At 42.7% G+C, this 72,089-nt stretch overlaps 1 protein-coding gene across 2 annotated transcripts; it reads right to left on the bottom strand.

The window, feature by feature from the left end:
• Positions 1-18,104: 18,104 nt before the first annotated feature.
• CCDC112 (coiled-coil domain containing 112) lies at positions 18,105-65,529 on the bottom strand. 2 transcript variants are annotated; one of them, XM_075854819.1, is made up of 10 exons: positions 65,449-65,529; positions 59,185-59,297; positions 45,508-45,629; positions 41,849-41,938; positions 40,954-41,029; positions 39,769-40,153; positions 38,214-38,627; positions 22,411-22,506; positions 19,273-19,391; positions 18,105-18,715 (listed from the first exon to the last, which is right to left on the bottom strand). In XM_075854819.1, the coding sequence occupies exons 1-10, from the start codon at positions 65,524-65,526 to the stop codon at positions 18,685-18,687; spliced, it is 1,524 nt and encodes a 507-aa protein (XP_075710934.1). In that variant the 5' UTR covers positions 65,527-65,529; the 3' UTR covers positions 18,105-18,684. The 2 variants fall into 2 exon arrangements, with proteins under 2 accessions (XP_075710934.1, XP_075710935.1); XM_075854820.1 differs by lacking the exon at positions 65,449-65,529 and adding an exon at positions 65,183-65,350.
• Positions 65,530-72,089: the final 6,560 nt, after the last annotated feature.

Raw genomic sequence — 72,089 nt, 5'->3', positions numbered from 1 at the left:
TCTAACTCTGACTGCTGTGGGCTCTGAGCAGTCATAGATGCTTAGACACCCCCCTTGCAGATGATCCTCCCCATAGAGCCCTTTGTATTCAGCGAGATGCTTAGACCCCCCTTTGCAAACAGCCAAAATCCCCCTTGCTAACAGTTAAACCCACCTTGCTAACAGCCAAACCCACCTTGCTAACAGCCAAAATCTTCCCCTTGCTAACAGCCAAAATCTTCCCCTTGCTAACAGCCAAAATCTTCCCCTTGCTAACAGCCAAAATCCTCCCCTTGCTAACAGCCAAAATCACCCCTCCCTTGCTAACAGCCCAAATCCCCACTTGCTAACAGCCAAACTCCCACCACGCAAACAGCCGAAATCCCCCCTGCAAACAGCCCAAATCCCCCTCCCCCCCCAATCCCTAGCGTCGGCCATCGATGTCTTTTTTAAGTTAATAAGGGGCAGGAGGCTGAGTGCAGTGAGCGGCGCTCAGTTGTTTTAAGACAGCGCTCACCTCCATCTCAGCCTGGCTGCCTCTCCTCGGTGTCTTCTCTCTGGCGCTCCTGCTCCGCTCTGGCATTGCAGGCAGCATCAGGGGACAGGAGGGGCGTGTTCTAGCAGACGTGCCTATCGCGGAACGTCTGCTAGATAAGGGATCTTAAAGGAATGATCAAAATTGCTGTTTTTTGCTCACCTAGCTTGCCAAAAAAGGAAATAAAAAGTGACAAAAAAAATAAAAAATTAAAAATTAAAAAAAGATCACATGTACCCCAAAATGGTACCAATGAAAACAACAGATTGTCCCGCAACAAATAAGCCCTCACACAGCTCCGGTGGAGAAAAAATAAAGAAGTTCTAGCTCTCAGAATATGGCGATGCAAAATGTGCAGAGTGTTCCAAAAGCGGATAAGATTTTTTTTATTTATCAGTGCGACACTGGCCCCACATCTGTGGATTATTATTTATTTACCGCATTATTATATCCTCTTATTATACCCGGATGTACTACGCACAGATTACATATGCCCCCACATTATAAACTGATAAATACCAGCGAAACCCCAAACAGAACAACTACCAAGCAAAATCTGCGCTCCAAAAGCCAAGTGGCGCTCCCTCCCTTCTGAACCCTACAGCATGCCCAAACAGAAGTTTACGTCCACATATATGGCAATTGCCATACCCGAGAGAACCCGCTTAACGTTTTATGAGGTATTTGTCTTCAGTGGCACGAACTGGGCACAACATATTGTGCACTAAAATGCCATATCAGTGGAAAATTTTAATTTTCACTCCGCACCATCCGCTGCGCATTAACGCCTTTGAGCTCGACAACTTAATATCATTGTGGGGGAGGTGATGTATGGAGCGGGCTCATGCACTGAGCCCGTGCCATACGCTGCGGATGTCAGCTGTGTATTACTTTTCACTTCATTACTTTTCAATTTTCCCTTTGCACCATCCACTGAACGTTCATTTCTAATAAAAAAGAAAACCTGTGGGGTCAAAATGCCCCCCTTAAAAAATGACTTGAGGGGTTCAGTTTCCAAAATGGGGGTCACTACTTGGGGGTTTGTTTTACTATTTGACCCCAGAGCAATTGTGGGCCAATGCTGCAAAAACCACCAAAATAGGCCTCACATGCGAATTTGCTCTTTCACTCCTAAGCCCTGTCATATGTCCAGGCAAATGATAAATGCCTTGAGGGGTGTAGTTTAGAAAATGGGGACACTTCTCAGGGTTTTCCACTCTACTCTGGTAACTAAGGGAGCTCTGAAAATGCGACATGGCGCCTGTACACCAGTCCAGCAAAAATCTGTTCTCTAAAAGCCAAATGGCACCCCTTCCATTTTGAGCTCTGCCACGTGCCCAAACAGCAGTTTAGGGCCACATTTGGGGTATTGCCGTACTCGGGAGAAATTGGGTAACAAATTGTGTTTTTTCTCCTATTACCCCTTGTGAAAAGAAAAAATTGGGAGCAAAACAATTTTATTTTATTTTTTTCATTTTCACGGTCTAATTCTAAAACAATCTATGAAACACCTGTGGGATCAAAATGCTCACTACACCTCCAGATGAATGACCTGAGGGGTATAGTTTCCAAATGGAGTCACTTTGCAGGGGTTTCTACTGTACTGGTACCTCAGGGGCTCTGCATATGTTTCATGGTGCCCAAAAACCAATCAAGCAAAATCTTCATGCAAAGTAGCACTCCTGCCATTATGAGCCCTGCCGTGTGTCCAAACAACAGTTTATTACCACATATTGAGTATTGCTGTACTCAGGAGAAATTTCTTTACAATGGTTGGGGTGCTTTTTCTCCTTTTGTTCCTTGTGAAAATGAAAAAAATTCAACATTTTAGTGGGAAGATTGTAGATCTCAATTTTCACTGCCGAAGTCCAATAAATTCAGCAAAAAAACAGTGTGGTCAAAATGCTCACTATACCGCTAGATAAATTACATGAGGGGTGTACTTTCCCAAATGGGGTCACTTCTGCGGGGTTTGCACTGTTTTGGCTCTTCAGGGGCTTTGCAAATGTGACATGGCGCTGCAAAACTTGAGCTCCAAAAGTTAAATGGTGCTCCTTACTTTCTAAGCCCTGCTGTGTGTCCAAACAGCAGTTTACCACCACATATGGGGTATTGGTGTGCTCAGAATACTTTGCTTTACAAATTTTATAGTGCTTTTTCTCCTTTATCTATTTTGAAAATGTAAAAATATGAACTAAACTACATTTGATTAAAAAAACATTTAGATTTTCAATTTCATGGCATAATTCCAATAAATTCTGCAAAAACCATGTGGGGTCAAACGGTTAGCACACTAGGACCACATGTGGGATATTTCTAAAAACGGAAGAATCTGGGCAATACATATTGAGTTGTGTTTCTCTGGTAAAACTTTCTGTGTTAAAGAAAAAAAGGTATTTGTAAATTTCACCTCTACTTTGCTTTAATTCCTGTGAAACGCCTAAAAGGGTTAAGAAACTTTCTGAATGCTGTTTTTAATACTTTGAGGGGTCTAGATTTTAAAATGGGGTGATTTATCAGGACTTTCTAATATATAAGGCCCTCAAAGCCACTTCAGAACTGAACTGGTCCATGAAAAAATAGCCTTTTGATATTCTTGAAAATGTGAGAAATTGCTGCTAAAGTTAGAAGCCTTGTAACGTCCTTGAAAAATAAAAGGACTTTTAAAAAATGATGCCAACATATAGTAGACATATACTAAATGTGAACTAGTAACAATTTTGTGTGGTATTACTATCTGTCTTACGAGCAAATACATTTAAAATTTTGAAAAATGCACATTCTCAGAATATAAAATCGACCAAATTTTACCACTAACACGAGAAAACAATCTCTCGAATGCTTTTATGTATCCAAGCAATTCTAAGTTATTACCACATAAAGTGACACGTCAGATTTGGAAAAAATTGGCTGTGTCCTTAAGGGTTTAAAAAAACGAATTAATATAGCACAAAATTAACAATAACAACAAAAATACATAGAAAAACAAATCTAAATAAGAACAGAAACAATCTCTTTAACCCCTTCACGACCAGCCCACGTAGATTAACGGGCTGCAGTGCTGGTTCTTTGTCCTGCAGCCCGTTAATCTACGTGGTGTCAGAACAGCGTGCACAGAGCTCTGCCTATGCCCTAAATCTCTCAGCACACGCTGCTACTAGCAGCCTTAGTGCTGAGAGAAGACCTCAGGACCGGATAGGTGTCGGTCCCGATGATGTGATCACCATGATAAACCTAACATGATGTTCACAGCAAAGTTTGTTGCAGCAACAAACTTTCATGCTGTTTGTAGACAATATTTCTCCTCCCTCCCTGTCAGATCGTTCTGACACAGTGAGAGAGAAGACACACCAACTGTGAAAAACACACAAAAACCACCTCCACATAGATAGTTTAGTGTAGGCAGCTAATTATAGTTTAGGTAGTCTGTTAGGTAGATAGTTTAGATTGCCCTAGTCTGAGTACTGTTAATTAGTTAATTAATAATCAATTAGGGCTTATAATAAATGTATATATATATATATCTATAAAATCATATAGATATATATATATACACACACACACACACACACACACACACACACACACACACTTATATATATTATATATAGACATATATTTGAAATTTGTTAATACTAAAAATTAGTAATTAGGGATGTTATATATCTATAACATCATATAGATATATAAGTACATTTAATATATACATATACACACATATACTAATATAAATCTCTTCATATATTTTATACGTCTGTAAATTCTAAATACATTGATTCATTGTTAGGGTTGTTCATAAATTTATTATTTATTAGGGTTGTCATAATTTAGTCGGGATTTAATTAATTACATATATATCTATAATGTGGTATAGATATACGCACATGTAATACACACACACACACACACACACACATATATATACACATATACACACACATACAAACATTCATATAAATTATTAATTTTATTAATTCTACATATCAAATAATTGATTGTTAGGGTCGTTTGTAAAGTTATTAATTATTAGTCGTTCAACAATTGATTAGTTGTAAAGATTCAATTGATTATATATGTATGCGTAATACAGTGAAGGAAATAAATATTTGATCCCTTGCTGATTTTGTAAGTTTGCCCACTGTCAAAGACATGAACAGTCTAGAATTTTTAGGCTAGGTTAATTTTACCAGTGAGAGTTAGATAATATAAAAAAAAAAAAAGAAAATCACATTGTCAAAATTATATATATTTATTTGCATTGTGCACAGAGAAATAAGTATTTGATCCCCTACCAACCATTAAGAGTTCAGCCTCCTCCAGACCAGTTACACGCTCCAAATCAACTTGGTGCCTGCATTGAAGACAGCTGTCTTAAATGGTCACCTGTATAAAAGACTCCTGTCCACAGACTCAATTAATCAGTCTGACTCTAACCTCTACAACATGGGCAAGACCAAAGAGCTTTCTAAGGATGTCAGGGACAAGATCATAGACCTGCACAAGGCTGGAATGGGCTACAAAACCATAAGTAAGACGCTGGGTGAGAAGGAGACAACTGTTGGTGCAATAGTAAGAAAATGGAAGACATACAAAATGACTGTCAATCAACATCGATCTGGGGCTCCATGCAAAATCTCACCTCGTGGGGTGTCCTTGATCCTGAGGAAGGTGAGAGCTCAGCCGAAAACTACACGGGGGGGAACTTGTTAATGATCTCAAGGCAGCTGGGACCACAGTCACCAAGAAAACCATTGGTAACACATTACGCCGTAATGGATTAAAATCCTGCAGTGCCCGCAAGGTCCCCCTGCTCAAGAAGGCACATGTACAGGCCCGTCTGAAGTTTGCAAATGAACATCTGGATGATTCTGAGAGTGATTGGGAGAAGGTGCTGTGGTCAGATGAGACTAAAATTTAGCTCTTTGGCATTAACTCTACTCGCCGTGTTTGGAGGAAGAGAAATGCTGCCTATGACGCAAAGAACACCGTCCCCACTGTCAAGCATGGAGGTGGAAACATTATGTTTTGGGGGTGTTTCTCTGCTAAGGGCACAGGACTACTTCACCGCATCAATGGGAGAATAGATGGAGCCATGTACCGTCAAATCCTGAGTGACAACCTCCTTCCCTCCACCAGGACATTAAAAATGGCTCATGCCTGGGTCTTCTAGCACGACAATGACCCGAAACATACAGCCAAGGCAACAAAGGAGTGGCTCAAAAAGAAGCACATTAAGGTCATGGAGTGGCCTAGCCAGTCTCCAGACCTTAATCCCATCGAAAACTTATGGAGGGAGCTCAAGATCCGAGTTGCCAAGCGACAGCCTCGAAATCTTAATGATTTACAGATGATCTGCAAAGAGGAGTGGGAAAAAATTACATCTAACATGTGTGCAAACCTCATCATCAACTACAAAAAACGTCTGACTGCTGTGCTTGCCAACAAGGGTTTTGCCACCAAGTATTAAGTCTTGTTTGCCAAAGGGATCAAATACTTATTTCTCTGTGCACAATGCAAATACATATATATAATTTTGACTATGTGATTTTCTTTTTTTTTTTTAATATAATCTCTCACTGGTAAAATTAACCTAGCCTAAAAATTCTAGACTGTTCATGACTTTGACAGTGGGCAAACTTACAAAATCAGCAAGGGATCAAATACTTATTTCCTCCACTGTATATACATATACACACACATTTAGATAAAATAATTTATTCCTATATTTTACAGTTCTATTAATTCTAGATACGAATTAATTGTTAGGGTCGTTTATAAGTTTATTGATCAATTGATTAGTGGACTTTTTCTTTGTTACTTTTATTAAAATTGTTACAAAAAATAAGTAAAAAAAAAAAAATACGTAAAAAAATGGCACACAAGTTATATACCGCTGAAGAGGCATTTGCTCTCTTGGATTCTGATAGTGAATGGGGTCACTTTTGGGGGGTTTCCGCTGTTTTGGTCCCTCCAGGGCGTTGCAAATGCAACATGGCACCAAAAACCATTATAGCAAAATTTGAGCTCCAAAAGCCAAAAGGCGCTCCTTCCCTTCTGAGGGCTGTAATGCATTCAAACATGTTTATGACGACATATGGGGTATTGCCGTAATCAGAATACATTTCTTTACAAATGTTGGGGCGCTTTTTCTCCTTTATTCCTTGCAAAAATTAAAAATGTCTGTTTCTTCAGAAGAAATGTAGATTTTCATTTTCACAGACTAATTCCAATAAATTCAGCAAAAAAACCTGTGGGGTTAAAATGCTCACTATACAACTAGATAAATTCCTTGAGGGGTGTAGTTTCCAAAATGGGATAACTTTTTTGGGGTTTCCACTGTTTAGGCAGCACAAGACCTCTTCAAACCAGACATGGAGCCTAAAATATATTGTAATAAAAAGGAGGCTTCAAAATTCACTAGATGCTCCTTTGCTTGTGAGGTCTGTGTTTCAGTCCAGTAGCCCACTAGGGCCACATGTGGGATATTTCTAAATACTGAAGAATCTGGGCAATAAATATTGAGTTGCGTTTCTCATGTAAAACCTTCTGTGTTACAGAAATTATTCTATTACAAATGAATTTCTGCAAAAAAAATTACGTTTGTAAATTACACCTTTACTTTGCTTTAATTCCTGTGAAACACCTAAAGGGTTAAGAAACTTTCTTACCGACCGATTAACCCCTCACATGCTGCGTTCAATAGAGATCGCAGCATGTGAGGAGTTTATAGCCACCAGCACCCCAGCAACGTGATCGCTGGGTTGCCGGTGGCTGCAAAGGCGATCGGAGGGGTAATACTTACCTCCCGGTCTGCCAGTAACGGAATCCTTCTATGCCCCGTCGTCGGCGGGGCCCAGGAGTCTTCCGGTACCATCGGAAAGATGGCGCCGGATCAGCTTCCGGCTCAGAAGCTGAGCCAGCGTCATCAGCAGTGGGTGTCCGCTGTATGTTACAGCGGACACCCCGATCTATCGCCAGGAACCGGAGCTAGCTCCGATTCCTGCCATTAACCCCTTCAATGCAGCGATTTAATGCAATCGCTGCATCAAAGTGGTTTGTATGCAATCGGCAGCCTTGCCATGCGATGGCAAGGCTGGCGACTGCTACTATGGCAACAGGATGCCTAACAATGGCTTCCTATCTGCCATTACGTTAGCTGATTAGGCCCCGCCCGGAGGCGGAGCCTGATCGGCTTGCTGTCAGTTAACAACTGACAGTTCTAATACATTGCACTACATAGGTAGTGCAATGTATTAGAACATCAAACAAACAGTTGGGCCTTCAAGTCCCCTAGTGGGACTAAAGAAAAGTGTAAAAAAAAAAGTAAAAATAAAAGTTGTAAAAAATACAATAAAAGTTTCAAATAATAACACAAAACACAATCGCCCTTTTTCCCTTATCAAGTCATTTATTATTGAAAAAAATAATAAACCATACATATTTGGTATCACTGCGACCGTAACGACCTTAGCTATAAAAATATTATGTTATTTATTCCGAACAGTGAACGCCGTAAAAAAAAAACTAAAAAATACTGACATAATTGCTATTTTTTGGTCACTTTGTCTTCCAAAAATTGAAATAAAAAGTGATCAAAAAGTCGCATGTACCTAAATATGGTACCTATAAAAACTTTAACTCGTCTCGCTAAAAACAAGCCCTCATACAGCTCCGTAGACGAAAAATTTAAAACCGTTATGGCTCTCACAACTTGGCGACAGAAAAAATCCATTCTCTTTACAAAAGTTATTTTATTGTGCAAAAAGTTGTAAAACATAAAAAGTGCTATAAATTAGGTATTACCGGAATCGGACTGACCCGCAGAATAAAGCTAACATGTAATTTATAATGCGTGGTGAACGCTGTATAAAAAAAAGCTAAAAAAATATGCCAGAATTGCTGTTTTTTGGTCACCTTGCCTCCCCAAAAAAAAAAGGATAACAAGTGATCAAAAAGTCGCATGTACCCCAAAATGGTACCAATAAAAACTACAGCTTGTCCCACAACAAACCAGCCCTCATACCACTACATCTATGAAAAAATAAAATTAGTCAAGGCATCAATAAGCCAGGATATAAAAATATGCAGTTGTGCCGGCCCGAGGGGAACGTTTCTTCTGTTTCAAGTGGCAAATTATCAAGGCCCCTAAAATTAGGGAACCAGGAAGGGGAGGGCCCAAACATATCTGCTGGAAGTGAGAGCGCACGGATTATACCAGGACAACACTTTCCCAGCAAAATTCCCCAGACTTCAAAAGGTGCCGAGTGTGGACCAAAGGGGAATAAGTAAAGACCATTTATTAGTGCGACACCGGCCTGTGCAGAAAGGATTGTGTCACAGCATAACACACATCTATGGATTATTTTATTGGTTTTTTTTTACCGCACTATACCACCTGACTATGCCCCTTATATACTCCGCCCGCCTTACATGTACCCCCACATTATAAACGGAAACACCAGTAACACTCAAAACAAAACTACTACAAGCAAAATCCACGCTCCAAAAGCCAAATGGCGCTACCTCCCTTCTGAACTCTACAGTGTGCTCAAACAGCAGTTTACTTCCACATATATGGCATCGCCATACCCGGGAGAACCCTTTTAACAATTTTTGGGGTGTGTGTCTCCAGTGGCACAAGCTGGGCGCCACATATTGGCATATCTATTGAAAAAACATTTTCACTCTGCAACATCGAGTGCACACCAATTTCTGCCAATCACCTGTGGGGTTAATATGCTCACTACACCCCTAGATGAATGCCTTGAGGGGTGTAGTTTCCAAAATGGGGTCGCATCTGGGGGGTTTCCACTGTTTTGGTCCCACAGGGACTTTGCAAATGCGACATAGCGACCAGAAACCAATCCAGCAAAATCTGTACTCCAAAAGCCAAATGGCGCTCCTTCCCTTCTGAGCCCTACTCTGTGCCCAAACAGTAGTTTATGACCACATATGTGGTATTTCCGTACACATGAGAAGTTGCTTTACAAGTGTTGGGGTGCTTTTTTTCATTTATTTGTTGAGAATTTGAAACATTTTCAGCTAAAACTACGTCTTATTGAAGAAAAAGGATTTTTTTTATTTTCACTGCCCAATTCTAATAAAATCTATGAAACACCTGTGGGGTCAAAATGCTCACTACACCCCTAGATGAATTCCTCAAGGGGTGTAGTTTCGTGAATCGAGTCACTTTTGGGGAGTTTCCACTGTACTGGTACCTTAGGAGCTTTGCAAAAGTGACATGGTGTCAAGAAACCAATCCAGCAAAATCTGTGCTCCAAAAGCCAAATGGCAGTCCTTCTCTTCTGATCCTTGCCGTATGCCCAAACAGCAGTTTATGACCACAAATGGGGTATTGCCGTACTCCAGAGAAGTTGCTTTACAAATGTTGGGGTTCTTTTATTCCTTTATTTGTTGAGAAAATGAAAAATTTTGAGCTAAAGCTATGTCTTATTGGAAAAAAAGAATTTTTTTTTATCTTCACTGCCCAATTCTAATAAAATCTATGAAACCCCTGTGGGTTCAAAATGCTCACTACACCCCTAGATGGATTCTTCAAGGGGTGTAGTTTCCTAAATGGAGTAACTTTTTTGGTGTTTTCACTGTTTTGGTCCCTTAGGGGCTTTGCAAATGCGACGTGGTCTCCGCAAACCATTCCTGCTAAATTTGAGCTCCAAAAGCCAAATGGCGCTCTTTCCCTTCTAAGCTCCGCCGTGTGTCCAAACAACCGTTTATGACCACATGCGGAGTATTGTTTTACTCGGGAGAAATTGCTTTACAAAAGTAGTGGTGCATTTTCTCCTTTTAGTCCTTGTGGAAAATAGAAAAAATTAGCTAAACCTACATTTTCTTTGAAAGAATTTAGATTTTCATTTTCACGGCCTACTTCCAATAATTTCTGCAAAAAACCTGCGGGGTCAAAATGCTCACTATACCCCTAGATAATTTCCTCAAGGGGTATAGTTTCCAAAATGGGGTCACTTTTTGGGGATTTCCACTGTTTTGGCGCCGCAAGAGCCTTTCAGACCCGACATGGAGCCTAAAATATTTTCTAATAAAAAGGAGGCCCCAAAATCCTCTAGGTGCTCCTTTGCTTCTGAGGCCTGTGCTTCAGTCAATAAGTGCACTAGGGCCACATGTGGGGTATTTCTAAAAACTGCAGAATCTGGGCAATAGATATTGAGTTGCGTTTCTCTGGTAAAACTTTCTGTGTTACAAAAAAAATAGATGAAAAATGAATTTCTGCAAAAAAAAAAAAAAGAAATTTGAACATTTCACATCTACTTTGCCTTAATCCTGTGAAACATCTAAAGGGTTAAGAAACTTTCTAAATGCTGTTTTGAATACTTTGAGGGGTGAAGTTTTTAAAATGGGGTGACTTATCGAGGGTTTCTAATATATAAGGCCCTAAAATCCACTTCACAACTGAACTGGCCCCTGTAAAAATAGCCTTTTGAAATTTTCTTGAAAATGGGAGAAATTGCTGCTAAAGTTCTAAGCCTTGTGATGTCATAGAAAAATTAAAAGGATGTTCAAAAAACAATGCCAATCTAAAAGTAGACATATGGGGGATGTTAATTAGCAACAATTTTGTGTGGTATAACTGCCTGTCTTACAAGCAGATACATACAAATTTAGAAAAATGCTAAATTTTGCAATTTTTCGCTACATTTAATTAAATACTTAATGTATCGAGCAAATTTTGCCAGTAACATAAAGTCCAATGTGTCACGAGAAAACAATCTCAGAATTGCTTGGATAGGTAAAAGCATTCCGGAGTTATTACCACATAAAGTGACACATGTCAGATTTGAAAAAATAGGCTGTGTCCTTAAGGCCAAAACAGGCTCAGTCCTTAAGGGGTTAATATCTGTTTTGCAAGCAGATACATTCAAATTTAGAAAAATGCAATTTTTTGCAAATTTTCTCTAAAGTTTGGTGTTTTTCATAAATAAATACTGAATTTATCGACCACATTTTTTCACAGACGTAAAGTACAACATGTCACGAGAAAACAATCTCAGAATCGCCTGGATAGGTAAAAGCATTTCAAAGCTATTACCACATAAACGAACACGTCCGATTTGAAAAAATGGCCTGCGTCCACAAGGCCAAAATAGGCTGTGTCCTGAAGGGGTTAATGCCCATTCAGAAAAATTTGTTTTCTTTCCCCGTGATATAACAAATCTCCCTTATGTATCAGAGCATTGTGATGACATCTTAATTCCAGAGCTCCTCACTTCACCTCTGGAAACTACAGTTTCTAAGGCAGATCTACAAGACATGATGGTGAAAACATCTAAGGACAAGTGCAGGGATTCTCCTTGTCCTGCAAGGCAGGGAAAAAAATCAGTCCTATTCGGATTCTGCGAGGGGTAGAGAGAGACATGTTGTCTCGTTCATACTTTAAGAAGGTACTGACTGACGCAAGCTATATCCCCGATAGTGAAGGAGTTGGCTGATATCAAGGGAGATATTAAACAGATTTGGCAAACAGTGGATTAGTTGGAGGAAGTACAAACTTCCATTGTGAGGCACAGTGAAGCTGTTTATACCATGCTAGCTACGCACCAGTATCATATAAACAACACCCACCTGATGATTGAAGATCAGGAGAATCGTAGTCGACGACGGAACATCAGACTGCGGGGTCTTCCTGAATCGGTAACGGGAGACACTTTGCAGCATGTGATTACTCACATTTTTGCTCATCTCGTAGGCCAAGAGAGGGCCGACAAAATGGTGGTGGAACGAGTTCATAGGGTGCTTAGACCAAAACCTGCTTTGAGTGAGCCACCGAGAGATGTTATTTGCGGTTTATTGAGTTTCGTGGATACCTCAAGTTTGTTGAAAGCTGCGAGAGAACGACCGGAATTTCAATATGAAGGGACGAAACTACTCTTCTTTCAAGATTTAGCTCCTAGTACCCTTGCCAAGCGGCGAATTTTGAAGCCGGTGACTGACATTCTCCGAGGTAAAAAACTACCGGTGAGATGGTTACTCCCGTTTGGTTTGGCGACCATGAAAGACGGACGGCAAATTACCATTGGCTCTCCAGATGACATCCCAAAATTTTGGGAAAAGTTGGGCATATCACCTATAGAAGTTCCATCATGGCTGCCCGCGCAAACGGATCCCGATTTTCCACATTTACCATCATCGCAGGAATGGCAGATGGCTTCCAGATTGAAATCTTCGCGTTATAAGAAATACCATGTGCCCAATCTGGCTGACTGAGCTGTCTGCCCTGGACCTAAAGATTTTTCTTATTTCACACCGTCTGCTGTGAGCTGAAGGGATTGTCTGAGTGATTATTGGATGTACTGTGGTCTCTCTGCACTTCCTTTTGTATTTTTCTTTTTCTATTTTTCTTCCATTTGACCTGATATAATGCATTTTCCTTCATTTTCTGCCTTTGTGGTCGCTAATGCTGTATAGGACATTGATATTGTGTACTATTTCTGGCTGAGGGGCGTTAACACTTGCCTTTCTCATGGAATATGCTATGCAGATGTTCTATATGAATGCTAATTTATACTGTCGCACAGTAATACAGATATTAGTGATGAGTTCAATTACATGATAGTTTCTGGAGGTGGAATATTTTTCCATGGTGCTGTGCCCTTCCTCCCCATCTTTGCTTTATAGTCTCTCTGGAACAGAAGCATCATTTGAGAGGGGGGGGGGGTGTGAACTGTTTCGTTCTTGATATACGATTACGTGTAGAGTTCTATACTGACACCCCTGGGCGTTTTTACTTGTTTTACCAGCTGGGCGTTGTGAATGGAAGTGTATGATGCTGACGAATCAGCATCATCCACTTCTATTCACAACGCCGAGCTTCAGGCAGTGCACAGACACACAGCGTGTCCTCGCGAGATCACGCTGTGACGTCACTCACTTCCTCCCACAGGAACTTCATTGCGTCGGATGAGCGAGGGCACGCTGTGCGTCTGAACTGCCAGAAGCTGGGTGGTAACGAAGAGAAGTGGATGATGCTGATTCGTCAGCATCATACACTTCCATTCACAACGCCCAGCTAGTAAAACAAGTAAAAACGCCCAGATGTACACACACAATACACGCCCACTTGGACATAACTTTAAACACGCCCAGTTGTACTTAAGAAAGGCTAATTTGCATAAATATAAAAATGGTCATAACTTGGCCAAAAATGCTCGTTTTTGAAAAACAACAACTTTACTGTTATCTACATTGCAGCGCCGATCTGCTGCAATAGGAGATAGGGGTTTGAAAATCTGGTGACAGAGCCTCTTTAAGACGAGTAGTATTCCTTCGCTTCCTACTAAGCCTTATGACAAGTGGTTTCATTGCACTTATCATACAGCATCGAGAGGTGTTTCTATAGCGATCCATAACTCTATACCTTTTGTTCTTGAAGCTATGCGAATTGATCCCTATAGCCGCTATATCTTTCTTAAAGGTACTATCTTGAACACAAAGATTACTTTAGTGAATCTTTATGCACCAAATGTGGGACAGACGCAATGGTTAGTGAATGTATTACAACTTCTTCAACATTTCTTTGAAGGTCTAGAAGTAGTGGGAGGGGATTTCAATTTGGTACTGGATCCGCATTTGGATTCCTCCTCCAACACCTCTCATATTGCACATAAAGCCCTTAGAAGCCGCAAAGTGTTGTTAACTAGACTACAGTTGATAGACGTGTGGAGACTACAACACCAGTCAGTACGGGTTTATTCCTTTTATTCTGCCCCACATAAATCATATCAGCGTTTAGATAATTTGTTTTTGCCTGAAAGGTACTTGCCTCAGGTTACATCCTCTCCTATTGGTAACATTTCCATTTCTGATCATGCGCCAATCTCTATTAAAATCACATTGAGGGAGCTTCCGGTTTGTGGGTGGAAATTTAGACTTAATGATACTTTACTTGAAAATTCAAAGGATGCGGACACCTTAGAGAGTAAATTGATATAATTTTTTGCCTTTAATGACGATCCTCTTATTTCACAACCTATCCTTTGGGAGATGCACAAGGCCTTCGTGAGGGGGGAACTTATTGCATTGGGTTCTAGAGTTAAGAAAGAGAGATCGAAGCTTATCAATCAGGTGTTGAGCCAAATTTCCTCTTTAGAAAATATTCATAAACGTTCACAATTGGCTTCAGTTCAAACCGAGTTACAGAACCTCAGGCAGAAACTTAAGAATATCCTTAATGTGTGCTCTGCTAAATCCTTTCAGCTACTAAAATATAAAGCCTACGAACATGGGGACAAAGGGAATAAAATAATGTCGAAACTCATTAAAAAACGAGGGAAAACATTTATTTCCTCCATAATGGGTACATCGGGGCAAAAACTTACTGCAACTGATCTAGTCGCCCGAGAGTTTCGGAATTACTATTTGAAGTTATAGGACATTAAAAAAGACCCACTGCAGATTAGTGATACATCTCATGTTCTATTGACGCACCTTCCTTGACGGTGGAGGAACAAGCCTCTTTGGTGGTCCCGTTCACTTTACCTGAATTAGAAAAAAAAATTGATGTCCACACCAAATGGGAAAAGCCCTGGCCCTGATGGGCTTCCCATTATTTATTATAAAAAATTGAAGACAACTCTTCTGCCATATTTTCTTTCCTTATGCAATGCCATTCTGACTGGATCTACTTTTCCTAACCAAGCATTAGAGGCCAACATTACAATCCTCCCTAAGGAGGGTAAGGATCTGGAAAGGTGCAGTAGCTAGAGGCCCATTTCCCTGTTAAACTCGGATTTGAAATGGTGGGCGAAATTACTATCTACACGCATTAATTATTTTCTCTCCAAACTGGTGGGAGTGGAACAAGTGGGATTTGTCCCAGGGAGGGAGGGAAAGTTTAATACTATAAGGACCATACATGCCATATATCATGCTAGACAAAACAAAATACCCTTGATATTACTTGGAACAGATGCAGAAAAAGCTTTTGATCGCATTGATTGGATATTCTTGAAAGCCGCACTTGCTAAATTTGGTTTCCCACAGCCCTTTATTGAGATGATTTTTTCATTATATACGAACCCCACAGCAAGAATTCAAGTGAATGGCACCTTTTCAGATCCTATCCCCATCCGCAAAGGAACGCGGCAGGGATGCCCTTTATCTCCTACGTGGTTTATAATTGTAATGGAAACCTTATTACTTAAGATCAGACAAACTTCCGCTATCAAAGGCCTTACAGTAGGAGGTTTTGAACATAAAACCGCTGCATATGCGGATGATCTGTTGGTATTTATAACTAATCCCCTGGCAGCTCTCCCACGGCTTCTCCAGATTTGAGGAATTTGGTTGGATCTCTAATTTTAATATCAATTATGAGAAATCGGAAGCTTTAAATATAACTCTCCCTCACAATACATTTTTGACCGTTAGTTCACAGTCACTTTTTAAGTGGCTGGCGTCCGAATTGCAATATTTGGGTCTAAAAATGACGTCAGAACCCAAAATGCTTTATGACCGGAATTATAACCCATTGTACTATAAAATTAAGAATTTCTTAAAAGTAAACTCCAAATCACGTCTATGTGTTATGGATCGGACGCAAGAACCTCCTTACTACATTTGTTCTCCTGCAGGTCCTATATATGTTTCAGACTTTACCCATTGATATCCCCACATTTTATTTTTCCAGGTTTAGACGCTTATTCACGGATTTCTTGTGGAATAAAAAACGTCCTAGAATCGCATATTCGCAACGAATACGGGAAAAAGGTGAGGGAGGATTATCGTTACCTGATCTGCCCACGTATTATAACGCTATACAATTGGGGAGATGGACGCAATTGGCAAATGTTGATGTTTCTCTTCCACATGTTGATATAGAACGGAGTTTACTAAAGAAAAATTTTGCTTCCTTTTTTTGGGTGGACACAAAACTACCTTCTAGATCTTTGGTGGTGAGCGATTTGACATGGGGAATGTTTAAGGTTTGCCACACTTCCTCGGCATTACACCTACATACTAATAAGCTTTCGTTGCTGGCACAACTCTCAGTACTTCCATGTCTTGTAAATAAGAACTGTATTTTAATACCCGACTCTTGGTCTCAACTACATGCGCTGAAAATAGCTAAAGTTTTTGATTCGGCAGGTCCACCTACTTTGCAGGCATTACATGAGGAACTGAACATGTCACACCCTACCAGTTTGCAAGTGTTAGATTTTTCATCTACATGTCAGAAATATATGAAGTCCACTGTTATTCACAAATCCGACCCCACTTGGTTGGAGAATTATACATTATTAGCCTCAGTCCCTAAAAAGTCTCTTTCCAGGATATATAAACAGCTGATAGCAACTCCGAACAACGATACACCGGGTTTTGTGTCCGCTTGGGAAAGGGAGCGGAGCTGTGCCTTTTCTGACGAAGACAGGTCTTGCATTCTTCGACATTCGCATGGATTTTCCAAGTGTGTCAGACTGCAAGAGAATTCTTACCAAGTACTCACACGGTGGTATAGAACGCCGGGTTATTTATATAGGATTCGGGTTTCCCCTTCGAATTTGTGCTGGAGGTGTGGGAAGGAAGTGGGCAAAATTTCCCATATATGGTGATCATGTTCGGATATACAATCCTTCTGGAGGGAAGTGGAAGCTTTGATTTCGAGAGTTTGCTCTGTTTCGGTTTCCCTCACGAGGGAACTGGTTTTACTTTGGCTACCTACTAGAGATTTTTCTCCTTCATCCAAGAATCTCCCTACTTTTATAATATCAGCAGCTAAACTACTAATTCCTACCAAATGGAGAGAGTCCTCACCCCCTTCCATTGGCCAACTTGTGTCCAACATTCACCAAATCTGTTGGCTGGAAGAACTAGCAGGTTGGGAAAATAAAAAATCGAAATTCCTTTCTTAAGATATGACAACCTTGGTTAAATTATAGGGATACGACTTAGGTTTATAAACTGATAAACTGATATAAGAGGCTTGAGTAAAACATGTGTACGAAGGTGGGGTAGTCGGACATTTAATTTTTGGAACAATGTCATTTTGTGGCGCGGTTACTCATTGTCTGAGCGATGATCACAGTGGTTTGTTTATTTGCTCATTTGTTCGTATGAATATTCTGTAATCCGGTAGTTGAACTAGCACAAAATTTTGCTTCTACATGTTAGTAGTGATGCCACGGTATGCGAATTTCTGCATGTTATGCTGAGATGTTCTTGTTCTCTAGCCTAAACCATTAATGTGCCGGGCATAAATGCTGCCTCTTTATTATTATGTATGTAATTGCTGATGTATTTCTTTTCAACTGCCTTAATAAAAAGAGTTTATACGAAAAAAAACGCAGTAATTCAGCAATTAAAATTTCCCCACAGTTTCTGGGCCCGTGCAATGCCATGACGTCTTAACACAAGGCATTCTAGGGCCTACATGTACGTCATGGTGTGCCAAGCGGCTGGTAAAACTACCCCAACACAGTGGAAGTCATAGTAACACAGGCAGAGGAGCTCTTGACACAGTAGACCAACTTACGTTAAGACAGAAATAATATGCTTAAAAGTTTGTTTTTAATTAAAAAAAAAAAACACACTAAAAAGACCTTAAAATTTGTTTTACAGGACCATCGACCATTCTTAGCATAGGTAATCAATGTGTGAAATAAAAGAATCTCCCAGGGGTGCTGCACAGAATAGCTCAGGAGTCACTTACTGTGTGTTAGTGAAGGGTGTGAATTATTTTTTATTGGATTGGTCAAAAGTGAGCAAGCTTGAGTTGAAACCATATTCACATATTTAGTAGACGTGCAGCTGTAACTTTTTTTTATTAAAACATGTCACTCACTACCAACAATATATATATATATAAAAAAAAAAAACAACTTTGTTCAAAACTCCAAGACAACTAAATGAGGAATAATTCAATAAAGCTGAAAGCTATGTATGCAGTATGACTAAAAATATTATAGTCACTTGAGGTACAGTTAGGTGGTCAGATGGCTTGTGGGCTTTCCATCCTCAATGCAGCAAACAGCAGCAGTTAACGGCAATATGCATGGAAGTACAATATGGAAAACGCCAAAGATCCCTGGAGCAGCCACAGCTTTTTTAGATCAATGAAAATGAATCACCACAAAAAGGAGAAAATGCCCCTTAAATACAGTTAATGAATTCCACAAGTTCAATAATCTTCATATGTTAGTGGCTTATAAACCCTGTCTCCATGTTGGCACAGCCCTACAAAAATAAATAAATATATATATATATAAATTTTATATACCCACAAGCCATATTTATACATAGACAATATATTCCACAGCGTTTTACAATTCTAATATAAAAGTATAATTTCAGACAAATATTTATTTAAAATATAAAAAGGAGAACATTTCTGTACCCTATTCTGTATACTTTTCTAATGTCTATTACTTATGCAGTTGAATACAAGGTCATAATAAAATTATAGAGCATTTGGTTGGATAGATGCTTTCTTATGAAACTGCTGTACCAAAATAGCTTGTCGCCAGTCACTACTCTCGAAAGCAAGGACATCAGAACTGGAAGTCGGTTTGTACAGGCTGGCTGCAGGAAAAAAAGCTTATTGTTCCACATGTATAAGGTTTTGTTTTATATTAGAATTCAACAGATGGTGACTGGAGAGACAGGTTGAAAAAACACTTCCTATCTCCAAACTGGGTTTTTAATTGATTGCTAGACTATGTGTGCCCCCCAACTCTGTGTGAAACACAGGAACAGATATATAGATTTTCTTTTTAAATAGAAGTCAGTATTACCGGTGTGGAATGAGTACTAGTGGAGCAGATCCTGTAGGGCCTATGTTTTTACAGCGCTCTTCCCATCCTTTGGTAAGCTTGCACAGTCTGGAAGGATCTCGATCAACATGAACTTGCACCTGTAAATTGAGAAAATCCAAGGATACATATAGGATCTTTATTAAATATAATAAAACGAATTAAATGCACATAACAGTTTATTCAAGTGTATGGGCATGTCATCTGGTTTCTCCTTAAAATATCAATTTATGTTCCCCGGAAGTGCTTCTCCCCTTAGTTACCTATTAGTGCATTTAAAAGGGAATGCTCACGTCATCATTCTTCAAAATATTGCCATTTAATGAATCTGTTCTATAGAGAGTTGCATATGGGAAACACTGAAGACAAAAGGCCAGCATGTATCAATGTTGGATTTGTCTGTGGAGTTCATTTTGCAACAAATATATTTAAACGTCGCTAGCCATTTAATAGTTTTAGATGAACTTCCGCTGATTTTGATGGGACCAGCCGTCTATCTAATGTGTTTGAAGGTATCCGGACGGCAAAAGTCATGGGAATAATGGATTGGACATATTGGATTTTAACATGCTCGATCATTTGTTCTCAAGGGGAGGTAAGTCGCTACCAAAAGTTTCTGGCAGTGGCTAATTCCCCTCTCCTCAATGAGTAAACATGCCCGTTTGGTAAAAATTAGACTGTGGAACTAGCCTTAAATTCCGTATTAACATCCGCAATGAAATTCGCATGAGTTACCGTATTTTTCGGACTATAATACGCAGTTTTTAGCAAGAAATAAATCTTGCTAAAAAGTCCCTGTGTCTCAAAGTCCGGAGTCAAGGGACGCGGCATCGCCGGGCCCCATGACCACTTCATTACTTAAACCCTTCCCGACCCATGACGTGCCGGCACATCATGGAGCGGGGGGTGTGGATGATGTATGGAGCGGGCTCACGCGCTGAGCCCGCGCCATACTCTGCAGGTGTCAGCTGTCTTTTAAAGCGGACACGCTGCTCTAATGGCCAGGAACAGCAATTTCGCTGTTCCTGGCAGTTTAAAGGGGTTGTGCCATAAAACACATGTATCCTCTATCCACAGGATAGGGGATACATGTGTGATCGATAAGGAGAACGTGGACTGAAAGTCACCAAGAGCGCTGCATGAGAAACTGTGACTTCCGTGTTCTGTGTCCAGCAGCTCCGTAGAGATTAATGGGATTCTTTTGCACATGCGCGAGCGGCTCTCCATTGATCTCTATGGAGCTGCGGAACAGATAAGCCGGACACTGACAGGATATGTCATAAATGTCAGATAGATGTAGGTCCCACCTCTGGGACCCGTACCTATCTCTAGAACAGGACCCCCTAAACCCCCGTTCTAGCTTTCTGTGCTCTCCCGGCCACTTGATTGCATGTTGAGTTACTGAAACAGCGTAACTCGCTGAGCTACACTTTTTCCATAAATCCCGTAGATCTGAACAGTAGTTACGGAAACAGCGTAGCTCGCATGCTACGCTGCTTCCGTAACTGCCATTCACTACTATGGGAGTTAGGGAAACAGCGTAGCTTAGCGAGATACGCTGTTCCAGTAAATCCACATGCAACCAAGTGGCCGCTGGTTCACGTCCCCTAGGGAAACAAATATAATGTGTAAAGAAAAAAAAAAAGAAAAAATGTTTAGATCAATTTTCAGGAGTGTAAAAAACAAAACAAAAACCTTTTCCCATTTTTCCTCAAGCACAATGTAAAAAAATTAAATAATTGGTATCACTGCGTCCGTAAAAGTCCGATCTATTACAATATACAATTTTTTAACTCGCACGGTGAGTTTAAAAATGTAAAACATCAAAATTGTTTTTTGGTCACCTTCGTGCTTAAAAAATGAAATAAAAAAAGAAAAACCATAAAAAATTTAAATCCGTACGTACCAAAAAATGGTGCCAATAAAACTACAGCTCGTCCCACAAAAAATAAGCCCTCACACTGCTCAATCGAAGAAAAACATATAAAAAAAAGTTTTGGCTCTCAGAATGTGGTGAAAGAGAATAAATAAATTTAACAAATAATTTTTTCCCTATTTTCTGTTGTCTAAAACCTGGGTGCATCTTATGGTCAGGTGCGTCTTATAGTCCGAAAAATACGATACATGCAGATGATTTCAATGTTCATTTTGGTGCACAATTTAGCCACGGAATTCCCTCATTGCATTGTAATGAATGAAATCCAGGGCATTACCGCAACGGATAGGGCATGTAGAGGATTTGAAAATCCACAGCAGCATTTTTACGCGGTGAATGAATGCGGTTTGTTCACTGTACTTTGTTGCAGAATTTCAATACCAAAAATCTGCGATGGGTGAATCCACCTTTACATTTTTACACCAGCCTGGTGCTCTGTGTAAAGGTTGCATTTCATAAAAAGGGCTGAAAAAAATAAAAAACTCTGCCTAGAACCACGACCACTTGGCTAACAAGAGTCAAAGCAAAGTGTCATATGCAGTAATTATTTTTGGCGTAAATACTTAATAAATTGCACACAGTTTACACTATTATCTCCACCCTACGGAGCTTGATACATATGGACCATTATATCCAAGACTAAACATACATTTCCACCTACGTTTGTAGGCGAAGCATGTATTGCAGGTTTGCTTAGCCTAAAAACATTTAGTGGACATGTTCATTTTAAGGGTTTAAAAGATTCTCGTTAAACGTATACAAAGTGCAGATTGTGATCTACTTTCCTACATGGGAAAGCTACTTTCCACTATGGTTCTATCTACACAAAAGGCATAAAAAGGTTAATGGAATATATGGCGGTTTTATCTGAAACGGCAGGTTTACCATTTCAGAAGATGATATAAGCAGTCCATAAGCTCAGACCTTTTATTAATTCTGAAAAAGAAGGGATCATGAAGCTCTACTGAGTGTTTAAACCCTGCAAATTTCTATTAGTAATAATTTAAAATGGAGTTACTAGGGGAGTGTCAAAACAAAGTCTACAAACAGGGAAGTGTCTCACTAACCACATTTGTAGATGTATGGCAAAGTTTATTGTTGCTCCTCTATTTTAAAAATCTTTGTATTATAAAAGACTATGTTTTTCTAAATTAGGTCCTTAAAAATAGGAAGGATTGTATAACCTTTTCTCTCAATTTCGCCAATCTTCTCTCTTTCTCTTTCTCAACTTCTTCTTTGGCTTTTTTTTCATGTGTCTTTTCCTCGATTTTTTGTTGATCCTAAATTGAAGGGTTAAAGTAAATGTTAGCGAAGCTCTATAAAACCTACATTATAGTAAAGCACAGTCCCTTCCCGCAGAGACCAGGGGAAATGCATACAAAAGCAACGGTTGTTGGATGTCTTGTGCCATGTTCATTAAAAACAAAAATAAGGAGGTATTTGTCGTCGTCTCCAATGAATTTAATGAGAAATAGATTTAACGGGGAGTACAAAAATCCTGTTTTTCGATAATATTGGGGGATACAGCACCACGGGATGCCTTAAACCAGTCCTAGAGGGTGGGAAGAAAAAAGTAAATGTACAATGCGACCTGCCTAACACACAGCTGCCTGCAACACTGTGACAGAGAGGCCCGTAACCAGAGACCACAAGTATAAAATATGGTAAAATTTAGTAACTGTGTGCACAGAAGCCCAGGTAGCAGCCTTGCAAATCTGAGCAATTGGAGCTTGATGCCTGACCAACCAGGAGGCACCAACAGCCCTTGCAGAATGGGAAATAACCCAAAGAAGAGAAACTAAGGTATCCAAAACAAAGGAGCGATAAGTTTCCAAATTCACAGACCGAATCCAACATGCAATGGTGGTTTTCGATGCTGCCAAACCCTTGCATGTTCCTTTAGGAACAAAAAAAATAAACTGAGCACCGAAACGAATTTATCGCAGCTAGATAGACTAGGTGGGCTCTTAGCAAAGCAAAACAAAACCCGCTCCCTTGGGTGAGATGGGGAGTGACAAAAAGAAGGGAGAACAATCTATTTGTTGATACGGTAGGAAAGACAGAAAAGATTGGAACACCACCTTATGTTATGAATGACCAAAAATGGGGACTTGCAAGACAAGGCAGCAAGTTCAGAAACCCACCTGATGGCGGTGAAAGCAACTAGAAAAGGGTCCTTCCAAGAAAGGTGATGCAACTAAATGTCTCTCGAAGGTTCTAAAGGAGCCAGCTGAAGAGCCCTGAAAACAAAATTCAGATCAAGGCTCAACGAGATGTCTGAAAGGAGATACTGCATGAGCCACCCCTTGCAAAAAAGTCTTCACCTGAGAACGAAAAGCCAAAATTCTCTGAAAAAGAATGGACAGAGCTGAGACCTGACCGGTTAGTAAAGAGAAGATAGGCCAAGTCCGTGTTCAAGGCCTGATTGCAGGAAAGACAGGACTCTAGGTGTGGAACATTTCATAGGATGGAAATGACTGTTCTCACAAGCAGAAATAAGCCTACCACGTAGGATAGTACACCTTGGCTGATTTGAGGTTTTCTGGTCTTCAACATTGTCTGGATAAGTTTCTCAGAGAGAACCCAGACCCTCACAACCTCAGCTTCAACAGTACTGAAAAGATGACTCTCCCGGTTCTAGTCTTTTTCTGCTGACTCTGAAGAAGGGTTCTATGGGAGAGGGCTAGAAAGATTGCCCTCAATTCCAGAAGGTTGATTTGTAAAGACGTCTCCTCCAACGACCAAGTGTCCTGAAATATGACGAATAACTGCCCCCCACTTGGACAGACTGGCATCCGTTGAGACGACTAGCCACTGGAGGGGAGAAAAAGACCGACCCACTGTGACGGCCAGTTAGGTTTCCCACCACCGCAACTCCTGGTGGACCCGAGAAGGCAGGAGAATTAACTTGTTCAGTTAGACTGGAGACTTGTCCCAATGTGAGATGATCCGCTCCTGGAGTAACCTGGAGTGAAATGTGCATATAGAACTGCCTCGAAGATCAAAACTATCCTGCCCAGCATCCACATGCAAAAACGGATGGAAGAGGGAGTGTTGCAGCTAAGGATGGCCAGCTCGGCTTGAATGATGCAACCTTGTCCACCGGAAGGACTCTTGCTGGCGTGGTGTTGAGGATGCATGCTCTCTCTAATTCTCAGTTTTCTCTGAGCTTGTGGGTGGGATATAAATGATATAATGTCTGCCATACACAGCACAAAGAGAACAGGAGTATCCTGCTTTCCCATCTCTATCTACCACATATATAAAGAAGCAGTAGCAGCATGGAGGAGATTATACAACAGTAAGTAGAGGTGTAATTGAGAATCCAGCATTGGGGTGAGATATAACTCTTAACAGCAGTCGCAGTCCATTTGTGTCTCTCACTTTGTTCCCTCTTCCTGCTCCCTCCTCCCATCTCAATGACCATCTACAGGAGGTGTGTTTGTGTCTCCATCTTCTCCTGCTTCCCTCTCCACAGACTTCTATGGCCGGGCTGTGAAGAGACACCCCCCACTTCCTGCATCCAGTCTTCTCCGCTCTCTAACTAAAGATGGATTTTGTTTGAAGATGGGGTGGACAACAGGTTACAGGAAGTGAGACATCTAGTGATCGTAAAGTTGCACAGAATTTGCATGGATAAGACAAGTACATTTTAACATCAAGTAAATTACAAATTTGATATATTTCACGCATACTATTAGATTAGTGTACGTTGTTTGAAAAAGTTGGTGGCAATTTAAGGATTCCATGCAGATCCTCCAAAAAAAAAAAAAAAAAAAAGAAGTTTAGCGGTTCAGCCTCCTTAAATTCAGGATTGGACGAAGAGATCTGTCTTTTTTGGGAACTGTAAAGAGATTAGAGTAAAACCCCCCTGAAAACGTTACAACTGAGGGACAATAACTTTCCATAGAAGAGAACAAACAGCCTGGAAAAAAGCAGAAGCACAATCAGTTATGCAAGGCGGAGGTGACAGAAAAAATACCTACCAGGAGGAAGCCTTAACCCTTACCCGCACATTAACGATAACTGTACGTCCTGGCGAGGGGTTACTTCCCGCACCAGGACGTACAGTAACTGAGCCATTTCCAGTGCACACAGTCAGTGACAGTGTGCACCATGGACCAAGAGAGATCAGCTGTCCCCGACGGCGGATACTCCCCTGTCACCGGCAATGGAACCATAATAGTGGTCCAATGCCGGTGATCGATGTGATTGGTAGATCTCACATTGTTTCTCTGTTTAAAACCGTTCCCGATACTTGTGGTTAAGTCCGGGAACGGTAAGTACAGTGTCCTGCACCATGTGACCGGCAATGGACCAACAGCAGTAGTCCATTGCCTGCGATTGCTGTGATTAATGGGTCTGTTCAGACCCACCAATCACAGTGCGCTTTCACCCAGGGTGGGTGAAAAATAACGGTTTCAGTCTCTGATCTCTTAGTAGGTGAAAAGTAGTAGAACAGATCAGAGCCTGTGCCATTTTGTGTGCCCCTCAGTACAAGAAAAATAATAAAAAAAAGCACCCTTAACCCCTTCCATGCCTCTCATCTCCAGCTTCCCGTTCCCAGTCTTAGGTAGTGGTCTAGTTCATCTACGTCAATCCGTCGCATCACTTGTCAGTCAGTCAGTGTCAGTCACGGTCAATTAGCCCTGTCACTTGTCAGTCAGCGTCAATCCGTCACGTCACTTCTCAGAACTTCAGTGTCAATCAGTCACCGTCAATTAGGTGCGTCACTTGTCAGCATCAGTGCTTTCGATTGTCAGTCTGTCGGCTTGTCAGTTAGTGTCAGGCCGGATTTACACAAGCGTGTGACTTTTGTGCGCGCAAAAGTTACTTAACAGCTCCGTGTGTCAGCTGTGTATGATGCGTGGCTGCGTGATTTTCGCGCAGCCGCCATCATTATGACACTCTGTTTGTATGTTTGTAAACAGAAAAGCACGTGGTGCTTTTCTGTTTTCATTCATACTTTTTACTGCTGTTGTGTGAATCACGCGCGTCACACGGAAGTGCTTCCGTGTGCTGCGCGTGATTGTCACGCACCCATTGACTGCAATGGGTGCGTGATGCGCGAACAACGCACAAATAACTGACATGCCGTGAGTTTTACACAGCGGACATATGCTGCGTGAAACTCACGGACAGTCTGCACGGCCCCATAGACTAACATAGGTCCGTGCGATGCGCGTGAAAATCACGCGCGTTACACAGACGTATTACACGTTCGTCTAAACAAGCCCTTACTAAGTTATAAAAAAAATATTTGAGTTGGTCAGTGTCCGTGTAGTGTTTTATGTGAAAAAATTGTAAAACCCCCTTTGTTATAGAACTGTTTGTTACAGTTCACTGAGCTACGTGTTAGGGCTGGGCGATTATGACCTAAATCAAAATCATGATTAATCGTAATCTAGGTTACTTGTTCAATGAATGTTTGAAAGGCCATGCCCCTTTTGCATGCCACGACCCCTATTTGCATGCTACACCATTGAATATTTATCCAGAGCCTGCTGTATATAATATACCCCATCACACTGCCTCCAGACAGTAGTATGCACCTATAGTGCTCCCCACACATCATAATGCCCCATACAGTATAAAGCCCCTATAACTGCCCTTCACAGTAAAATGCCCCTACAACTGCCCTCCACACAGTAAAATGCCCCTACAACTGCCCTCCACACAGTAAAATGCCCCCCATAGCATAAGGCCCCCCACAGCTGCCCCCCATAGTATAATGCACCCCACAGCTGCCCCCACATAGTATAATGCCTCCCATAGCTGCGCCCACACAGTATAATGCCTCCCATAGCTGCCGTCACACAGTATAATACCCAAATAACTGGCCTCCACACAGTATAATGCCCCCCACAAAGTATAATATCCCCATAACTGCCTTATGGTCCCCTGCTCTACCATTGGAATCAACTGTATCTGCATCCTGAAGATGCAGATACAGTTTAAACCGGGGAAAAATTATTGACAAAACCGAAAATTGCAAGATGACGTCGATCAGTTGCGCTGAATTTCGGTTTTGTTTTTTTTCCAATTAATTGCCCAGCCCTACTACGCGTGTATATACACTACAAATACACATTTATAAAATGGTAGCAAGACGTTAAACCGCTAAAGAGGCATGTGCCAAGATCGCGTCTGATACAGACACAACGAGCAACGCTGAACCAGTCATTCTTTCGTCCTCCTCCAGTGACTGAGGAACTTCATAGTTGCAGGAGGGTAAGGCCTCATGCCCACTTCAGTCTTTTTCTTCAGGGTGCTAGCCGTTTATCGGTTTAGCTAGCTCCGATCCCTGCCATTAACCCCATTCGATGCAGCAATGTCTTGTGCCCCCCTTGGTGATGTAAATGGGCTACAGTGGTCACGTTGTCTGAAAAGACTCAATCATGAGACCCACTGTTAGCGTGATGCTTTCAGGGTTTCCTAAGCCGCATTTAACTCCCGGAAGTTTGAGGAACTGTGAGACTGTCAGGTCTCAAATACCTTGGAGCGTTTGCCGTAGCCCCTTTTGCTGTCGTCGGTGGTCACTGATATTACTGAAAAAATGCGTTTTGAGGTAACAATTTCCAGATTTTTTGGAATTATCAACAAGAGGAGAGAAGACTTCACATAACTAGAAAGAGGAATCTTCTTTTCCAGAATTAGAGGATTCTTGTCCCAGCTGGAGAGCATCAGGCTTTGAAGAGGTCTGGTATGGGCTTGACACCACGCCACTGACTAATTGCACAATGTCACGGATCCTAGTACGGACATGGCGTTTCTCAATGAGACTCTTCTTAGTTTCCGGAAGGAAGTTACCATCTGGATAATTTGAAATCTCTTGTTCCGAGTTAAAAAAAAAAAAAAGGTTTGCTTTTAGTAGAACTCCTAAAAATGCCTTTTGTCTCGATGGCTGAAAAACCAATTTTTGGGAATTTATGATCCAGCCTAAATTTGGAAGAACCTGTCCGGTCTTTTTTAGGTGAATCTGCAAGAGGCGTGATGAATGAGCCACAATGAGAAAATCCTCTAAATAAGGAACAATATTTATTTTTTTCCTTAACCCGTTAGTGACCGCCAATACGCCTTTTCACGGCGGCCACTAATGGGCTTTATTCTGATGCATACACCTTTTCACGGCGCTGCATCAGAATAAATAAACAGAGCAGGGAGCCGTTAAATCTCCCTGCTCTCAGCTACCAGAGGTAGCTAGGGGCAACCCTGCTCGAACGTGTGGGATCGATATAAGTATCGATCTCACCCGATTAACCCCTCACATACGGCGCTCAATAGCGAGCGCCGCATCTGTGCTGTTTTGGCGAGAGGGAGGGAGCTCCCTCTCATCCCACCGACACCCGGCGATAAGATCGCCGAGTGTCTGTGTCTCTGATGGCAGCTGGGGGCCTAATAAAAGGCCCCCAGGTCTGCCTGTAGTGAATGGCTGCTAGGTCATGCCGGAGGTATAGCCTAGCAGATGCCTGTCCGTTTTACACGGACAGGCAGTAATACACTGCAATACACAAATATTGCAGTGTATTATAAAAGCGATTGGATGATCGCATATTAAAGCCCCCTAGTGGGACTAGCAAAAAAGTAAAAGAAAAGTTTAAAGTTAATAAAAAAAAATGTGAAAAAAATATTAAAAACCCACTTTTTCCCCTTACAAACTGCTTTACTATTAAAAAAACAAAATCAAGCAAAAAAGTTACACATATTTGGTATCGCCGCGTCCGTAACGACCCCGACTATAAAGCTATTACATTATTTAACCCGCACGGTGAACGCCGTAAAAAATAAAATAAAAAACAATGGAAAAATTGCTGTTTTCTGTGAATCTCCAAAATGGTGCCGATAAAAAGTATAAGTCGACCCGTAAAAAAAAAAAAAGCCCTCATACAACCGCATCGGCGAAAAAAAAAATAAAACAAATTATGGCTCTTCAAATATGGAGACACAAAAGCAAATATTTTTGAAAAAAAAAACGTTTTTACTGTGTAAAAGTACTAAAACATACAAAATGTATACAAATTTGGTATCGTTGCAATCGTAACAACCCGCTGAATTAGTGTTATTTATACCACACGGTAAACGGCGTATATTTAGGACGTAAAAAAAGAGTGGCGAAAATTTCTGGGTTTTTCCTATTCCCCCAAAAAGAAGTTAATAAATGTTAATCAATAAATAATATGTACCTCAAAATAGTGCTATTAAAAAATACAACTTGTCCCGCAAAAAACAAGACCTTATACAGCTATGTCGCTGCAAAAATAAAAAAGTTCAGCGACGGAATAGTACGTCGCGGGAGTAACGCCCATTTCGGCCGTCCTCCCGACACATACAGGAGCTGTGACAGCTGATGTCTCGTACAGCAGCTGCCGCAGCTCCTACATCGGGGACCGATCGCTGTGTCCCCGCTGATTAACCCCTTAAAAGTATTGAACGCGGCTTTTTAGGGGTTAAGCTACAATCGCCGGCCTGCTACACGATAGCGGCCAGCGATTGTAACTATGGCAACCGGACACCAAACAATGGTGTCCGGCTATGCCATCGACGGAAGCCTAGTGGGTCCTTACAAAGTCAGGACCCACTGCGCTTGCTGTCAGTTAGTAGCTGATAGTTCTAATACACTGCACTACGCAGTGTATTAGAATAGCGATCAGGGCCTCCTGCCCTCAAGTCCCCTAGTGGGACAAAGTAATAAAGTAAAAAAAAAGGTGTGTAAAAATAAGTGAAAAAAAGTTTTAAAGAGGCTCTGTCACCAGATTTTGCAACCCCTATCTGCTATTGCAGCAGATAGGCGCTGCAATGTAGATTACAGTAACGTTTTTATTTTTAAAAAACGAGCATTTTTGGCCAAGTTATGACCATTTTCGTATTTATGCAAATGAGGCTTGCAAAAGTACAACTGGGCGTGTTTACAGTAAAAGTACAACTGGGCGTGTATTATGTGTGTACATCGGGGCGTGTTTACTACTTTTACTAGCTGGGCTTTCTGATGAGAAGTATCATCCACTTCTCTTCAGAACGCCCAGCTTCTGGCAGTGCAGATCTGTGACGTCACTCACAGGTCCTGCATCGTGTCGGCACCAGAGGCTACAGTTGATTCTGCAGCAGCATCAGCATTTGCAGGTAAGTAGCTACATGACTTACCTGCAAACGCCGATGCTGCTGCAGAATCATCTGTAGCCTCTGGTGCCGATGTGTCCTCGCTCGTCTGACACGATGCAGGACCTGAGAGTGACGACACAGCGTGATCTCTCGAGAACACGGATGTGTCTGCACTGCCAGAAGCTGGGCGTTCTGAAGAGAAGTGGCTGATACTTCTATACACAACGCCCAGCTAGTAAAAGTAGTAAACACGCCCCGATGTACGCACATAATACACGCCCAGTTGTACTTTTACTTTTCAACACGCCCAGTTGTACTTTTGCAAGCCTCATTTGCATAAATACGAAAATGGTCATAACTTGGCCAAAATGCTCGTTTTTAAAAAATAAAAACGTTACTGTAATCTACATTGCAGCGCCGATCTGCTGCAATAGGAGATAGGGGTTGCAAAATCTGGTGACAGAGCCTCTTTAAAAGTAAAAATCCCCCTTTTTCCCTTATCAGTCCTTTATTATTAATAAAAATATATAAACAAACAAATAAACTATACATAATTGGTATCGTCGCGTCCATAACGGCCTAAACTATAAAATAATTTTGGTATTTATCCCGCACGGTGAACGCCGTAAAAGAGAATAATAATAAACCGTACCAGAATCACAATTGTTTGGTCACTTCACCTCCCAAAAAATGGAATAAAAAGAGATCAAAAAGTCGCATGTACCTAAAAACGATACTGATCAAAACTACAGTTCGTTACGCAAAAAATAAGTAAGTCCTCGCACGCATTTATTGAAGGAAAAATAAAAAAAGTTCTGGCTCTTAGAATAAGGTAACACAAAAAGTGAATGATTTTTTACAAAAAGTATTTTATCGTGCAAACGCCATAAGACATAAAAAAAACTATAAACATCTGGTATCGCCCTGCAGAATAAAGTGAATGTGTCATTTATAGCGCACGGTGAACGCTGTAAAAAAAAATTGAATGAAAAAACTAAAGCAGAATTGCGGTTTTTTAGTCACCACGCCACTTAAAAATAGAATAAAAACAGATCAAAAAGTCGCATGCACCCCATGAAAACTACAATGAATTCCTCAAGGGGGCTAGTGTCCAAAATGGGGTCACTTTTCGCACCACAAGACCTCTTCAAACCGGACATGGTGCCTAATAAAAAGGAGGCCTCAAAATCCACTAGGTGCTCCTTTGCTTCGGAGGCCGGTGCTTCAGTCCATTACCGCACTAGGGCCACATGTGGGATATCGCTCAAAACTGCAGAATCTGGGCAATAAGTATCGAGTTACGTTTTGCTGGTAAAACCTTTTGTGTTATAAAAAAAAATGGTATAAAAAGGATTTTCTGAAAAACAAAAATTGTAAATTTCACCTCTTAATTCCTGTGAAACACCTAAAGGGTTCACAAACTTTCTAAATGCTGTTGTGAATACTTTGAGGGGTCTAGTTTCTAAAATGGGGTGTTTCATAGGGGTTTCTAATATATGGGCCCCTCAAAGCAACTTCAGAACTGAACTGGAACCTAAAAAATAAATAAAAATGAGGCAATACTTCGCTTCTTACATTATACTGATAATGAGCCGTGCCCACCCCAAGATGACCCCAGTTTTGACCGTTTGTATAAATGGAGACCCCTATTAGACCATTTCAGTACCCGGTTTTCCCAAGCATACACCCCCTGGAATTGTATTTCTATTGAGGATTCCTTGGTACATTTTAAAGGGAGGGTTCAATTCCGCCAGTACCTGCCGAGTAAGAGGGAAGGTATGGCCTTGAAGATGTATAAGCTGCGAGAGGGCATCAGGCTATACCTACAAATTTAGGATATATGAAGGGAAGGACCCCCCCCCCCCCTTACTGGGAGTTAATGCAAAAATTGTGTGGGATTTGGTGCACCCACTGCTGGACCAGGGTTACCACCTCTACCTGGATAATTTTTATACCAGCGTCCCACTCTTCAACTGCCTCGCTGCCAGAAGTCCTGCGGCATGCGGCACTGCTAGAAGAAATCTGAGAGACCTCCCGAAGGGTATGTGCACACGATGAGAGGCTTTTACGTCTGAAAAGACAGACTGTTTTCAGGAGAAACCAGCTGCCTCGTTTCAGACGTAAAAGCTCCTCCTCGCATTATGCGAGGCGTCTGTGACGCTCGTAAATCTTGAGCTGCTCTTGACTTCAATGAAGAACGGCTCAAATTACGTTGCAAAGAAGTGTCCTGCACTTCTTTGCCGAGGCAGTCAACTTACGCGTCGTCGTTTGACAGCTGTCAAACGACGGAGTGTAAATTACAGATCGTCTGCACAGTACGTCGGCAAACCCATTCAAATGAATGGGCAGATGTTTGCCGACGTATTGTAGCCCTATTTTCAGGCGTAAATCGAGGCATAATACGCCTCGTTTACGCCTGAAAATAGGTCGTGTGAACCCAGCCTAAGACTCTGCTTGGGCAAACACTCAGAAGGGGTGAGAGCAGGGCACAATCTAGCAGCAACATATTGTGTGTCAAGTACAAGACAAGGGAGATGTCCTTGTATTGACAACAATACATGGCCACACCAGTACCCATGTACCTGTACGAGGTACCAGTACAGAGACCCCCAAACCAGACTGCATCCTGGACTACAATAGGTACATGGTAGGGGTGGACTTGTCAGATCAAGTCCTGAAGCCCTACAGCGCCCTACGAGTGGAGAGACACCTACAAGTTAAAAATGTCTTGGCAGAGGAGGGCTTCTGGGCACTGGGGCTGCAGTTGCCAAGCAGGTTTAGGATTGAAAGATGGATGACTGGTTTCATTGGGGTGGCTCGTCCTCCTGTCTGGTCTGAAAGAAAACGATCTCCGGGAGAAAATGCTTGAAAAGTTACAAAAACTCAGACCTGAAAAAAGGCTACGTATGGCGAGGGCGGTTCTGAGGCAATATAGAGCTCAGAAACAATCCCATCCAGATGTTTTCCGGCCACCAACAAAAAGGTCAGCCAGTGCCCTCATAAAAAGCCAGATTGGCCTCCCAAGATTTCAGCCAAATACAGCATCAAATAGTAATCAAATTAACAGATATCCGGGCACTGAAGTCTCTCAAGGGAAGCCTTAAAAAATATATATATTTTGAAGCGTGGATCATCTGAGAGGCAAGCTCGGATAAATCTTGCTGCGGCACTCCGACGAGGATATCGCTTTGCAGCTGCTTACCCCACACTCATCATGCCTTACTAACCCAGGCAGATGTAAAAGTCAGGCGCAAAGCTGAACTCGCAGCCATAATAGTAGACGTAGCTTGGAAATCCAACTTTTTGTCAAGAGGGTCCCTGAGTAAAGCCACATCTTACAGTGTGATGGTAGCAATCCTTGATAGCCTTGAGATGGTCTTCTTCTCATTCTGTGAATCAGTCTATCTTGAGATCAAGTTCCCCTGTAAAGAAAACATAGTATCTGCACATTTTTTAACAGTAAGAAGTCAGTCGTGATGTTTCCAGTCCTTGGATAGAATCTCCTCAAAATTCGCTATTTAAAAAAATACAAAAAAAGCTGCTGGAGCTGTAAGGGTGCCTCTTCCTGAAAAAGGGGTTCATCCTTTTCATAAAAGGGGTATCTGAAAGCACATATTAATGCCTGCATGGCAGCGGTTAATTGCCTTATATGGGATCTACCGAGAGAGGTAGACTGAGTATTGTCCAAAGAAGGGGAAGAAGGACCACTAAGCTCTGCCACAATTTGGGAAGGCAAACACTCATATGACTGAACCATGGACCGGGATAGTCAGGAAATGTCACCTAGGGCAGGGGTCTCAAACTCGGCCGGGTAAGTGGGCCATTATATATATATATATATATATAAAAAAGTGAAGTTGACGGGCCGCATTGCTTTCAAATTTGATACATTACAAAATTATTGTTAATTAGTTATTTGAACTACTATAACACTATATTACTATAATACTACAATAATACTACATTACTATAATAATACCGCTAGGTTTAAACTTACCGGAAATTTGAGATATTTCTCCACGTGCTTATTTCAACAATCCACTTTTACAGTTTAAGTGTTGCTAAATGCAGTCCAGCAGCTCAGTTTGCAGCGTTTGGCAGACACACAAATGTCAAAATGAGGCAGCTTCTTTTTAGATCGTGCCACAGAGCCCTCTATAGATACTGCCACAGTGCCCTCTGAAGATTCTGTCACAGTGCCCTCTGAAGATGCTGCCACCGTGCCCTCTGAAGATGCTGCCACCGTGCCCTCTGAAGATGCTGCCACCGTGCCCTCTGAAGATGCTGCCACCGTGCCCTCTGAAGATGCTGCCACCGTGCCCTCTGTAGATGCTGCCACAGTGCCCTCTGTAGATGCTGCCACAGTGCCCTCTGTAGATGCTGCCACAGTGCCCTCTGTAGATGCTGCCACAGTGCCCTCTGTAGATGCTGCCACAGTGCCCTCTGTAGATGCTGCCACAGTGCCCTCTGTAGATGCTGCCACAGTGCCCTCTGTAGATGCTGCCACAGTGCCCTCTGTAGATGCTGCCACAGTGCCCTCTGTAGATGCTGCCACAGTGCCCTCTGTAGATGCTGCCACAGTGCCCTCTGTAGATGCTGCCACAGTGCCCTCTGTAGATGCTGCCACACACACTCCTTGTAGAGAGTACCACAGACACCCCCAGTAGATAGCTCCATTGGGGCTCCCTCTAGGAGTGGAATCCCCAGCCAGAGCGTTGCCGATGATTTGGCCAGGGATTCCTCTGCTGGAGGAGCCCCTGATGTCACTGTTCATACACCGTGACCTCAGGGGATCCTCCTGGACCGGAATGTGATGTCAGGGACAACCCCAGAGCCGGTGTCCCAGAGTGGAGCACTAGTATAGGCTCTCCTCTGGAACTCTGGGGAAGCAACTGACATCAGTGTCCATATATGGACAGTGATGTCAGTGGCTTGCCCAGAGCTGGAGTCCCGGAGCAGAGCCGCTTCTAGCACCCTGCCTGGGATTCCAGCTCTGCTCCTGACATCACTGTTCATATATAGACAGAGATTTTAGGGGCAACCCCAGAGCTGGAGTCCCGGGCAGAGCGCTACTAGCACTCCTACTGGGACTCCAGCTGTGCTCCTGACATCACTGTCCAGTTCTGGGGAAGCCCTAGGCATCCGCTCTGGGGAAGACCCTGACAAAACTGTCTATATATGGACAGCGATGTCAGGGAATTCCACAGAGTCCCAGAGAAGTACCTATACTAGCGTTCTGCCCGGGACTCCTCAGGCTTTGGGGAAGCCCCAGACATTGCGTGTCCATATATGGACAGCGATGTCAGGGAATTCCACAGAGTCCCGGAATTCCACAGAGTCCCGGAGCAGAGCCTATGCTAGCGCTCTGCTAGGGACTCCGCTCTGGTTAAGACCCTGACATTGTGTGTCCATTCATCACGTGTCAGGGATTTCACAGAGTACCAGAGCAGAGCCGATACTAGCGGCTCTGTGTCCTGCAAGGTGCAAGGAGCCCTATGGGGAGTACGGATTGCAAGCACTGTGGGCAAAATTGGTTAGACCAAAAACAGCAATTGAGGCATTTTTTTTTGTTTTACAGCATTCATCAGATGAATTTAAATTGTAATAGTTCAGACTATTATGGACACAGCGATTTTATTTTTACATTACTTTAGGGGAAAACTTTGAATATTTGAAATGTAAAACTTTCTATAACTATTTTGTACTTTTTCTTTTTTTAGTCCCCCTAAGGGACTTCAACATGCAATAGTTTGATCGCTGGTACCATGCACAACAATACTCTGGCAAGGCTTCGTAGAATCACAAAAATGGCAGGCCAGACGGCTTTCAGTAGGCCTGCAGATTGCCATGATAAACATAGGAACTTTGCGATCACGTCACAGGGGGGGGGGGGGGAATAAGCTGATGGAGGGGGCCGCCCCCTCTTTTGAATGGCTTAGATGCCGTAGATGCTATTGACTGCAGCAAGTAAGTGGTTAAATGCCCAAGATCGAACATATAGCTGACACTCGCTGAGCCCTCTCCATACTCACCCTTCCCGACTACTACATAAGTGTACATCAAATGTCAAGAAGGGATTAAACATCCGCCCAACTCCCAAACCCACCTCCAGAAAAAAATTATTCTTGAATCAACCAATGGCGTGGAGGTGGGAGGCAATAGGTCAAAACCAAGGGTGTGACAGGCAGGGTTCGAAGCAAAAAAGGTAAGATTGCGGCCCAGGCCTGGAAAAGTCGGGCACTAAATTTGGAAGACAGACACCGGTGAAACAAGTGGTGCAAATGCGGAACTTATCCCAACGACGCCAAGAAACATGAAACTGTGCCCCAGGGGTACAGGCAAGTCTACATCTACACTATATGGAAAAAAGTATTGGGACCTCTACACATTAGACCTACAGGCGTTTATGATTCCCCATTCTAAATTCATTGGCATTAATATGGAGTTGTGAGACACTGATGTTGGACTAATGGTGTTGAAGTCAGGACTCTGTGGGGGCCAGTCAAGTTCTTGCACACGAAATTTACCCAACTGTGTCTTTATAGACCTTGCATTGTGTACTTGGACCCAGTCATGCTGGAACAGAAAAGAGCCTTCCCCAAACTGTTCCCACAAAGTAGATAGAATACGATTGACAAAATGTTTTGGTATGCTGAATCATTAAGATTTCCCTTCACTGGAACTAAGAGGCCTGGGCCAAACCCTGAAAAAAAAACCCATAGCATTATTCCTTCTCCACCAAACTTTACAGTTGTCAGAATGCAGTTCGGGAGGTAATGTTCTCCAGGCATTTGCTAAACCCAGACTTGTCCATCACACTGCCAGATAGAGAAGCACGATTCGTCATTCCACAGAACACGTTTTCACTGCTCCAGAGTCCAGTAGCAGTGGGCTTTAGACCACTCCATCCGCCGCTTTGCATTATGCATGGTGATGTAATGCTTGCTTGCAGCTGTTCGGCCATGGAACCCAAGCAATGAAGCTCCCGGGCAGAGTTTTTGTGGTGATAATGCCAGAGGGAGGTTTGGAACGTTATGGAGTCACAGTTGATCATGGAATATCTAGGAGGGCGGAATTTTTACGAACTGATTTGTTGCAACAGTGGCATCCTATTACAGTGCCACGCTCAAATTCGAGATTTTTAGAGCGAACCATTCTTTTTATACACATTTGTAAAGACACACTGCATGGCTAGGTGCTTGACTTTACACACCTGTGGCAATGGGATTGAATGAAACACCTGAATTCAAACATTAAGAGGTGTGTCCCAATCCTTATGTCCATAAAGTGTAGGTCTAGGGGGGGGGGGAAATGAGAAACAACCTTCTCTCCTTACAAAGTCTTCGGAAGTACGCTAGGTCACCTCATCAGTAACCTCACACCTATAGTGGGATTACTGGCATTCTGTCTGAGGATTCAGAAAGAAACGATTTATGTTACCGGCGGAGAGGAAAACAGTGCAGAGGACTGCCTGGTTTCCAGTCACCTGCAGGGGGGTTGACTAGATGCGAACAGGCTGACAACCCACCTGTAGCTAAGGAGAGAATAGAAATAAATACTACCACAAAATATAAAAGATAAATAAAATAGTAGCAGACCTAAGTATTAGGTCACGTCTGTCTTCCACAGACACCACGCACAAAGATGAATTAGCCAGTGTCTGTTGGAAGGGGATGGCCTGCTTGGGCAGAGCCAGGACTCTTTCCTATCCATCGTGCGGTTTCCCCCAATGATATTAATGAGAAAATCAGCGTGTTAAAAACCTTAATATGAACTACACCGTGTATTTTCTATTGAAATCAACGGAAAGCGGTTTGCAGGCATATTTCGGAGCATACATGCCTGAAAATATGCTTTGCAGAAAAGAACAGTGACCATTGTTACTCACCCTTTCTTGAAACCTACAGATCTCATAGGCAGCCATTCTTTTTCTCTCTTCCCTCTCTGCTTCTTCCCTCATCTCCTTTTCCAGCCTTAGAAACTCTTCTTGCTCCTTCCTGATCCTTGCATTCTCCTCAACAATAAGCTTGACTTCCAGTTGCCGCTGGCGCTCCTTCCTCTGATTTCTCTGACGCTCTTCTTCTTCCTTGAATTTTGCCTCTAATTTTGCAGCAGCCTCAATCTCCTTCTGCCTCTTCCAGGTGTCCAGTTCCTGTTGCCGTTTTCTTCTGTCCTCCTCAAACTTTTGCCTTTGGGCCTCTTCCTGCTGCCTTTGGTCAAACTCCGTAATTTCTTTAGTCTTCTTTTGCACTTTTGACATTTCTATCTTCTCCTGTTTCTTAGCTTTCCACTTTTGAATAGACTGTGAAATAAAATACAAAATTGTCAGAATACAGGATATCATTTATTAACCAAAGATGACAGACTTCTATGCTTGTCAGAGTAACAGAAGGAGATAAACGATACATTCTTTTAGTTACTAAATTCATTTAATTTCGTCAAATCAATGCTTGTTCAACCACGCACACTCAAATCGTCTGAGCATACATGTTTATTGCCAGAGTGCAACTTTCGGACTAACACCCTATTCCGATTGCTGCATGTCGGGCAGCATTTTATTGTAGTCCAGAACCACTTTAATTTGTATCCTCCAATCTGTTTATACTGAATCTGATTAACCCGGTGTTTTTGAAATTTCATGCCAATATATAACTGTAAAAAAAATAATATAAGAAATGGTGAATCTGTGCAGAAGAGAAGGCCCTCTAAATGATTACAGAGATGAAGAATTAAGAAAGGCTATAAGAATGGAACTGCAGTTTAAAGCAATAACATTATGATCTTTCCAGATTTCTTAGCTGCAACACAGAAATTCAAATTATCGTATCGGGACATTAAAATACGTCTTAGAGATATCAGACAATATTCCATCCTGCAAAATACAGAATTGTTTATCAACAAGAAACTTTTTTCAGTCACTCTTAGGGTATGTGCACTCGAGCACATTAACGTCCATAATTGACGGACGTATTTCGTCCGGAAGTCCCGGACCGAACTCAGTGCAGGGAGCCGGGCTCCTAGCATCATAGTTATGTACGATGCTAGGAGTCCCTGCCTCTCAGTGGAACTACTGTCCCGTACTGAAAACATGATTACAGTACGGGACAGTTGTCCTGCAGAGAGGCAGGGACTCCTAGCATCGTACATAAGTATGATGCTAGGAGCCCGGCTTCCTGCACTGAGTTCGGTCCGGTACTTGCGGCCGAAATACGTCCGTCAATTACGGACGTAATTAGTGTGTGTGCACATACCCTAAAGACGCAAATGACTGAAGTGAAACAAAAGGGTTTAAGTAGGCCCCAATGAAGCCACCTAAAAATGGGATAGAGAAAAATTGCGTTGAGTAAGAAACTGATGGCCAGTGAAGTTGGCCGGGTTGTACCCATATGTGGGGAATTTTTTCGTCCATTTTTAATTATACATTAAATAATAATGGTTCTCACTTCTTTCTTTTTCTCTTCTAAGAAGAGAAACTCCTGATACCAAGTTTCATGTTGTTCAACATCCTCTCTTGTCCTGCTTGGAAGGTATGCCAGGGCCTCTTCCAAATAGGAGGCCTTGCCTTTGTGCCTTGTCCAAACTTTTAGAAAGCTTTGATGGTCAAAGTCATCCCATCTTCCTAAACGGCCACCTGTTTGCTCCAGAAACTTCTCAAATGCCACAACTTCTTCTGGAAGCTGACTGCAGGCCAATGTATCCAACTGTGCTTTACCAGAGGGAACCTTGAAGGACTTTTCTGGCACTGTGCTTAATGATGCATCTATTTTTTTTTCCAGGGCACTCAGCTCAATAATAGTTGTCTTTTCTTCTTTCATTAGATCTTCATAACTAAAATATACAATAAAGGAATAAGTAAATCTTTCTCGATTACTAGAATTGTTCACAAGCCCCTCCCACGTGACTGCCTAGCAAAGTCAGCAGAAAACAGATGCAGTTTGTGGAACCTGTATTATTTGAAAATGTTGCAATGTATCAAAAGGGATTTTGATAAGCTTTCTCCTCGCTCAATCAGGCCCGTTGTGCATAATAAGGATCTGAAGTTGAGTGGGGACCATTACTACTGTGGTTTAACTGCTGTAAATACCATTAAAGGAGCTCTCTACTAGCGGAAGAGGGCAAAACCTCAAATGATGCGTGAGGCCATGCTCCCATGTCCATAGTTACAGCGCTGTAAGTTATTTATTAATGTGCGTTAATTGCCCTCAATCGGGCTGTGTCAACCAAGCCCTATAATGGGTTGTTGTTGGTTCCTAATTGTTGGAAACTTTTTTTTTTACTTTGAATCTATCATTTCCATAAATTGTAGCGCTTAGGCTCCCCACCTACGTTATATAATACTGGTATCTTATGTCTCAGAGGGCCTTTGGGCCTTGTCAGACACTCTGGGTGAGACTGCTACTTATATACACCCTAAAGCTATTCCTCTGTAATATATCATGAAACATAAAAGTAAAAATCTTTTAAAGGCAAGAATTCCACACAAACAGGCTAAGAAGGGCTATGGATGCAAAAAAATAAAATAAATAAATAAAATAAAAAGTTACTGGCTATTATAGACTATAGGCTAAGCAAAAATCGATTCCTACATTGGTCATGAAAATTACAGGTTGTTTCTTTGTGTAACTTACATAATCCTCTGTTCTTCTTTAAAAGTAGTAATTGCATGGTCTACTTCTTCCATCATTTCTCGAAGTTTCTCAACAACTGCAAAGGAAAACCGTAAAATTAGTAGCGCCAAGTGGAATTCACTACTATATATATTATAAATATATTTATCACAATACATACGGTTGTGCGAAGTGACAAAAACCAATGTCTGTCTACCTATTATCTTTAAGCTGCAAGTCAAATGGTCCTTGCTGCTCGCAATTATCCAAAATGCCAAATGGTCATAGTTATCTTGCAAAGTGGTGTCATTTGCAGAGAACAGAATATATGCAGAATATAAATAAGAGGCAATTGTAAGGCCCTATTCACATGACAGGGATTCTCGGCGTCACACGGCTGCATTAGGAACAATAGACGCCAAATGGGGCTATTCACATGGACAATTTTTTGACGACTCAGTAAACCGGGCCGTCTAAAAATGGAACATGCCCTATTTTGGGCCGTTCTCCCGACCGCACGGCTCCCATAGAAGTCTATGGGGAAATGTAAAACACGGCTGTCACTTAGATGTGATCCGAGTGACGGCCGTGCTTTTTGCCGCTCGTTCTCTTCTATTTTTTTGCTCCCAGTAGGAGCGGAATCCCTAGTCCCCGGCCACAGCATTGCCGAAGCTGTGGCTGGGGATTCTGCACCAGGAAATCCGCACCATTTTTATCGGCCGACACTCGGGCTCTATTCCCACGACAGGGTCCAAGAAAACCAACAAAAGTTGTATTATATCTTATTTCTGTCTGTCATTCTGAAATGTCTCTGGGCTGAAAGTACTGAAATAGCTGGAAATCATTGAACCTACTCATATATCCCTACCAAATGCAAATTTGCATTTACATTGTGATGAATGACCCATCTACTTACACTCTGGAGTAGGCTCGACATCCTTTAACTGGAGCTGCAGCCTTCTGACATTGTTATGTATTTTTGACAGTTGCTGTTCTGTTTTAACTGCTGTGAACAATAGCCATAGAAATAAATTAATCACAATGGATAACTTTAGGCTACATGCACACATTGCGTAATTTGAAGCAAATTTGCATAAAAAAAAGCAGGTAAACACAGGTCATTCCGCAGGTAAAACCCGCACCTAATCGTTTTTTGGTGTCGATTTTACATTTTGATGCGGAAATAGGTGCGGTTTTTATGCTGTTTTTTTTTTAAACATGTCAGATACAATTTACAGGCGGACACGCAAGATCAATTTACTTTCTGCGGATTTTAAAATATGCACCCAAGTCAATTTACGTGCAGAGAAATTCTGCAACGTGTAGAGGAGATTACTCGAAATCTCATTTACTTTGCTGGTACTGTATTACAATCTGGATTTGCCGCAGAAAATTCTGCATGTAATACTCATCATATGCAATTGCCGTTACAATATAAATAATAAGATATCAAGCTCCTTCTGCACTTGGAAGCGTTATTATGGCATATACATGGGATATGCCATTAATGTCAGATAGGTGCAGGTCTCACAGCTGGGGCCCACACCTATCCTTAGAACAGGGCTCATCTGACCCCTGTACTATCTGGTGAGGCAGCCAATAATCGCTGTATCCAGTTGGAGAATCAATGTAGAGATGGCTGCGCACGTGCGTGCCTCTCTCCATTGATTCCTATGGGGGTTACAGAAACAGCCGAGCAAAGGATTCGGATCTATCCTGTGGATATGTCATAAATGTGAATAGCCCTTTAAATGAGACGTCAATGTTCAGACAACCAATTGTGAAACTCCACTTCAAGCGCCCATATTACCTCGCAGACCTACATAAAAATGATCTTGTTTGTCCTGCGCATACTGGGTAATCTAACGTTCTCTGCACAAATATTACATTGTTTGGTTATAAAATTGTTGGCAGTATAAGCATGGTGAGTACCTATCCAAATTGGCTACTTTCACATGTATATCCTCATATCAGTACAACGTAAGAGATTTTATTTACAATACAGTAAGAGCAGCAGCAATCACAAGATTTGACCAAGAGAAAAAAAATTATTATAATTACCACTAGAGGGAGTTACATACAAAGTGATTCAAGAAAACGGATGGCAGAATTATTAAAAGTACATAACACTATTGTAATGGCTATGTAAAACCAAAAAAATAAAAATAAAAGTGTTAATATAGTTTCATCCTGTACAAACAGTAACCAGAGCGAATACTCTCATATACAATACTACACAATATAGTATATACACAATACTACAAGACAGTTTGTGAAAATGGAGAAAATTTTAGCTGCAAGCTCTGGTATGAAAGCTCCTTTATTCATTTTTAAAAATTCTGAGTGGCTTACAAGAGCACGCAGGGGAGCATTCAGAGCTCCATAGAGAGATAAAACAGATCTCTAATCCTAGAAGATTTTGAAGAGGTATTCCCATCTTGTAATGATTTTGCTTGCCAATCCCAAAAACAAAAAGGGACAAGGTCGCTTCAGCTTTTTCCATGAACAGCAGATGGATGAATGGGGACATTGTACAGGGTGTGACAACTTGGGGATCACTTAGCTCACAGGATCGCCATCTCCCGGGTGAGATGGTTGGCACACATAGAAAGTTCACTCCAACTCCTTGAATAAAAGGTTTAAACCAGCCGCAGCTAGCTTTATTGTCTTCACCACAGCAAGCAGTGTTACAACATAAACCATACAAAATAAACCCTAGGCCGTCCAGCCTCTAACTAACACATTCAGTGTCCCTCACTAAGAGACACTGAGCCTTGTGCCCAGCACCTCACAACATAGGCAGCTTTACCTTACACGGTGGTGACTCTCACAGGCTAGCATACCTGTCTTCCTCAGAGCTTTACCTTACACGGTGGTGACTCTCACAGGCTAGCATACCGGTCTTCCTCAGACTGAGAGCCCTGTGTGAACTGCACACACCTGAATTAAAGAGCCACCTCAGGTGAAGCCTAACTAGGCTCATCAGACAGCCCAAGACATGGACTGTCTGTATGGAGTGGAAGCCGCCCTTCTTCTGCACACTCCAGCAAACCAGGCCCTATTCCGGGTTTTACACCCAAGCAACAGCAGAGAAAACCCTCTCTCTGCTGTACATGTTCCCTGGTTGCTTGAAACTGGACAGTTTCTACACTGTCCAGTAGCTGAACTACTACAAGGGAAAAAACTTTTACATTCTGAGGATCGTGGGGGACCGGACCATTGGATCCCCACCGATCAGAAAGCGATGGCATATACTAGCAATATTAGAAGTTATATGCCTTTACTTCTAAGGCTATGTTCACACGGGGTATTTTGCAGGAGGAATATCTGCCTCAAAATTCCGTTTGGAAGTTTGAGGCAGATTTTCCTCTCCCTGCACGCCGATTTTCGCGGCGTTTTTCGCCCGCGCCCATTGAGCGCCGCGGGCATAAAACAGCGCGAAATACGCTTTCTCTGCCTCCCATTGAAGTCAATGGGAGGTCAGAGGCGGAAGCGCCAGAAGATAGGGCATGTCGCTTCTTTTTCCCGCGAGGCAGTTTTACTGCTCGCGGGAAAAAGACGCCGACGCCTCCCATTGAAATCAATGGGAGGCGTTTTCGGCCCGTTTTTGCCGAGTTTTGCGACGCGGTTTCCGCGTCAAAAAACTCGGCAAAATACTCCGTGTGAACATAGCCTAATGGTGGAAAACCCTATTCATTTGAGATCAACAAGATTCTTCTTCACCATATAACTGGAAAAGATGATCATTCGTGATTATCGTAATGTTTAGGTATTTAAAACGAAGCCGGTCGTGGGCGAAACGCGCGTCGAGGCGTTCCTGTGCCATCTCCCCTCATCTCTTGCTTCCATCATGTCGACAGGTATATACATGAGTTATGTTCTCAATATTATGTTCACCTAATATGTCGATATGTATAGCACGCTAGTTATTCCTTGCAGATTTATGACATGTACTCTCTCCAGGTGGATATTTCATTCACATCGATATAGAGTCTTTCTGTCTCTGTCATTCTTATCATCTGTGCTTTTGGTATGGTCGCATTGAGTTGTGGGGATTTTTTGGTTATGTTCTCTGTGCTTCCCATGGTATTTTGTCATACTTACCGCTTTGTTACTCTTCTTGATACATGATCCGCCATATACAGTTTTTTAATACACTTGATATTGTTATACCATGTATTGTGATAAATTAATAAAAGTATATATTTTCTTATTATCCATGGTATTTACTTTCAGATTCTACTGGGATGTTATGTCCCTGGCGCTCGTGCGCTTATAGGTTGTTTTCCTAGTTGGCTTGGGGTTTCTCCTCTGTCCTGTTGTACCTTATTTTGAGGTCCTTTTGTAGGTTTACTAGGTATTTAAAACGACCAGCTTGATTGCAACAGATTAAGGGACCTCTTCACTCATTGCATTGGCGGCAGTCTCACCTCGAGACGTCACCAATTCACATGTCAGAAATACATAAAACTTGAAAAGAAAAAACAAAAACCTTTCAGTTGGATAAATAAAACAATATGTGTGAATACAATGGATAAAACATAAAAAAAATTGTAGTTAGTATGAGTCACATACTGTCAGTCTTCCTGCTGTTTGCCAGCTTTTGCTCACACTCTTCAAGCGTACTGTACTCATTTCTGAAGTCATTCTTCTTGTTATAGAGATGCCCATTCTTGTCTTTTTCCAAGATAGCGATTCTGAAAAGCAGATAAAGAAATTAGAACTAAGATGTCTTACATATAGCTTTTAGATGTCCAAGTCACTGCATGCTTAACACCCCTGCAAAGGTTTATAACACTGATCTAAGAGATGAAGAGTAAGTTAAAGGGGTTATTCCACCACATTAACTTATCAGGAGAACGGGGCTCCTAAGTTCCCTGAACGAACGGAGTAGCAGCGCACACGTTGTTATGGTTGTATAACCCCTTTAACTCCTTCCTGCCCTAAATGCGGCAGAGGTCAAGCAGGGGGTATGGAGCGGGCTCACGGGTAAAGACCTCTATGGGCAGTGTCTGTGTCTCTCACTCAGTTCCTGCTGCCTCCCCCCCTCTCTATGCAGTCTGTGTCCTCTTACCTGTAACTAGAGACAGATTCTGCTTGACAACAGAGAATAGACAGCAGTTTACAGGAAGGGAGACACTTAAGGCCCTTTTACATCGGCCGATAAGCGGCCGGTGCAGCAAGCGCCGATCAACGAGACATCGTTGATCGGTGCTCATTTGCTCCTGTCAGACGGAGCTATGGATGGGGATGAGCGGTCGTTACTCAGATCATTCGTCCCCACCCATTATTATCATGTCGGCAGCGCATCTCCCGGTTTAGGCCTCACGCACACGACCGTAGCCATGTGCACAGCCGTGATTTTTGGGTTGGCCGGCCACAGAGTGACAGCCGCGAGCCACCCGCAAATCACGGGCCGTGCACATGGCCCCATAGGAATGAATGGGGCCGCAATTCTCCCGTGGATTTTCGGGGGAATTGCGGCCGCAAAACCACATTCGTGTGCATGAGGCCTTACACAGGGAGATCTGCTGCATACAACGATAATATTTTACTTTTTTAAAACTATTACGATCAGCGTTTGCTCATTCATCTGCTGACCGTAGCCCTTTACACAGGGCAATTATCGGCAACGAGCGTTATATCAACGCTCGTCTGCCCGATAAGCGGGTTTTTACACAGGACAATTAAGTGACAGTAACTTCACACAGATTTGCATGGATAAAACAACTACATTTTAACAGTAAGTAAATTACAAAGTTAATAAATATATCAGGTATACTATTAGATTAACTTAAATTGCATGAAAAGTTTTGCAGGGCAGCTGCTATGGCGCACCACAACTAAGGGGTTGCATTTCCTTATAGAGCGAAGATGTTAGTAATAAATATGGATGATGGAAGTGGAGTGTGGAAAATTGAACGGGGCCCCATTCCAAGTTTCTCAGTGGAGCCACATGCTTACTTGTAATGCTTCTGCTGTGCGCATTATCCCTTTACTATGACATCCGTTTTTTTTTTTCATTATTTCCGTGTTTGCAAGATCATATAATGCATTAAGCACTTGAGGACAAGGACAATCTCAGCCTTGCAATTTTTCTTATGTGCCTAGGTGCAATCCGACTATTAAAATTCTTATATTTTTCGTTTGGCATACACTCTATGGACAAAAGTATTGGGACACCCCACCTAATTATTGAATTCTGGTGATTAATTTTGTCCCATTGCCACAAGTTTATAAAAGCACCTAGCCATGCAGTCTGCCTTTGACTCATTCTTTCATAAATGTGCATATTCTAAAAAGCTCGCTGAATTCCAACGCGGTACTGTAATAGGATGCCACCAGTGTAACAATTAAGTTTGGGAAATTTCTTTCCTCCTAGATAATCCACAATCAACCGTGAGTGGTATTACTGCAATGTGAAAACTTTTAGAAACCACAGGCACTTAGCCACGAAGTGGCAGACCACAAAGTTTCAGAGCTGTGTCACCGAGGTGCATAGTGAATAAAAGATAACTAAAGAACTTGAGGTTGCTAACCTCACAAAAGAGATCGATCAGTTCCCTTTCTTGGCACATACCTAACTATCTGGCCACCTTCAGCTATATGTGGATGACTGTTCCCCCGAATTTAACACTTTTTATTGCATACATCTATTGCTCGGGATATAGGAATAGTGTTTGTATTATATTAATGATATGTATTTTTGTTTTTTCATTGTACTTTTATATTTATTGTATAAGATTTTAATAATGAAATAATTTTGTATTTTGCCACTTATCTCTTACCCAAAGTGTGCTGGTTTTGTTCAATTTTTTCTTTTTTCCTTTGCTATATTATCATATTGGACGGCACCGTGCCTTAATATATTGCATTTCTTAGGTTATATAAATAGGATATGCTTTTTTCTTTTGTAATAAAAGATAACTGCAGATTTCAGATCTCCTCTGGCAAGAACATCAGCACAAAAACCGTGCGCTGGGAGCTTCATGGAATAGGTTTCCATGGCCGAGCAGCTGCATGCAAGCCTTACATCACCAAGCACAATGCCAAGTGTCAGATGGAGTGGTGTAAAGCACGCCGCCAATGGAGCAGTGGAAACGTATTCTGTGGAGTGATTATTCACACTTCTCTATGTGGCAGTCTGATGGAAAAGTCTGAGTTTGGCGAATGCCAAAAGAACATTATCTGCCTGCCTGACTGCATTGTGCCAACTGTAAACTTTGGTGGAAGAGGGATAACGCTATGGGGTTGTTTTTTCAGAGGTTGGCCTAGACACCTTAGTTCCAGTAATGGCAAATCTTACTGCTTCAGCATGCCAAGACATTTTGGGCAATTGTATGCTTCCAACTTTGTGGGAAGAGTTTGGGGAAGGCCCTTTTCTGTTCCAGCATAACTGTGCCCAAGTACACAAAGAGAGGTCCATAAAGGCATGGTTGGGTGAGTTTAGTGTGCAAGAAATATTTGTTTTATGTATGTTTTTTTTTTTTTTAATACTTTATTAGCGCCTGTATAATGGCATTTGTCTGATTGACAGCGTCCATTACTAAAGCGGGGCTTGGTGTTAGCCAGTAAAAAGGCTGCACCTAACCCCCAATATTACCCCCGTACGCACCGCCACAAGGGGTGCTGGTAAGAGCAGGGTACGATCCAGTAGCCGACAATCTGCAGTGATGGGCGGGCGCTGGAGCGGCAGCAGGCTTGTATTAGGAGGCTGGAAAGGGTCAAAAACAGTAGCCCCTACCACCTTGGTAATGCTAGGCTGCTGCTATGTTGTATCTGGCTGGTTATGAAAAATGGGGGGACCACACGTCGTTTTTAAAAAAAAAATAAGAAAATTGCATTGTGTCCCCCCCATTTCCATAACCAGCCAGTTTCAACACAGCAGCAGCCTAGCATTACCAGGGTAGGAAGGGCCACTGTTTTTGTTTTTTTTCCAGCCTCATATTACCAGCCTGCAGCCGCCCCAGTGCCCGCCCATCTCTACAGATGGGCGAGTACTGGATCGTACCCGGCTCTTACAAGATTATGAAGCAGTGCTGAGTGCAGTATCACTAGCAGCAGTTCTTACGTTGGCTCTTATCTCCCGTGCAGTGTAACCAGAGGTAGAAGACAGGTTTATTGTCACGTTACACAGCACAGGAGATAAGAGCCATTGTAGAGCTGCTGCTAGTGATACAATGCGGTGCTTCAGTGTCAAGAGCATGTCATATAGAGTGGGTAAGAAACTTGCTTTCTATGGGGGGGTTAGATGACAATAGGGGCAGGGAGATGTTATTGAGTGAGGTGGGAAATAAGTGTAGTGGGAAGGAGAAAATAATGGAGGGTGACACTGTAGGAGGCATTATACTGGGGGATGATAACTGGCGGAAAAGAGGATATCTGAAGGGAGGGGTAGAGGAAGGAGAGCGGATACCTGGGAGAAGGGGACACCTGGGGGAGGGGGGAGATCTTAAAGGCTATATACACCTCTGAAAAGGTGTTTTTTTTTAAATAAAAAAAAAGTTTATTCGTGTGTGTTATGAAACTTGGTAAATACTTATTAAAAATTATTTTTACTTTTTAAGATTCAGCTGCTTTGTATACTGTATACAGAGCAGGTGTATTGTGCCCTGAAACCCTTATCTGTCAGATCCGTGGGACTTAAAGATTCATCTGTTATCGATCACATCTAAATTATGAACGGAGACACGATGGACCCACTGACACTGAACAGTCAGTCCCATGGACCTGACAGATAAAGGATCAGTGCACGATACAGCTGCGCTGTATACAGAATACAAAACCGCTCTACCCCAAAATAAAGATTATTTTTAATAAAAAGTATTTAGAAAGTAGCACCAAACAGACTGGTAAACTTTTTTTAAATTAAAAGAACAACAAAAACCACATTCAAAGGTTTACATAGCCTTTAACCCCATGACGCACCAGTACGTAATGGTGCGGGGGGTAATGTTTGGAGCGCGCTCCATATGCTGCGGGAGTCGGCTGTGTTTTACAGCCGACACCCGGGACTAATAGCCGGGAGCAGCGATCGCGCTGTTCCTGGCTGTTTAACCCCTCAAATGCTGCAGTTAATCGCGACCACAGCATCTGAGGCGTTAAAAAGAGGGGGGCAGCCCCCTCCGACAGCCCGTCGCCCTCTCCGCAACGAGATCGGGGGGTGACTATAGTTGTTATGGCAGCCCAGGGGCCTAATGAAGGCCCCCAGGGCTGCCTTCACTCTGCCTCTGTTAAAGAGGCTCTGTCACCACATTAGAAGTGCCCTATCTCCTACATAAGGAGATGAGCGCTATAATGTAGGTGACAGTAATGCTTTTTATTTAAAAACAACGATACCACTTTATTAGCGATTTTAGATTTATGCTAATGAGTTGCTTAATGCCCAAGTGGGCGTATTTTTACTTTAGACCAAGTGGGCGTTGTACAGGAGAGTGTATGACGCTGACCAATCAGAGTCATGCACTCCTCTCCATTCATTTACTCAGCGCATAGGGATCCTGCTAGATCCTTATACTAACACATTAACAATACTGAAGTGTTTAGACAGTGAATAGACATTCCACGGGATGTCTATTCACAATCTCTGCACTTCGTTACTCTGTCTGTTGTAGTTACAGCAGAGGAAGCGTGATCTCGCGAGATCTTGCTGTAAATGACAGGTTACAATCCGTAAAACGAAGCGGCAGAAGCGCCCGTGTTTGAAAATCTCAGCCGCTTAGTTTCTGTTCTGCCTTTTCCGGAAATGAACGTATCGGAGTACGGGCTCAATAGAAAGAAAAGTTTCAAGTAATAAAATAAAACACAATCGCCCTTTTCCGTTATCAAGTCCTTAATAAAATAAACCATACACATTTTGTGTCGCCGCGACCGTAACGGCCTGAGCTATAAAAATATTATGTTATGAACAGCTTAAAAAAAACCGTAAACAATACAAGAATTCCTGTTTTTTGGTCACTTTGCCCTACAAACTTTGGAATAAAAAGTGATAGGAGATAGGGATTTGATAATCTGGTGACAGAGCCTCTTTAACATTCCCATTTATAAGCGTGCCTTAAAGAGGCCCTGTCACCACATTATAAGTGCCCTATCTCCTACATAACGAGATCGGCGGTATAATGTAGGTGACAGCAGTACTTTTTATTTAAAAAAAAACGATCTGTTTTCACCACTTTATTAGTGATTTTAGATTTATGCTAATGAGTTGCTTAAAGCCCAAGTGGGCGTGTTTTTACTTTAATAAACCAGAGAAAAAGAGTCCATATATATCCACATCTGAAGAAATTAAACATCTTTATTGATAATAAATACATAGAACAAAAAACAGAGAATCTAAAAATGAGTCCTTGACTAAGTCACAATACCAATATAAAACGGAATATTAAGTCACATAAGAGTATACATGTTACATTGATAATCGGAATTACTCCTACACAGGGTATATCTATAGAAGTTATATAAATAATAAGATGTAAATACAAAAAGTACAGCAGACCGGACCATTAGACCATTTGCCTAAGGAAACTAGTGTTCCTGGGGAAATAACAAGTGTCCCTATGAATCCAGTGAATGCACTTACCCATATTGAGGAGAATCGTGTGACCCAGAGTGTGGAAGTGCGCCCCGACGCGCGTTTCGCTTGTAGCTTTCTCAAGGGGTGCCGATATTATGGTTGTGCCTAGTTTAAGTACTGGTCTTCACTGTCCTTTAATCATTATAAGCCAATCAGGCGCCGATATGAGCGGCGCCTAATTGACAATGGTGGCGCCCAGGGATGACGCACAGGGATACACTGTCGATGAACGTCACTATCCCACTGCGCATGCGCGAATTTGGTCAGTTCCTTAGGATGAGGCGGATTTGCTCGTCAGATGCCAGCTTTGAGAGGCAGGCTAGGGATTTAAAATTACGCTTCCAAGAAAGAGGGTACAGTAATAGATGTATCAAGAACGGTTACAGACGGGCTAAAAATATTGACAGGACGAAACTTTTACACCCTGTTAAGACTGGGTCCAAGGACAAGAACGTGGTTAGATTTATTTCAACTTTTAATAATCAATGGGAAACAATGCGGACAATATTAAAGAAACACTGGCCGGTCCTGCAGACTGAACACGCCTTCTCAACCTCACTGCCAAAAAATCCCCAGATGACGGCTAGGAGGTGCAAAAACCTCAAGGATATCCTCATCAAAAGTCACTACGTGCCCAAACAAATGCACCCTTTCTCAACTAGAGGCCCTATCCAGGGCTGTTACCCAAGCGGTGACTGTGTGGCCTGTGTTAATGTAGTCAGATCGACCACGTTCACATCTACAGGTGGCGAACGAACTTTTAAAATTCTGGACTACATATCATGCAATACGAGTTACGTGGTCTACTATGCCACATGTGGTTGTCCTAAAGTTTATGTGGGCCTGACCACCAGACAACTGAAAATTCGCATTAGAGAACACGTTAGGGACATAATAGCAGCAAGGGAAATTGAGGACCTAACATCACTTAAAACCATCCCCAAACACTTTAAGCTCTGGCACGGGGGAGACCCTAGGAGCTTTAAGGTTAGGGGGATTGACCGGGTACACTGTGGTGTCAGAGGTGGAGATGCGAAGACAATGTTGGCCCAAAAAGAATGCAGATGGATTTCAGTTTTGAACACCATGACGCCTATAGGTTTAAATGAAAACTTGAGCTTTGCAGCCTTCCTGTGATATTTCTACCGGTTTTTATTCTTTTAACGTTTTAATATGATATTAAAGTGCTTTCTGTCTTATTTTAGATTGTGCCTAGATTTGAATATCTATTAAAGTTCGGTATCTCTGTCATATATATATGCTACCAACATGAAGTCCAGGACGAATCATGGATAGAAGAAGCGTTCACTCCATCTTCACTTTTCTTAGTATTTTTTATATACTCTCTATTACTGATGTAATTTATTATACTTTACATGTATATATGTACTTAGGCTATTGAGTCTTTTAGTCATAACACTATTGTGGTTGGTTGTGTTTTTTTGTTTTTTTTTTGTTGTTGCTTTTTATATGATTCTATTTTACTTATTATATTTTATTATGTATTCTTACTTGTGTTTTAATATGCACTCGTACACTTTCTGTAATTGCATACTCTGTATTGCCTTAATCACTGTTTATGTATTTCTATATTTTTTGTTGATTTCTTATATAACGTAAATTGAATTTTATGGTCATATTATTTAATTTATGAAATTGATGATTACACTTTATCATAATATTCACTGTATACAACAAAAATTTCTTTATATTATTTAATGTATATGCACTTGTTATGTATTTATTTAATTATTTATTTGTATTGCATTATTGATCATGTATAATAACACTTGTGTATTAAATTTGAATACAACCAATGAGATTTATATCCTAAAATCTATTGACAATGCACTATGTCTTGAGATCTAGTTAGTCTTTGTATTTTCTATTTTATCCACTAGATGGCACTATTTAGGACCGACTCTATGAGTGAGTAACTTTGTATATATAACGGATTCATGAAGAGAGTTGTAACTCTGGGGGGGCTTTTCTCCCACTTATTACCTTTCACATACACATACTCACTTTCCTGCTGGGACCTTTGGGTAGAAGGAGTAGATGGGACGCCGATTCCTGTCGATGGGCTGTCTTTCCGTCTCTGCGCCTGCGCCGTTTCCCTGGTGACGCGTCCCGGGATTCGCGCATGCGCAGTGGGATAGTGACGTTCATCGACAGTGTATCCCTGTGCGTCATCCCTGGGCGCCACCATTGTCAATTAGGCGCCGCTCATATCGGCGCCTGATTGGCTTATAATGATTAAAGGACAGTGAAGACCAGTACTTAAACTAGGCACAACCATAATATCGGCACCCCTTGAGAAAGCTACAAGCGAAACGCGCGTCGGGGCGCACTTCCACACTCTGGGTCACACGATTCTCCTCAATATGGGTAAGTGCATTCACTGGATTCATAGGGACACTTGTTATTTCCCCAGGAACACTAGTTTCCTTAGGCAAACGGTCTAATGGTCCGGTCTGCTGTACTTTTTGTATTTACATCTTATTATTTATATAACTTCTATAGATATACCCTGTGTAGGAGTAATTCCGATTATCAATGTAACATGTATACTCTTATGTGACTTAATATTCCGTTTTATATTGGTATTGTGACTTAGTCAAGGACTCATTTTTAGATTCTCTGTTTTTTGTTCTATGTATTTATTATCAATAAAGATGTTTAATTTCTTCAGATGTGGATATATATGGACTCTTTTTCTCTGGTTTATTATATATTGTTAGAGTCTTTATCTCTAATTGTGTCATATGGATGGTTGAGATTTTTTCTCCCACCTTTATACCTATGTCCTGTGAGACTTCGCGTCTAATCGTGTTTTTACTTTAGTCCAAGTGGGCGTTGTACAGAGGAGTGTATGACGCTGACCACTCAGCGTCATGCACTCCTCTCCATTCATTTAGTCAGCGCATAGGGATCCTTTTAGATCGCTATGTGCTGTCTTAGGCTGGATTCACACGAGCACATTACGTCCGTAATGGACGGAACGTATTTCGGCCGCAAGTCCCGGACCGAACACACTGCAGGGAGCCGGGCTCCTAGCATCATAGTTATGTGCGATGCTAGGAGTCCCTGCCTCGCTGCCGGAAAACTGTCCCGACCTGAGGTATCAAAATATTATATTATTTATTGCACGCGGTGAACCGCATAAAAAAAACCGTAAAAAAACTATACCAGAGTTTCTGTTTTTTGGTCACTTTGACCTATAAATATTGGAATAAAAAATGATCAAAAAGTCGCACGTATTCCAAAAATGGTACCTATAAAAACGATAGCTCGTCTCGCAAAAACAAGCCCTCATACAGCTGCGTCGACAAAAAAATTTAAAAGTTATGGTTCTCACAACTTGGCGACAGAAAAAATACATTATTTTTACAAAAGTAGTTTTATTGTGCAAAAAGTTGCAAAACATAAAAAAGTCCTATAAAATAGGTATCGCCGGAATCGTACTGACCCGCAGAATAAAGTTAACATGTAATTTATAACACTTGGTGAACGCTGTATAAAAAAACCAAAATAAAACTATGCCAGAATTGCAGTTCTTTGTTTACCTGGCCTCCAGAAAAAAATAGGGTAAAAGGTGATCAAAAAGTCGCGTGTACCCCAAAATTTTACCAATAATAACTACAGCTCGTCCCGCAAAAAAAAGCCCTCATACAACTACGTCTATGAAAAAATTAAATTAGTTATGGCTCCAATAAGTCAGGAAATAAAACATATGCAGTTGTTTGAAGAGGCGATTTATCAAGGACCTAAAATTAGGGAACCAGGAAAGGGAGGGCCCAAACATGTCCGCTGGAAGCGAGGGTGTCCGTATTATACCAGGACAACACTTTCCCAGCAAAATTCCCCAAACTGCAAAGGTGCGGAGTGTGGACCAAAAGGGGCATAAGAAAGGACGCCATATATCAGTGCGACACCGGCCTGTGCAGAAAGGATTGCTTCACAGCGTAACACAAATCTATGGATCATTTTATTGTTTTTTTTACCCCATTATTATACCACCTGACTATGCCCCTGATGTACTCTGCCCAGCTTACTTGTACCCCCACATTATAAACGGAAACACCAGCACTGCTCAAACAAAACTACTATCAAGCAATATCCGCTCTCCAAAAGCCAAATGGCGCTCCCTCCGCTCTGAACCCTACAGCGTGCCCAAACAGCAGTTTTCTTCCCCATATATGGCATCGCCATACCCGGGAGAACCCTTTTAAGAATTTTTGGGGTGTGTGTCTCCAGTGTCATAAGCTGGGCATGACATATTTGCCACTGAAATGGCATATCTAGGGAAAAATATACATTTTTAATTTGCACCATCCGCAGCGCATTCATTTATGGAAAAGACCTGTGGGGTGAAATGCTCACTACACCCCTTAATAAGTGCATTGAGGGGTGCAGTTTCCAAATGGGGTCACTTCTCAGGGGTTTCTTTTTATTATTATTTCACATCAGAGCCTCTGCAATTGTGAACCAATACTTTGTAAATCGCCAAATTAGGCCTCAATTTCGCATGGTACTCTCTCACTCCTGAGCCTGGTCAAATGTTCAAGCAAAAGATTAGGGTCACATGTAGGGTGCTTCTAAAAGCGGGAAACACAGCATAATAATTAGAGGGCTGTCTTGTTATGGTGGCGCAAGCCGGGCACCACACATTGGCATATCTATGGAAAAAATCCCATTTTCACTCTGCAACATGGAGTGCACACTAATTTCTACAAAACACCTGCGGGCTTAACATGCTCACTACACCACTAAGTAAATGCATTGAGGGGTGTAGTTTCCAAAATGGGGTCACTTCTGGGGGGTTTCCACTGTTTTGGTCCCACAGGCGCCCAGAAACCAATCCAGCAAAATCTGCACTCCAAATGGCGCTCCTTCCCTTCTGAGCCCTGCCGTGTGCCCAAATAGAAGTTTCTGACCACATATGGGGTATTGACGTACTCGGGAGAAATTGCTTTACAAATGTTGGGTTCTTTTTTTTCCTTTATTTGTTGAGAAAATGAAAAATTTTGCGCTAAAGCTAAGTTTTATTGAAGAAAAAAAGATTGTTTTTATTTTCACTGCCCAATTCTAATAAATTCTATGAAACATCTATGGGGTCTAAATGCTTACTACACCCCTAGATGAATTCCTCAGGGGTTGTAGTTTCCTAAATGGAATAACTTTTTGGGAATATTCATTGTTTTGTCCCCTCAGGGGCTTTGCAAATGTGACATGGCCTCCGCAAACCATTCCTGCTAAATGTGATCTCCAAAAGCCAAATAGCGCTCTTTCACTTCTAAGCCCCGCCGTGTGTCCAACCAGCCGTTTATGACCACATGTGGGGTAGTGTTTTACTCAGGAGAAATTGCTTTACAATTTTGCGCTGCATTTTCTCCTTCAGTCCTTGTGGAAATGAGAAAAAATTAGCTAAACCTACATTTTCTTTGAAAAAAATTTAGATTTTTATTTTCAGGGCCTACTTCCAATAATTTCTGCAAAAAACCTGTGGGGTCAAAACGCTCACTATACCCCTAGATAATTTCCTCAATGGGTGTTGTTTGCAAAATGGGGTCACTTGTGGGGGGTTTCCACTGTTTTGGCACCCCAAGACCTCTTCAAACCTGACATGGTGCCTAAAATATATTCTAATAAAAAGGAGGCCCAAAATCCACTAGGTGCTCCTTTGCTTCTGAAGCCGGTGCTTCAGTCCAGTAGCACGCTACGGCCACATGTGGGATATTTCCTAACACTGCAGAACCTGGGCAATAAATATTGAGTTGCATTTCTCTGGTAAAACTTTCTGTGTTATAAAGAAAATTGGATTAAAAATTAATTTCTGCAAAAAAATATGAAATTTGTAAATTTCACCTCTATTTTGCTTTAATTCCTGTGGAAAGTCTAAAGGGTTAAGAAATTTTCTAAATGCTGTTTTGAATACTTTGAGGGATGAAGTTTTTAAAATGGGGTGACTTTTTGGGGGTTTCTAATATATAAGGCCCTCAAAGCCACTTCACAACTGAACTGGCCCCTGTAAAAATAGCCTTTTGAAATTTTCTTGAAAATGTCAGAAATTGCTGCTAAAGTTCAAAGCCTTGTAACATCCTAGAAAAATAAAAGGATGTTCAAAAAACGATGCCAATCTAATGTAGACATATGGGGGATGTTAATTAGCAACACTTGTGTGTGGTATAACTGCCTGTCTTACAAGCAGATACATTTAAGTTGAGAAAAATGCTAATTTTTGTAATTTTTCGCTAAATTTTGGTGTTTTTCACAATTAAATACTGAACATATCGAGCAAATTTTGCCAGTAACATAAAGTCCAATGTGTCACGAGAAAACAATCTCAGAATCGCTTGGATAGGTAAAAGCATTCCGGAGTTATTACCACATAAAGTGAAACATGTCAGATTTGAAAAATGAGGCTCTGTCAGGACGGTCAAAAGTGGCTAAAGAGGGAAGGGGTTAAAAGACCAATCTAAGTGGATGTACAGGATGTAGTTCATTTATATAGGTTATAATAGAATGTATGAGCATTGCAAACTGTATGTTAATGCCCGATGGTGGATGCATTAGATCAGGGGAGAAGAAAGGAAATATGAATACCAGATTAAAGAGTGAATAGTCGCGCCCAAAGGAAAGAAGAACAAAAAAGTTACAAAAAATATCAAATTTATATACATATATACAAAATAAGATACAGTGACCAAATAAATAATATATAGAAGAAACAAGTGATATATTAGTCATTATACGATAGCTCATATAGAAAACAAACTTGAATAAGGCAGTACATAGTACGCAATTCAAAAAGTGTTAAAGTGCCAACGGGGGCACGGCAAAAAAAAGAAAAAAAGAAATCACAAAATGATGTTTAAAATAAATAATGCTAAATGTTTATAACGGTGAAATGCAACCACTAATATGGGCATGTTTAGTATACATTAGTGGTTGCATTTCACATGTTATAAACTATGTACTGCCTTATTCACGTTTGTTTTCTATATGAGCTATCGTATAATGACTAATATATCACTTGTTTCTTCTATATATTATTATATACTTTTATTATTTGGTCACTGTATCTTATTTTGTATATATGTATATAAATTGATATTTTTTGTAAATCTTTTGTTCTTTTCCTTTGGGCACGACTATTCACTCTTTAATCTGGTATTCATATTTCCTTTCTTCTCCCCTGATCTAATGCATCCACCATCGGGCATTAACATACAGTTTGCAATGCTCATACATTCTATTATAACCTATATAAATGAACTACATCCTGTACATCCACTTAGATTGGTCTTTTAAACCTAATTTGATATTTACTCACATCTCGTATCAGTGCTGGGGTAGCGCATGAGTTGTGATGTGGGACGCTGGCTCCCGCCGCTGGCCGTCAGTTATCGCTCTCTGCGCCGTTTCCCTGGTGACGCGTCCTGGGATTCGCGCATGCACTGAAGAGCAAACGACAAACTGAACCCAAAGCACGGAAGCCGCTGAAAATTCAATGACATATGCACATACTGCATATGCAATTCCCTAATAATTCAGCCAAATCTGAGGGTTCAGTCCAAGCTTAAATATGCTTTTCATGGAACTGTAAGTTCAGAGTTACACTGTAAGTTTATAAGTGAGACCTCCACCACCTACTCCTGAAGTCAGTGACTACTTACTGGTGTCGGAGTTTGTCAGCTTCACGGATGAATTCGGCTTTTTTCGCTTGTTCAGCTTTCAGCTTCCAGTTTTGAGCATTATCTCCACCGGGAATGGAAAAACTGCTATCATCCTGCACAAAATAAATGTGTGTCAGTGTATCTCATCTTACAGCCAACTACAAACGTGAGAACAATGGTTTCCTTTACCAATTGCATGGAGTCACATTCTTCAAAGTTTTTGGGTACTTTATACACAATATTTACAATCTTAATATGAATGCAAGTAATGTTTAACCCTTTTCGGTCAGCCCTTTTTTTAATTTTAATTTTTTCCTCCCCACATTCTAAAAGCCATAACTTTTTTTTATTTTTCCGTCGATAAAGCCATGCGCGCTCTCCTGTCTCCAGCTCTTAGGGGGGATTCACACGAGCGTGGACCAATACAAGTCTATGGGGCAGTACAGACAGTCCGTGCTTTTTGCGCAGCGTTTGTCTGCTGCGCAAAAAGCGCGACAGGTTCAATAACTCTGCGTATTTCGCGCATCACGCACCCATTGAAGTCAATGGGTGCGTGAAAATCACGCGCACCACACGGAATCACTTCCGTGGGACGAGCGTGATTCGCGCAACAGCAGTGAAAAGGATGAATGAAAACAGAAAAGCACCACGTGCTTTTCTGTTTCCGAACATCCAAACGGAGTGTCTTTGCGATGAGCGAAGCCGGACAAGCGAACCGAACTTCACCGGGTTCAGCCGAACCCGGCAAAAAAATTATCGGTACGCGACGTCAGGAGATAGTCACTGTCCATGGTGCTGAAAGAGTTAAACTGTTTCAGCACCATGGACAGTGACTTCCGATCCCAATATACATGAACCTGTAGAAAAAAAAACGAAGTTCTGACTTACCGCTAACTCCCGGCTTCTTCCTCCAGTCTGACCTCCCGGGATGACAATTAAGTCCAAGTGACAGCTCCAGCCAATCACAGGCCAAGCACAGGCTGCAGCGGTCACATGGACGGGCGCGTCATCCAAGGAGGTGGGGCCCGATGTCAAGAGAGGCGCGTCACCAAGGACGCGTCACCAAGGCAACGGCCGGGAAGTTCTCGGTAAGTACGAATCTTTTTTTTCTACAGGTTTTGCGATATTGTGTTCGGCATTCACTGTCGAGGGTGCTGAAAGAGTTAGCTCTTTCAGCACCTTGGACAGTGACGGCCGTCGACTAGCCTCATCTCTATGATGGCGGCTGCGCGAAAATCACGCAGCCACGCATCAGACACACGCAGCTGTCAAATGGTTTTTGCGCGCGCAAAACGCAGCGTTGTTTGCGCGCACAAAAATGCAACGTTCGTGTGTATCTGCCCTTACAATGTCTGTAGCAGAGACACGCCCCCTTGCCAGTTCGACAGAAGACTGATCTTGACAGCTGAAGAGTGAGCGCGTGCGCGCACACTCTCTCTCTCCTCGCTCTTGTTGTAACACTGTCCGTATCTGATTGGACAGTGTCACAGCAATAGTAACACACCCCCTTGCCATTACATGCCCCATTGACATTTAAATATCGGGCGCCATATATAACGGCACCGATATCTAAATAACGGATAGAATTTTTTTTTAAAGTGCCCCAGGGTTTGTGCAGCCCTCCCCATTACATGCTGCACATGTATGGGGAGGTGAAAGATTCTCTTTAAACTTTTTATTTTTTTTTTACACATTTTATTAGTCCCCCTAGGGGACTTGAACCAGCGATAGTTAGATCGTTGGTACAATACACTGCAAGGCCTCATTTACACGAGCGTGTGCGTTTTGCGCACGCAAAAAAACGCTGCGTTTTGCGTGCGCAAAAGGCAATTGACAGCTCCGTGTGTCATCCGTGTATGATGCGCGGCTGCGTGATTTTCGCGCAGCCGCCATCATAGAGATGAGGTAGTCGACGCCCGTCACTGTCCAAGGTGCTGAAAGAGCTAACTGATCGGCAGTAACTCTTTCAGCACCCTCGACAGTGAATGCCGATCACAATCTACACCAACCTGTGAATAAAAAAAGACGTTCACACTTACCATGAACTGCCTGCTTCCTCCAGTCCGGTCTCCCGGCCGTTGCCTTGGTGACGCGTCCCTCTCTTGTCATCCGGCCCCACCTCCCAGGATGACGCGGCAGTCCATGAGACCGCTGCAGCCTGTGATTGGCTGCAGCCTGTGCTTGGCCTGTGATTGGCTGCAGCTGTCACTTGGCCTGAATTGTCATCCCGGGAGGTCGGACTGGAGGAAGAAGCCGGGAGTTATCGGTAAGTCAGAACTTCTTTTTTTTTTTTTACACGTATATGTATATTGTGATCGAAAGTCACTGTCCATGGTGCTGAAACAGTTTAAGTCTTTCAGCACCGTGGGCAGTGACTGTCTCCTGACGTTGCGTACCCGAACATTTTTTGCCGGGTTCGGTTAAAACGAGTTCGGCCGAACCCGGTGAAGTTCGGTGCGCTCATCTCTAATTTGACACTCCGTTTGGATGTTTGTAACCAGAAAAGCACGTGGTGCTTTTCTGTTTACATTCATCCTTTTGACAGCTCTTGCGTGATTTTCGCGCATGGAACGCAGGACCGTCAGTGTGGCATGCGTTGTTTTCACGCACCCATTGAAGTCAATGGGTGCGTGTTGCGTGAAAAACGCAAGAATATAGAACATGTCGTGAGTTTTACGCAACGCACTCACGCTGCGCAAAATTCACGCATCGTCTAAACAGCCCCATAGACTATTATAGGTGCGTACGACACGCGTGAAAAGCACGCGCGTATAATACGCTCGTGTAAATGAGGCCCAATACTAATGTATGTCGCTGGTTGAAGTCTTCTAGGGGGACTAATAAACAAAGTAAAAATGAGTTAAATAAAGTTGTTTTTTTTTGTGTAAAATACACACATACATATATATATATGTGTGTAAAATACACACATACATATACATATATATATATATATATTAAAAAAAACACTTTTCCCATTTTCCCCTGTTGTGGAAGTCAATGGCTCAAAATATATTAGATTGAAATTTAGACGAGTGTTCCAACAGACACTCACGCCAGGCACTTTATCCAGCATCCTAATCAGTAGATTTCATACCGATATATATATATATATATCGAGCGAGGAGAAATAACACACAGACGCTGCTGGTATGCTCAAAATACTCCTCTGGAGGTTTCTTGCCAAACTGAATTACAATACTATCATTCAGAAGGGGTGTAGACTTGAGGTTAACCAATCAGAGACAATGTGACGATATTTGTTATTCAGCCAATTACAGACACACAATACATTCCAGATACATCATTATAAATCTTCACACATCAGGTTTGCAGGTGGCCTTATCTCTCTTGGCAAGAATGTTCCTGTAAGATGGGGGAGGCATTCCCACATGCATATTTTCAACCCTCCCATCTCACTCCCTTTCCCTTCTCTGCAAGCTTCGTATGGGAACCAAGGTCAAAAATAACTAACTAAGAAACATACGAAATCAACATTAATATACTTCTCTTAAAGGAACAATGACTTTCTTATTCACTACAAAAGAAACAAGATGGGAACTCCAGACAAGATGGCTGCTGCACGAAACTAAATCATTTAAACATTATTATAATCACTTTCACATAATACATATCTTAGTAATTCGGCATCCTGCTTGATAATTCATAATGTAATTTCATACAGAGAATATGAGCAAATAAACCATCCTTCACACCCCCTAGAGCATAGTAAAAAAAGAAACATAATTGGTATCGCCGCGTCCGTAAAAGTCTGAACTATTACAATATATCATTATTTAACCCGCACAGTGAGCGCCGTAAAAAAAAATAAAATGTAAAACGCCAGAATGTCTATTTTATGGTCACCTAATCTCCCACACAAAATAAAATAAAAAAAGTGATATCATTAAAAACTACAGCTTATCCCGCAAAAAATAAGTCCTCATACCACTTAATCGACGGGAAAATAAAAAAGTTACGGGTCTCGGAATTTGGCGACACAAAATTAATTTTCTTTTTTACACTTAGGTTTTTACTTGTAAAAGTAGTAAAATATAGAAAAAACTACACATATTTGGTATTGGCGTAATCGTATTGACCGATAGAATAAAATTAATTTGCTGTTTTAATTGCACAGTGAATTCCGTAAAAACGACGTGCAAAAAAACATGGAGGAATCACTGTTTTTGTTTTCATTTTCTACCCCACAAATAATTTTTTTCCCGTTTCCTAGTACATTATACGGCAAAATAAATGGTGCTACGAAAAAGTACAACTGGTCCTGCGAAAATCAAGCCCTCATAGCACTATATCGACGGAAAAATAAAGACGTTATGACTTCTGGAAGGTGGGGAGGAAAACACGAAAATGAAAATCTGAAAAAGGGCTGCGGCGGGAAGGGGGTTAAGGACTTGTTCACACACTGCATATTTGTTCCAGATTTTGCACACTTTAGCCAAAACCAGAATTCTATCCAGCAGAGCATACATATAATGCCTCCTTTTATATATCTCTTCTGATTAGGTTCCGATCCTAGTTTTGGCATTAAAAAAAAAAAAAAACAACAAAAATCTTCATCAAATTTGCACTGTGTGATAAAGGTCTGTGTGTGCGTTTACAAGAGACTTTTTGGCTGCGCGGCTAAAACCAAATAAAACCGGCAGCACAAATACACATCCAGTTTTACCACGAATTGCTGCAGTTTTATGATGCGGCTTCATTCCAAAAGCCTCATGCACACGACCGTATTTTTGTCCACCCGTAAATACTGGCGTAAATACGGGTCATTGGTCACACGTATTCGACCTGTATTGCACCAGTATTTACGGACCCGTGCCCGTAAATACGGGTCTGGTGTCACTCGTATTCCACCAGTATTTACGGGCACGTTTTCGCTGCAAAATTACACTGCAGTAATCGGCAGCCCTTCTCTCTGTCAGTGCAGGATAGAGAGAAGGGACAGCCCTTTCCGCAGTAAAAGTAAAATAAATTCATACTTACCCGGCCGTTGTCTTGGTGACGCGTCCCTCTCTTGACATCCAGTCTGACCTCCCTGGATGACGCGGCAGTCCATGTGACCGCTGCAGCCTGTGATTGGCTGCAGCGGTCACATGGGCTGAAACGTCATCCCAGGAGGCCGGACTGGAGGAAGAAGCAGGGAGTTCTGGGTAAGTATGAGCGTCTTTTTTTTTTTTTTACAGCTTTATCTATATTGTGATCGGAAGTCAATGTCCAGGCTGCTGATAGAGTTACTGCCGATCGTTTAACTCTTTCAGCACCCTGGACAGTGACTATACACTGACGTCGCCTAGCAACGCGCCAGTAATTACGGGTGCACACACGTAGTCACACGTAATTACGGGAGCCCCATAGACTTGTATGGGCTGCCCGTGCCGTAATTACGGCCTGAAATAGGACATGTTCTATCTTTTTCAACGGCACGAGCACCTTCCCGTAAGCATACTAGGAGGTACCCGTGGCCAATAGAAGTCCATGGGCCCGTAATTACAGGCCGTAATTACGGGAGTTTTTACAGTCGTGTGCATGGGGCCTTAAAGCTTATTTATCTTAGGATGTTTCACCTGTAAAAACCGCATAGTGAAACCGCCACAGTAAAACAGTCTGCGGTTTTGCCTCGATCTTTGATGCGTTTCTCATGTGGACGCTCCCTACTGGAAGTGAACATAAAGATTTTGATTGTATTTTTTTTATTTATGTAGTAGCGCCCAAAACTCATGTAAAGCGCTTTACATTCTCTACCATGTCACCATAGCAGTTTTCTATATTACAGGCAGTGGCAAACCAAATAAAAATAGAAGCTGCTGACAGCTGTAGACGATGCTGTGGTGGCGATGTCATCATTACTGGAGAGCTGCGGCTTTAGTGCGGTAGTGCCCGGTGTCTTACCGCACAGCAGCGCCCTCATCTGCGGACAGGAAATCTCTGCCCCGTTACATCCGCACATAGCCGCCGCTCGTGTAACGTTATCGTCATGTACCTGTACTCCGGCGTCTCTAGTCTCCGTGCTCCCGGTTGCTAAGGCTGCCATGTTATTGCTACAACGGACACTCGCTTACAACGCACCCCTGGGAGGAGCGATGTCCGGGGAGGGGACATGAGTGGAGGAAGGTCGCAAGGTGCGGCAACACATATCATACCTGCCCGCCGGCGGGAAGCGCTGCTGCAGTCTAACCTGTGGGCCGCCCATTTTGCATTTCCTTGGCATGTCGTGATTTGTCGGTGACATTGCTTCAGCTCACTAACCTGTTTTAAGACTTCAATACCGTTTACAATTTTTCCTTCAGCATTTGTTATTTCTCTGAGGACCCAGAGATTTTGCATTCCCACATTCTGACAGGCAGTTTTTTTATGTAGAGGTTTTTTTTTTTTTGTGTGGGATAGAAAGATAATACTCTTTTCATTCCCAATGGGGAATTTATTGTGTTACAGCATTGATTACATAGAAAACATAATACTAAATACATTAAAACATGACATAAATGGACAATTAGGCTGGGTTCACACACCCTATTTACGGACGTAATTTGGGCGTTTTAACCTCGAATTACGTCCGAAAATACAGCTCCAATGCGCCGGCAAACATCTGCCCATTTGATCGGGCTTTACGATGTTCTGTGCCGACCGTCATTTTTTTAAAAAAAAGACGGCCGCGTCAAAGAAGTGCCTGTCACTTCTTGGGACGTAATTGGAGCCGTTTTCCATTGACTCCATAGAAAAACAGCTCCAAATTACGTCCGTAATGGACGCTGTGAAAAACGCCTGCAACATGCCATTACGTCTGAAATTCAGGAGCTGTTTTCTCCTGAAAACAGCTCCGTAATTTCAGCCGTAATGGACGCTGCCGTGTGAACATACCCTTAGGCATACCTCCCAACTTTTGAATTTGGAAAAGAGGGGCATTTTAAGCCACTCCCCCTAACCACACCCAATATCCCGCATCAACACATCAAATCACGGCCAGATCCTTCCTCAAATAACAAGATCCAGTGGCGTAACTACCGCCGTAGCGGCTCCTACGGGGCCCGCAGCATGAGGGAGCCCGTGTCGCCCGCTGGCACGGGCCCCCACCATGGCCGGAGGCTCCGCTAGCAGCCGCTATGGCTGCTACAGCTGGACGCAACTGAACACTACGGCAGAGCAGGGAGGTAATGACCAGCCTATTTTAGACCTTAATGTCCAAGCCATTTTTTACGTTTTTCCATCGTCGCATTCCAAGAGCTATAACCTTTTTATTTTTGCGTCGACATAGCCGTATAAGGTCTTGTTTTTTGCGGGACAAGTTGTACTTTTTAATAGCACCATTTTGGGGGACATATTATTTATTGATTAACTTTTATTAACTTTTTTTGGGGGGGGAATAGAAAAAACCCTGAAATTTCGCCACGCTTTTTTGCGTCTTAAATCTACGCCGTTTACCGTGTGATATAAATAACACAATAACTTTATTCAGCGGGTTGTTACGATTGCAACGATACCAAATTTGTATAGTTTTTGTATGTTTTACTACTTTTACACAGTAAGGCCTCATTTACACGAGCGTAATATACGCGCGTGCTTTTCACGCGTGTCGTACGCACCTATATTACTCTATGGGGCAGTGCAGACGATGCGTGAATTTTGCGCAGCGCGAGTGCGTTGCGTAAAACTCACGACATGTTCTATAATCGTGCGTTTTTCGCGCATCACGCACCCATTGAAGTCAATGGGTGCGTGAAAACCACGAAGGTCGCACGGAAGCACTTCCGTGCGAACTGCGTGATTCGCGCAAGAGCTGTCAAACTGAATGTAAACAGAAAAGCACCACGTGCTTTTCTGTTTACAAACATCCAAACGGAGTGTCTTAGACATGAGCGAACCGAACTTTACCGGGTTCGGCCGAACTCGTTTTGACCGAACCCGGCAGGAGACAGTCACTGTGCAGGGTGCTGAAAGAGTTTAAACTGGTTCAGCACCCTGGACAGTGACTTCCGATTCCAATATACGTGAACGTGTAAAAAGTTCTGACTTACCGATAACTCCCGGCTTCTTCCTCCAGTCTGACCTCCCGGGATGACAATTCAGTCCAAGTGACAGCTGCAGCCAATCACAGGCCAAGCACAGGCTGCAGCGGTCACATGGACTGCCGCGTCATCCAGGGAGGTGGGGCCAGATGTCAAGAGAGGCGCGTCACCAAGGACGCGTCACCAAGGCAACGGCCAGGAAGTTCTCGGTAAGTACGAACCTCTTTTTTTTTAAACAGGTTACTCGATATGGTGATCGGAATGCACTGTCGAGGGTGCTGAAAGAGTTACTGCCGATCAGTTAACTCTTTCAGCACCATGGACAGTGACTGACGTCAACTAGCCTCATCTCTATGATGGCGGCTGCACGAAAATCACGCAGCCGCGCATCATACACGGATGACACACGGAGCTGTCAAGTGCCTTTTGCGCACGCAAAATGCTGCGTTTTTTGCGCGCGCAAAACGCACACGCTCGTGTAAATGAGGCCTAACAACGCTTTTTTTTCAAAATGACTTGTTCTTGTGTCTCCATATTTGAAGAGCCGTAACGTTTTTATTTTTTCACCGATGCGGTCGTATGAGGGCTTTTTTTTGCTTGAAGACTTTAGTTTTTATTGGTACCATTTTGGAGTAGATTCGACTTTTTGATCTCTTTTTATCACATTTTTTTTAAGTCAGGATTCACAGAAAACAGCAATTTTTCCATAGTTTTTTATTAAATTTTTTACAGCGTTCACCGTGCGGGTTAAATAATGTAATAGATTTATAGTCAGGGTCGTTACGGATGCGGCGATACCAAATATGTGTAACTTTTTTACTTTATTTTGTTTTTTTAATAGTAAAGCATTATGTATGGGGAAAAGCTGGGTTTTTAATTTTTTTCACATTTTTTTTTTTAATTAACTTTATTCAACTTTTTTTTTACTTTTTTACTAGTCCCACTAGGGGACTATAATATGCGATTCTCCGATCACTATTATAATACACTGCAATACTTTTGTATTGCAGTGTATTACTGCCTGTCCGTTTAAAACGGACAGGCATCTGCTAGGTCATGCCTCCGGCATGATCTAGCAGGCATTCGCTCCAGGCAGACCTGGGGGCCTTTATTAGACCCCCGGCTGCCATTAGAGACACAGACACTCGGCGATCGTATCGCCGGGTGTCGGTGGGAGAGAGAGGGAGCTCCGTCCCTCTCTCCAAAACCACTCAGATGCGGTGCTCGCTATTGCGCACCGCATCTGAAGGGTTAAACAGGTGAGATCGATACTAATATCGATCTCACCCGGCAGAGCAGGGACGCTCCCAGCCCTCAGCTGCCTCTAGCAGCTGAGAGCAGGGAGATTTGACGCTCCCTGCTCTGTTGACTTTATCCTGATGCAGTGCCGTAAAAAGGCATATGCATCAGAATAAAGCCCGTTAGTGGCCGCCGTTAAAAGGCGTATTGGCGGTCACTAACGGGTTAAACAAAAGACATGTATCCCCTATCCACAGGATAGGGGATACATGTGTGATCGCTGGCATTGATAGGGAGAACGGGGGACCGAGAGTCCCCTGAAGTTCTCCATGAGAAACCTCGGACTTCCGGGGTATGTGTCGGCAGCTCCGTAGAAATGAATGGAGCGCCGGTCGCGCTTGTGCGGGGGACTTATCGCTGCCAGCGATCACACATGTATCCCCTGTCCTGTGGATAGGGGATGCATGTTATTTGTAGGACACACTGTAGGTCGCATTTTTTGGGGGGTTTGAGGATGCTGTATGGCGTTCCCTACAGGGGGGGCTGTATGGCGTTCCCTGCAGGGGAAGGCTGTATGGCGTTCCTTGCAGGGGGGGGCTGTATGGCGTTCCCTGCAGGGGGGTGCTGTATGGCGTTCCCTGCAGGGGGGGGCTGTATGGCGTTTCCTGCAGGGGGGCGCTGTATGGCGTTCCCTGCAGGGGGGGCTGTATGGCGTTCCCTACAGGGGGGCTGTATGGCGTTCCCTACAGGGGGGCTGTATGGCGTTCCCTACAGGGGGGGAGCTGTATGGCATTCCCTACAGGGGGGGCTGTATGGTGTTCCCTACAAGGGGGGCTGTATGGCATTCCCTACAGGGGGGCTGTATGGCGTTCCCTACAGGGGGGGCAGTATGGCGTTCCCTACAGGTGGGGGCTGCATGGCGTTCCCTACAGGGGGGGCTGTATGGCGTTCCCTACAGGGGGGGACTGTATGGCGTTCTCTACAGTGGGAGCTGTATGGCGTTAGCGCCATACAGTCCCCCCTGTAGATAACGCCATACAGTCCCCCGTGTAGATAACGCCATACAGTCCCCCCTGTAGATAACGCCATACAGTCCCCCCTGTAGATAACGCCATACAGCCCCCCTGTAGATAACGCCATACAGTCCTCCCTGTAGATAACGCCATACAGTCCTCCCTGTAGATAACGCCATACAGACCCCCCTGTAGATAACACCATACAGTCCCCCCTGTAGATAACGCCATACATCCCCCCTGTAGATAACGCCATACAGCCCCCCTGTAGATAACGCCATACAGTCCTCCCTGTAGATAACGCCATACAGTCCCCCCTGTAGATAACGCCATACAGACCCCCCTGTAGATAACGCCATACAGTCCCCCTGTAGATAACGCCATACAGTCCCCCCTGTAGATAACGCCATACAGTCCCCCCTGTAGGTAACGCCATACAGTCCCCCCCCTGTAGATAACGCCATACAGCCCCCTCTGTAGATATCTACAAAGGGGGCTGTATGGTGTTATCTACAGGGGGGGGCTGTATGGCGTTATCTACAGAGGGGGCTGTATGGCGCTATCTACAGAGGGGGCTGTATGGCGCTATCTACAGAGGGGGCTGTATGGTGTTATCTACAGGGGGGGCTGTAAAAAAGGCACTATCTACAAGGGGAGGGGGGCCCCAGTCAAAAGTTTGCTATGGGGCCCAGTCTTTCCTAGTTACGCCCCTGACAAGATCATATTCTCACTGTGGATCTCTAGACTTACAATTAAAAAAAAAAACTATGGTTATCACCAATATTATGGATCAGGTTATATCGTCTTTGTTACTTTTCCTAACTTGGGTATAACATTTGCTCATCACGGCGGCAGCAGCTGCAGGACAAACCAAAAGGCTGAGAACAATGAAAGTCAAGAGGGAGACCCTGTGGTTGATGACTTTTCAATTGACAGGTAGCAGAGTTACATGATAGGTATTTTTTTTTCCAGTTGTGTAACTCTGCTACCGGTCAATGGAAAAATCATCCACCAGAGCCCCCTGTAGATTGCTCCACACACAGCCCCCCTGTACATAGCGCCACACACAGCCCCCCTGTAGATAGCTCCACACAGAGCCCCCCTGTAGATTGCTCCACACACAGCCCCCCTGTAGATTGCTCCACACACAGCCCCCTGTAGATAGCGCCAGACACAGCTCCCCTGTAGATAGCTACACACACAGCCCCCTGTAGTTAGCTTCACACACAGCCCCCTGTAGATAGCTCCACACACAGCCTCCTTGTAGATAGCTCCACACACAGCCCCCCTGTACATAGCGCCACACACAGCCCCCCTGTAGATAGCTCCAGATACAGCCCCCCTGTAGATAGCTCCACACACAGACCCCCTGTAGATAGCTACACACACAGACCCCCTGTAGATAGCGCCACACACATCCCCCCTGTAGATAGCTCCACACACAGACCCCCTGTAGATAGCTACACACACAGACCCCCTGTAGATAGCGCCACACACAGCCCCCCTGTAGATAGCTCCACAAACAGCCCCCTGTAGATAGCGCCACACATAGTCCCCCTGTAGATAGCGCCACACGCAGCCCTCTGTAGATAGCTCCACACGCAGCCCCCTGTAGTTAGCTCCACACACAGCCCCCTGTAATTAGCTCCACACACAGCCCCTGTGTAGATAGCGCCACATACATCCCCCCTGTAGATAGCTCCACACACAGACCCCCTGTAGATAGCTCCACACGTAGACCCCCTGTAGATAGCTCCACACACAGGCCACCTATAGATAGCTCCACATACAGCCCCCTGTAGATAGCTCCACACACAGCCTCCTTGTAGATAGCTCCACACACAGCCCCCCTGTACATAGCGCCACACACAGCCCCCCTGTAGATAGGTCCAGATACAGCCCCCCTGTAGATAGCTCCAAACACAGCCCCCCTGTAGATAGCTCCACACACAGTCCCCTTGTAGATAGCTCCACACACAGCCCCCTGTACATAGCACCACACACAGCCCCCTGTAGATAGCGCCACACACATCCCCCCTGTAGATAGCTCCACACACAAACCCCCTGTAGATAGCTACACACACAGACCCCCTGTAGATAGCGCCACACACAGCCCCCCTGTAGATAGCTCCACACACAGCCCCCTGTAGATAGCGCCACACATAGTCCCCCTGTAGATAGCTCCACACGCAGCCCCCTGTAGTTAGCTCCACACACAGCCCCCTGTAAATAGCTCCACACACATCCCCCCTGTAGATAGCTCCACACATAGACCCCCTGTAGATAGCTCCACACACAGACCACCTATAGATATCTCTACATACAGCCCCCTGTAGATAGCGCCACACACATCCCCCCTGTAGATAGCTCCACACACCGCTCCCTGTAGATAGCGCCACACACAGCCCCCTGTAAATAGCGCCACACATAGCCCCCCTGTAGATAGCTCCACACACAGCCCCCTGCAGATAGCTCCACACACAGACCCCCTGTAGATAGCTCCACACACAGACCCCCTGTAGATAGCTCCACACACAGCCCCCCTGTAGATAATGCCACACACATCCCCCCTGTAGATAGCTCCACACACAGCCCCCCTGTAGATAGCGCCACACACAGCCCCCTGTAGATA

Source organism: Rhinoderma darwinii, chromosome 1, assembly GCF_050947455.1.
Source record: "Rhinoderma darwinii isolate aRhiDar2 chromosome 1, aRhiDar2.hap1, whole genome shotgun sequence".
Taxonomy (NCBI): domain Eukaryota; kingdom Metazoa; phylum Chordata; class Amphibia; order Anura; family Rhinodermatidae; genus Rhinoderma; species Rhinoderma darwinii.
Note: the sequence above shows the minus strand (reverse complement) of the source record. Positions and strands in the feature narration are given on the sequence as shown.

What these genes read in the sequence shown, in the direction of transcription:
- CCDC112 (XM_075854819.1), bottom strand. Translation starts at nt 65,526, where the DNA reads ATGCAAAATCTCTGGGTCCTCAGAGAAATAACAAATGCTGAAGGAAAA. An exon ending in AAACAGCAGGAAGACTGACA is followed by an intron (nt 41,939 to 45,507) that starts GTATGTGACTCA and finishes TATTGTTCACAG; the next exon opens with CAGTTAAAACAGAACAGCAA. An exon ending in TGGCGAAATTGAGAGAAAAG is followed by an intron (nt 19,392 to 22,410) that starts GTTATACAATCC and finishes CTCAATTTACAG; the next exon opens with GTGCAAGTTCATGTTGATCG.